At 56.7% G+C, this 66,811-nt stretch overlaps 2 protein-coding genes across 2 annotated transcripts; both read right to left on the minus strand.

Annotated features, from left to right (window-relative positions):
- Positions 1-35,611: 35,611 nt before the first annotated feature.
- On the minus strand, positions 35,612-40,801 carry NAT8L (N-acetyltransferase 8 like). Its single transcript, XM_042934079.1, has 3 exons — positions 40,426-40,801; positions 38,908-39,072; positions 35,612-36,341 (listed from the first exon to the last, which is right to left on the minus strand). The coding sequence occupies exons 1-3, from the start codon at positions 40,799-40,801 to the stop codon at positions 35,974-35,976; spliced, it is 909 nt and encodes a 302-aa protein (XP_042790013.1). The 3' UTR covers positions 35,612-35,973.
- A 6,091-nt stretch (positions 40,802-46,892) lies between these two features.
- Positions 46,893-49,221, minus strand: CB1H4orf48 (chromosome B1 C4orf48 homolog). Its single transcript, XM_042934080.1, has 4 exons — positions 49,145-49,221; positions 48,371-48,530; positions 48,095-48,183; positions 46,893-47,001 (listed from the first exon to the last, which is right to left on the minus strand). The coding sequence occupies exons 2-4, from the start codon at positions 48,501-48,503 to the stop codon at positions 46,936-46,938; spliced, it is 288 nt and encodes a 95-aa protein (XP_042790014.1). The 5' UTR covers positions 48,504-48,530; positions 49,145-49,221; the 3' UTR covers positions 46,893-46,935.
- Between the last annotated feature and the right edge of the window lie 17,590 nt (positions 49,222-66,811).

Here is a 66,811-nt window from a genome sequence, read left to right on the forward strand (position 1 = left end):
CTCCTTGACCACTCGGGCTTTATCCAAGAAATGCACAGTTAGCTTAACACTCAAAAATTAATCAATGTAATTAATCATGTTAAGAGAATAAAGGAGAAAAACCATGTAATTATCTCAATAGATGCAGAAATGAATTTGACAAAATTTAAGAGCTATTTATTATAAAATTTTCAGTGAGCCAGAAATAGAAAAGGGATTTCCTTAACATGATTAAGGGCACATATGAAAACCCTATAGCTAACATTTTAGTTAATGGTGAAAAACTCAGCTCTTTTTCCAAAGAATAGGAACAAGGCAAGAATGTCTACTTCCGTGCTTCTATTCAACATCGTGCTGGAGGTTCTAGCCAGTGCAGTAAAGCAGAAGTAGACAATAATAAAAATAAAGGGGATGCAGCTTGAAAAGAAAGAAGTAAACTATCTTTATTTGCAGACAGCACCATCATGCACACAGAATATCCTAAGAGGTCTACAAACGATGCTACTACGAGAACCAATGAAAATAGTTAGGAAAGGCATAGGAAACAAAGTTAACGTATACAAATCAATGCCATTTACCACCCTGTCAAACTACCACCAGCATTTTTCACAGAGCTAGAACAAACAATTCTAAAATTTGTATGGAAACACAAAAGGCTCTGAGTAGCCAAAGCAATCCTGAAAAAGAAAAACAAAATTGGAGGCCTTGTGATTCTGGATTTCAAGCTATATTACAAAGCTGTAGTCATCAAGACAACATGATACTGGCACAAAGACAGATCAATGGAACAGAATAGAAAACCCAGATGTGGACCCACAACTATATGGTCAACTAATCTCTGACAAAGCAGGAAACAATATCCAATGGAAAAAAGACAGTCTCCTCAACAAATGATGTTGGGAAAACTGGACGGCAACATGCAGAAAAATGAAACCAGATCACTTTCTTACACCATACACAAAAATAACTTCAAAATGGGTGAAAGACCTAAATGTGAGACAGGAAACCATCACAATCCTAGAGGAGAACACAGACAACAACCTCTTTGACCTCGGCCGCAGCAACATCTTACTAGACACATCACCGAAGGCAAGGGAAACAAAAGTAAACATGAACTATTGGGACCTCATCAAGATAAAAAGCTTCTGCACGGTGAAGGAAACAATCAACAAAACTAAAAGGCACCTGCAGAATGGGAGGCGATATTTGCAAATGACATCTGATGAAGGGTTAGTATTCAAAAGCTAGAACTTATCAAACTCAACACCCAAAAAAACAACCCAGTTAATGAGCAGAAGACATGAATAGACACTTTTCCAAAGAAGACATCCAGATGGCCAGCAGACACATGAAAAGATGCTCAACATCACTCATCATCCGGGAAATACAAATCAAACCCAGGATGAACTACCACCTCGCACCTGTCAGAATGGCTAAAATGAACAACACAAGAAACAACAGTTGTTGGCAAGGATGTGGGGAAAGGAGAACCCTCTTGCACTGCTGGTGGGAATGCAAACTGGTGCAGCCACTCCAGAGAACAGTATGGAGGTTCCTCAAAAAACTAAAAATAGGGGCGCCTGGGTGGCGCAGTCGGTTAAGCGTCCGACTTCAGCCAGGTCACGATCTCGCGGTCCATGAGTTCGAGCCCCGCGTCGGGCTCTGGGCTGATGGCTCGGAGCCTGGAGCCTGTTTCCGATTCTGTGTCTCCCTCTCTCTCTGACCCTCCCCCGTTCATGCTCTGTCTCTCTCTGTCCCAAAAATAAATAAAAAACGTTGAAAAAAAAACAAAAAAAAAAAACTAAAAATAGAGCTACCCTATGACCCAGCATTTGCACTATTAGGTATTCACCCAAAGGATATAAAAATACAGATTCAGTGGGGCACATTCACCCCACTGTTGATAGCAGCATTATTAACAATAGCCAAACTATGGAGAGAGCCCAAAAGTTCATCAACTGATGAATGGATAAAGAAGATATATAGAAAAATATAGATAGATAAATATATATATACATACATTGTGTATATATATTTATATACACACACAATGGAATATATATATAGTATATATATTGTATGTATACATACATATACATATACATATTATATATATACATATACAACAGAATACTACTCAGTCATCAAAAAGGATGAAATCTTGCCATTTGCAAAGACATGGATGGAGCTAGAATGTATTCTGCTAAGCAAAATAAGTCAATCAAAGAAAGACAAATACCATATGATTTCACTCATGTGGAATTTAAGAAACAAAACAGATGAACATATGGGGAGGGGGGAAAGGAGAGAGGGAAACAAACCACAAGAGACTCTTAATGATAGAGAACAAACTGAGGGTTGATGCAGAGAGTAGGGGGGTGGGTAGGGGGTAGGCTAGATGGGGGATGGGTATTAAGGAGGGCACTTGCTGTGATGAGCACTGGGTGTGTATGTGATGAATCACTGAATTCTACTCCTAAAACCAATATTTCACTGTTTGTTGGCTAACTAAAATTTAAATTTAAAAACATCAATGGCATTTACATATAATACAATAAACAATTGAAAAAATTTTAAGTAAAACAATACAATTACAATAGGATCCAAAAGCATTAAATACTCAGATAAATTTAACAAAATATGTGTCTGACGTGCACACTGAAAACTACAAGCATTGCTGAGAGGAATTAAAGGAGATCTTGGGGCATCTGGGTGGCTCAGTTGGTTAAGCATCCGACTCTTGGTCTCAGCTCAGGTCATGATTTCACGGTTGGTGAGTTTGAGCCCTGCATCGGACTCTGCGCTGACATCTCGGCACCTACTTGGGGTTCTGTCTCTCCCTCTCTCTGTGCTTCCCCACTTGCACTCTCTCTCTCAAAACAAATTAACTTAAAAAAAAAAAAAAAGGAGATCTAGACAATGGAGAAACATATACTATGATCATAGATTGGAAGACAATACTATTAAGATACCAGTTTTCCCCAAATCAACCTATAAATTCAACGTGATCCCATGATTCCAGTCAAAATCCTAGCAGGATTTTCTTGCAGAAATTAACAAACTTATTCTAAAGTTTATATGGAAATAATGAAAAGGATTTTGAAAAGGAAGAACAATTTTGAAGAATTTTACCTGATTTCAGAACTTGCTGTAAAGCCATAGTAATCAGGGGCGCCTGAGTGGCTTAGTCGGTTAAGCGTCTGACTTCAGCTCAGGTCATGATCTCACGGTTCATGAGTTCGAGTCCCGCATCCAGCTCTGGGCTGACAGCTCAGAGCCTGGAGCCCGCTTTGGATTCTGTGCCTCCCTCTATCTGCCCCTCCGCTGCTTGCACTCTGTCTCTTGCATTGTCTCAAAAATAAATAAACATTTAAAAAAGCCACAGTAATCAAAACAGTGTGCTGTTAGTATAAGGATAGATCCATAGATCATTAGAACAGAAGAAAATCCAGAAACAGACCCTTACATACATGATTAATTCACTTTCAGCAGAGGTGCTAATGTAATCAGGTAGGGGTGGAGGATAATTTTCCCAAATGATGCTGGAGCAGTTGGACGTCCACTTTGAAAAAATGAGCTTTGACCCATACCTCACACCACACACACAAATCGACTCAAAATGGATCAGAGACCTAAACATCAAAGTTAAGACTGTAGACATCCTAGAAAGAACACATAAGAGAAAATCCTTTCATCTTCGGGACAAAGATTTCATAGACAGGACACCGGAAATACCAATAGATGATGAAAACCCGAGCAACAGACTGGGAGAAAATACAATACACATCTCTGGCAACAGACGACTGTCCAATGCAAACAAAACTCTTACAACTCAATGATAGGAAGACAAGAAACCCCCAAAGATTTAAGCAGACACTTCATAAAATAAATGCCAATAAGCACAGGAAAATATGTTCAATATCACTAGTTATCACAGAAATGCAAATTAAAACCACAATTAGATACCTCCCCATACCCAAAAGAATGGCTTAAACTAAAAAGACCAGTAATCTGTGTTGGCAATGATGTGAAGCAACCACAACTCTCATATATTGCAGTTGGAAATATAAAATTATAAACCATTTAGAAAAAAATAATCCTTTTCTTATAAAGTAAACATATGTTTAGCATACAACCTGGCAATTCCACCCTTAGGTATTTATCCAAGAGAAATAAAAATACATGTGTAAAAAAAGACTTGTGCCAAAGTTCCTACTAGCTTTATTTATAGTAGTCATAACAAAAAAATCTATATATCTATCAACAGATGATTGATACACAAATCGTATCATATCCTTACATTGGAAAACTGTCAGCAATGAAAGGAATGAACTAAGGATATACACAGCAATGTAAGTCTCAAAAATATTATGCTAACTGGCACAAAAATAGACACGTCGATCAGTGGAACAGGGTAGAGAGCCCAGAAAAAAACCCACGCTTATGTGTCAATTAATCTATGACAAAGCAGGAAAGAATCTCCAGTGGGAAAAAGGACGGTCTCTTCAACAAATGGTGTTGGGAAAACCGGACAGATGCATGCAAAAGGATGGAACTGGACCACTTTCTTACACCATACGTAAAAACTCAACATGGATTAAAGACCTAAATGTGACACCTGAAACCATATAACTCCTATAAGAAAATGCAAGCAATAATCTCTTGGACATTAGCCTTAGCAACATATTTATGGATATGTCTCCTGAGGCAAGGGAAACAAAAGCAAAAATAAACTACTGGGACTGTATCAAAATAAAAATCTTTTGCACAGGAAAGGAAACCATCAACAAAACAAAAAAGCAACCTACTGAATGGGAGAAAATATTTGCAAATAATATATCTGATAAGGGGTTACTATCCAAAATGTAAAAGTAACTTGTACAACTCAACACCAAAAAATATCAATAATAATCCAATTTTTTTAAATAGGCAGGGGACCTGAATAGACATTTTTCCAAAGAAGACGTACAGATGGCCAACAGACACCTGAAAAAATGTTCAACATCCTTCGTCATCAGGGAAGTGCAAACCAGAACCACAATGAACTATCATCTCACCTGTCAGAATGGCTAAAAAAAAAAAAAGACAAGAAATAAGGTGTGTGGGCGAGGATGCGGAGGCAAAGGGAAGCCTCGTGCGTTGTGGGAATGTGAGGTGGTGTAGCCACCGTGGAAAACAGTATGGAGGTTCTCAAAAATTGAAAGCAGAAATACCATACGATCAGTTATTCTGCTACTGGGTATTTACCAAAACAAAAGGAAAAGACTAATTTGAAAAGACATATGCCCCCCATGTTCATTGCAGCACTATTTATAATAGCCAAGGTATGGAAACACCCTAAGCGCCTATCGATGGATGAATGGACAAAGATGTGGTGTGTGTGTGTGTGTGTGTGTGTGTGTGTGTGTGTGTATAATAGAGTATTACTCAACCATAAAAAAAGAATGAGATTTTGTCATTTGTGACAACATGGTTAGGTCTAGGTGGTAAGTGAAATAAGTCAGACAGAGAAAGACAAATACCATATGATTTCATTTATGTATGGAATCTAAAAAATAAATGAACAAACACAAAACTAGAAACAGATGCATAAATACGTCCCCTTCCAGAGGGGACGTGGGTGAGGGGATGCATGAAATAGATGAAGGGGATCAAGAGGTACTAACTCCCAGTGATAAAATGAACGAGTCACGGGATGAAGAGTACAGCACAAGGACCGTAGCCGATAAGACCGTAATACTGCTATCTGGGGACAGATGGTGACCACACTCACTGTGGCGAGCACTGAGTAATGCATAGAGTTATCGAATCACTGTGTTGTGCACCTGAAACTACTATAACGCTGTATGTGAACTATACTTCAGTAATAAAAAACTCTTAGAAGTATGTTAAGCTAAGTAAAAGAAGCCAGACACAAAAGAGTACTTACTGTATGCTTCCATTCATATAAGATAGGAGGCAAATCTAATCTACAATGGCAGTAATTGGATTTCTACCTCACTGGGGCTGCAGAATTGGGGGTGGTTTGACCTCAGAGGGGCACGAGGGAATGTTCTGGAACTATAGAAATGTTCTGTGTCTTGATTGTGCTGGTGGTTTTATACGTGTGTGCATTTTCAACATTTTTTTTTAATTTTTTTTTTAACGTTTATTTATTTTTGAGACAGAGAGAGACAGAGCATGAACAGGGGAGGGGTAGAGAGAGAGGGAGACACAGAATCTGAAACAGGCTCCAGGCTCTGAGCTGTCTGCACAGAGCTCGACGCGGGGCCCGAACTCATGGACCGCGAGATCACAACCTGAGCCGAAGTCGGACGCTTAACCGACCAAGCCACCCAGGCGCCCCTCAAAATTTTTTTTAATGTTTGTCTATTTTTGAGGGAGAGAGGGAAACGGAGCGTGAGTGGGGGAGGGACAGACAGAGACAGAGGGAGACAGAATCCGAAGCAGGCTCCAGGCTCCAAGCTGTCAGCCCAGAGCCGGACACGCGGCTCGAACTCACGAGCTGTGAGATCATGACCCGAGCCGAGTCGGACGCTTAACCGACTGAGCCACCCAGGCGCCCCGTATGTGTTTTTTTAAAGCATTGAACTGTACACTTAGAACGGGTGCAATTTATCACATGTGGCCAATACTTCAATAAAACTAATTTTTAGAAACCAGTAAAAGAAAACACCAAGAGAACTGGCACTCTCTCCCAGCCACAGTGACCTGCACTTCTCGGGTTCTCTTTCAGCCTGACACCGCGAAACAGTCCTCGTACTTTGTGTTAGGCCACTTCAGACACTTCTGCGCCTGGCAGGGTCAGCAGACCCAGGGTCCCGTGGGCAGACGAGCTGACTACCCCCTCACCCAACAAGCAGGTGCGAAAGCAGAATCACCCCGTTGCCACCCCGTGGCCAGGCAGCCAGCAGGAGGCCACAGACTGAACTTGCCTCATGTCTCCCGGACACTTTCATTCTTTCGTGAGAAACTTTGCTTTTGTTTCCTCAATTTTTTAAAGTTCTTTGTACCTTAGGGGTGTTAGTCCTTCATCCCTGATGTGACAAATATTTTCTCCTAGTTTGTTGTTCGTCTGTTGACTCTGCCTGTGGTATCTTACGCAGTACAGAAGATGCAGTGTTTCGGTCGTTGGCGGTGGTGACCTGTCAGTCTTCCCTCTCACTGCCTCTGGACTTAAGTCCTTACATCCAGGTTACAAGGAGTTTGCCATGTTTCCTGGTGCCTTTCCCAAACGGCTCTCCAGCTGTCCCAGCACCACGTACCAGGAGGCCCGCCTTTGCTCCCGTGGATTTCTGCATGCCACCCAGCCTGTGCCCGAACTCTCCATCCTCCTCTGGCACTGTGTCCCTCCGTGCACCTGTAGCACACCGCTGCACAGTAGAGGGCCTGCCGCCCGTGTCAGCGCCTGAGTGGCCACGTGCCCCCAGCTCTCCTGTTTCTGTGCATTCGTTTCCCATGTGAACGTCGGTTTCCCACATGGGCTCGCGGCTGGTTCCGTGGAAAAGCTTGTTGGTATTTTTATTGAGATCGCATTAAGTCCACAGGAGAGCTGGCATCTTGGTAATGTTGGCACATTTCAGTCAAGAACAAATGAGGTCCTCTCTTCCATTGTGTCTTCTTGCTATGATTGTTGGTGTATATGAAAGCTGTTGACTTGCTATGCTCATTTTACTTCCTGCTACTTTATGAATTATTTTATCGTTGACCCTCTAGGAATTTCCAGAATATTACCTTGTCATCTGCAGCTACAGATAGTTTTCTTAAATTTTTCCAATTCTTATGCCTCTGATCATTTGGCTAATACTTCCAGAACAATGTTAAATAGTATTGGCAGTAGTGAGCACTCTTGCCTTGCTTCTGACCTTAGTAAGAATGCCTCTGGTGTCTCCCCTTTAGTGAGATGCCAGCCCTAGCCTTGGGGCGTAGGGGTCATAATTTTAAGGAAGTATCCAGCTATTCCTATTTTCTCAAGGGTTTTTAGTAGGAGTGGGTATTGAATTTTGTCATAGGACTTTTCAACAACTATATAGACAACCATGTAATTTTCTCCTTACTCCTATTAATGTGGTGAGTTCTATTAACAGATATCCTAACATTGAACCAACTTTACTTTCCTGGTGTAAACTCTGCTTGGCCATGGGTACTGTTTTCTCAGTGTAGTGTTGGACTCCATTTGCCAAGATTCTATTTAGGATTATTACATCAATCAATATTCATAGGAGATGGGGTCTGTGATTTTCCTTTATTATACTCTGTGTCATGTTTTAGTATAACCTTTATACTTAATGAAAGACATTTTTCTTCATCTTCTATGCTCGGAAGCAATTTATACAGCATGGGGACTATCTGGTCTCTGAGGTTTGATAGAATTCCCCTTTAGTACCACCCAGGTCAGTGGGTTTTGTGGGGTAGTTCCTTCATCGTTTTCTCTGTTTCTTCTTTGGCCATTCTTCCGCGGTCTGTCTCGCTTTTGTCTCTACTCGGTCCAATTTTTATAATTGTGCTTTCTTCAGAAATGTCCGTGTCACGTAAGCTTTTACATTTATTTGCATAGAATTCTGCAAAATAAGATGCTTTTAACTTCTTGCATGTCTGTGTTTTCCCTTATTGTGTTTCTTCTTTTGTGTATCTGTGCTTGCTTCCTTTTGATTAAACCAGCTAATGGTTTGTCCATTTTATTTTTCACAGAAACGAGGATTTTTATTTATTAATTTGATCTAGTGTTTTGCTGTTTTCTACTGCATTAATTTCTGTTTCTGCCTTTATTCTAGCTTTATGGTTTCCCTCCTATGTGACCTTTCGATTTGCTTTGTTGTTCTTTTCTTGTCTTTTGAGTTGAAAACCTCATTCATATGCAGCTGGCCCTCAACACAGGTTTGAGCTGCATGGGCCCACGTACGTGTGGATTGTTTTGCTACAGGATAGGACTAGAGATGTATTTTCTCTTCCTGATGATTTTCCTCATAACACTTTCTTTTCTCTGGCTTACGGTATTGTGAGAATAGCTTCTATGACAAAGACACACACAAAATATGTGTTCATTGACTGGGTCATCAGTAAGGCTTTCTGTCAGCAGGAGGCTCTCAATTGTTAAGTTTGGGGGAAGAGTCAGGAGTTATATGTGGATTTTCAGCTGTGTGTGTGTATGGGGGGGGGTCACCACACTAACCCCCATATTGTTGAAGGGTCAATTGTACTTTTATTCTTTCAGTTATTAATATAGGTGTTTAGAGCTATGACATTTCCTCACCGCTTTAAATGTAATCCACTGGGCCTGACATACAGTGTTTTCATTAGAAGTGAATGTAATTTCTGTTTGTATTTTTCTTCACCCAAAAGTTGTCTGAAAGAAGTGTTTTTTGTTTTATTTCTAGGCAGATGGGGTTCGTGTTTTTTATTTCTTTGGTTTGGTTTTGGTTATAATTTTAGTTTTCTTGCGCTGTAATCAGAATGTTATTTTAATATTTCTGCTTTGTGCAACCTTTTGATGTTTTCTGTGTGTCCTAATGTATGATGGGTTATTGTGAATATACCGTGTGTGCTCCAGAAGACAGTATACTCTCTATGATCAGACAGCGGCTTTGATGTATGTCCACAATATCTATTTATTGGTTGTGCTGTTTGGATCTTGTCACACTTTGGGAAGAAGCAGGCTCTGAGAGTTTAATGCTGCTTCATCAGACAACTTTCTGACTCTGGACAGCACTGACGTTCCCTCAGAGAACAAGGGAGAGGGGCTCGTGCAGACACGAGGGGAGAATTCATCTCCCTGCCACGGAGACCCTTTGTTCATTCAAGGAAAGGCAGCAAAACGGGGCAAGCTTCCAGTGTGAGAACATCGGGCAGACGTGTGGTCAGTCACGTAGGAGAGCCACCTCGCATTTGCAGTGTGACCGTGGCACCAGGACGTAAGTGACTCTCCCACGATGGGTCCGGAATGCGCCTCACGCCGGCCCGCCCAGCCCCCAGCCCGGGCTCTGCACGCCACTGCGTCTGCTGGACCCCACACCCGCAGAGCTCACCCTCGCGCTTCTCCTTCGCTCCGCGGTCCCTTCTCGGCTGGTCTTGGCCACTACAGTGGCCGTCTGTTCCCGGGTGACACACTGATGGCCACTCGGTGTTTGCGGGGCTCCAGGGCGGTGGTCTCACCTGAGCTGCACCGGGGGGCACACCAGCAACCCTCAGCTCTTGCCGCATGGGTCCCCACGCTACCGCAAGGTGGCTTGGCTCTTGACAGCCAGCAGGAAGATGCTACACGCTGACGTCTGTGATCAGGTCACATACCCGTGACCTCCACTGAGCCTGGTGAGAGGCAGGGGCAGGTCTGCCCACCCTCCAGGGCAGGGGTCACACGAGGGCGTGAAGACCAGCAGGCGGGACCGTGAAGGCCCCTTGAGGATCTGTCTGCTACACACCCCTTTCTGAACTTGGGGCCCCGGGCTGCACGCGGCCCTCCACAGCCCCCACGGCCCACTGTCCCCAGGAGTCCCGTGACACGGGAGCTCTGCCAGTGCTGCCCACGACTGGGCACACGAGGAATACTGAACAAATCCATGAGCTGGGTCGTCTTCGGACCCTACTTGTGAAAACATTTTGTGTACACAGTTTTTCAGAAACTTTGCTTTAAAGAACTGAACTCGGGGAGCCTGGGTGGCTCATCGGTTGGGCGACCGACATCCGCTCGGGTCATGATCTCACGGTTTGTGAGTTCGAGCCCCGCATTGGGCTCCATGCTGACAGCTCGGAGCCTGGAGCCCGCTTCGGATTCTGTGTCTCCCTCTCTCTGCCCCTCCCCCACTCACGTTTTGTCTCTATCAAAAAATGAATAAACGTTAAAAACAAAAATTGAAAGAACTGAACTCAGTGGGTGATAGCGGGATGACTCAGACTCCCTTCATCTGTCTCCTCCTCTTGGCCTCCCTGTGCTGTGCTCCTGAACCTCCCTGGGTCACTATTGGGGGTGGGGGCAGGGGGGCGGGCGAGAGGCAGAATTCCACCAAATTACATTAGATTCTGGTGCCTCGCATCGTGCCCCAGAATCACATGTCACAGACACAATAGCTTTGGCTCCGCTTCGCTGGCAGGCAGCCTGGGCTGGAGGCCTAACCCCGTCCCCTCCTGGCTCTGGGACCTTCTCCAAGGCCCTCCACCTCTCTGTGCCCCAGGCACCTCCTAGTCAACGAGGAGGTAGGCTTGTTGGATGGTGCCTGGGACCAGCCGCGCCACCCTCAGCGCCTGCCCCTGAGGGGCACTGTCCAGCGTGCCCTGGGGTGCGCCACCAAGGGCCTGGCAGCTCCGTGCGGTGGTGGGGTCGCAGGGAGAGGGCCGGGCGTGAGTGAGTGTGGCGAGCACCCCGCGCAGTGTCACGCACATGGCAGGATGCGCTCAGAGTCCGTCTTCACTCTGGCACCTTCTGGAATTTTCGCCTCATTTTTTGCTGGAGAGGAAAAGAGCTCCAGTTTGTAAATAAGCAGTGAGTCATTAGCCATGATGTTGGTGAAAAGAGTAATTTGGCTGCTTTTAGCCCTGTCGGTGACAGGGCTCCCACCCCAAGCCTCCACTTCTGCTGTTGGGCCGTCACCGGCCAGCTTGACGGAGATCACCGCGTCTGCCGATGTCTGCGCACGGCGTGCTGTCCTCCTCGTGTGGAGCCAGAGTCCCGGTGGGCAAACCTGTCGGGTCTCCTGGGCTGCTGGGAACCCTCTGGAAATGTATCCCAGAGGCTTCCAACCAGAGGCAATGACAGGTTTATGCACAAAGGTGCCACTGAGGGTCTGGAAACTGCTGCCCTGCATGCCGGGGGCACAGGACAGAGGCGCTGCCTGAGTTGGCATGATCAGCATGAGGACCACGGTGACAGTCGAGCGGCAGGACTGTGACGTGAGCAGAGAAGGTGCCCAGGGGGGACGCCAGGTCGCAGCAGCCTCGCTGTGGTCCGCAGGTGGGGCCACCTGGTCCCCGCACCTCCCTCAGACTCTGCGGGGGGCACCGTCCCTGCCTGAACTGGTGGTGGGTGACCACAGAGCAGCTGTTCCCCGGGGACCCGGCCCAAGGGCTGACCCGCGGGCTCCTCTTTCAGCCACCTACCAACTACCAGTGCGCCCCAGCGCCGTCCTGCCGACAGCCCCTCTGCACCCATCAGGACCCGCTTCCTCCAAGAAGCCACTCCTGACTCCTCCTGTCTTGCTCTGAGCTCCCACTACTCCTAGAGTCCATTTAACCCTGATTCTCCACAGGTTCCGCACTCAAGTTCGCCCCCACATCCAGGCACGTGTGGTCAGCAGGCCCCCCCGAGTGTGGAGTGTGCCGTGGGCCGGGCTCCAACTGGGCACAAGAGGACTTAGGGGCAGGTGCAGTGCCTGCTCCCAAGGGCTGACATTTGTCACAAGAGACGCACAAGCAGGCCCGTGAGGGCAGCACTGAGTTTCTGGTGCCGAGTAGGGCCGGGAGTGGCGGGCAGACCGCCAGAGCAGAGCTGGGAAGGCCGCGTAGTTTGCCGGGTCTGCTCCAGAAAGAGCAGCGGGCACTCCTGGAGGCCCACTGTGTCTCTGAGCTCAGACAAGAGTGGGAAACTGTTAGCAAATCCGCGAGGGGTTGAAAGAGCACTTGGAGACAAGGGAGTGATCATCCTAAAGTTACAGATGTAGTGCATGCACGATGTCGTTAGCCATCTGTGGGAAGAGTCACCCCATTCAGATGGGATTTCAGATGGGGAGTGACTCATGCTCCCACCGAGGGCCTTTGCTCGAGGGGCCGGGCCCGCACTCGGTCACAACTCGCACAGCAGAAACCTGACCGAGGGGACCCAAGCATGGAGGCCAGTTGTGTGAAAGGGGCTGGCCTACATGAAGCGTGGAACACAAGCCCTCACGGAGTCGAGGGTCATCCTGCCTGGGGGCCTTGGAGTGTGACAGGCCCCCTGGAAGGGCACGTGGGCAAGAACCCAGAGAACTGACTGGACCTCCTGTCTCCATCCGAGTCTCTGTGTCTTCTTCCTGTGCAGTTCCTGCATTATTAGCTCCTCCTGTGAAGAAGCTTTCTTCATGTACAAGGACCTTGGCCAACCTCTGCCCTTCAAATATTCCCAACAGTTCTGCTTGATAAAGGAAAAGAATTCTTTCTGAGCCATATGTACTGAGAAGGAGAAGTGTGACTTCTGTAATGGCCGAGTGGCTCCCATCCGACTACCTCCCATGGGTATTGACTATAAATTATGGGGAAAATATAATAAACAACCACCTAAAGGTAGTGGAACATGACCTTTGGGAGGAATGGTTTAGGGTGAGGTCCCTTTTTATAACTCTTCGCCTGAAGACAGGCCTCAGTGTTACGGGTGGCTAAAATTCCAGCAGAAATGCATAGTCTTACTTGCTTGAGGAAACACAGGACAGAGTTTGAAGCAACTGGAGAATCTGGAAAGTGAGAGAGAAATCTCAGAAAAAAGAGAGCCAAAGGAGAACACTAAATTCCAGATATGAACTCTGCCCAAACCTCTAGCTGCCCCCTAATTGTGCGTAAGAAGGGGCAGACTTCGGACAGCCAACTAAGTCTGAAAGGAATGACCTGAGGTTTCAGCTGCTTCCCACTGCACAGGGACAAAGTCTGAAGTTTGGCTTTAGCCAAATTAACTACCTCCGTTAAAAGAAAGAAAGAGGAAGGAAGGAAGGGGGGAAAGGAAGGAAAGAAAGAAAGAAAGAAAGAAAGAAAGAAAGAAAGAGAAAGAAAGAAAGAAAGAAAAAAGAAAGAGAAAGAAAAAAAAGGAAAATCACTGGGGCGCCTGCTTGGCTGAGTCAGTTGAGCATCCAACTCTTGATTTTGGTTCAGGTCATGACCCCAGGGTAATGGGATTGAGCCCTGCATCAGGCTCCACACTGACCATGGAGCCTGCTTAAGATTCTCTCTCTCTCTCCTTCTGCCCCTCTCCCCCACTCATGCTCACTCTCTCTCTCTTCCTCAAATAAAAGAAAAAAAGAAATTCAGTACTCCTAAAAAAGCATAATAGAATCCAGAATGTCTAAAACATTCCATTCACAATATCCAGGATATAATACAAAATTAATAAACCTATGAAGAAATAGGATAACTTGATCCATACTCAAAAGAAAAGGGAATCATGCAAGCAAATCCTGAGATGACCCAGATGTTAGAATCCGTGGATGAGGATTTTAAAGCCACTGTTATAACTGTGCTGAAGGATGTAAAGGAGAACATGCTCATAATGAGTGAAAAAATAGGAATCTCAGAAAATAAAAAGAACCAAATGGAAAGTCTAAAACCGGAAACTGCAGTATCAGAAATAAAACATCCACTGACGAGGCTTAACAACAGATTAGACATGAGGAAGGACTTAGCTGAGAAGACTCGGGGTCCCACTGGCCAGACCTGCCTGAGGCGTCCAGCCGCCATTTGACTCCTTCCTGAAAGCCAATGGGGTTTCCACTAGACCGCCATAGCCGAGGGGCAGCGATTGGAATGTCATAGAAAGAAAGAATTCGACATGGATTATTTCAGTGTAATGTATTTACGAAGCTCTGATTTGGTCTTAATTAAGCCCTGAAAGAGAAATTGAAAATTTTTCATTTCCATCGAAATGGCATCAGGCAAGCTTGGCGAGAGGAAGGTCTGAGGGCTCTGTGAGTTCTCTCTGCTGGGAGAGACTTTGGGGAACACGGGGCACCACAACCTTCCCCGCTCTTCCTTGCCAAGCAGTGCAAACGCTTTCTGTCCAGACCATGGAAAGCATCAGCTGGCTGGGGCTAGGCACAGGCTGGCTACGGAGACCTGGATCTCTGAGGTCAGTCAGTCCCGTCCCTCTGGAGGCCACCTCTCCCAGTCCCCACCCTTGGGCCATGGTTTCTGGGCTGGATTTTCCCAAAGGCCCCCTGGGGTGCCCTCTAGTGTGGCCCCAGGGTGAGCCTGGTGCTGAGGACAGCAAGTCCACTGCTGGTCCTGGTCGTGCTCTTGCGGGGAGTCAGGTCTCCAGCCGTTTGACTCTAAGGGATTCCCTCCAACGATGCAGCCCCTCAGAGCCCAGGGACCCTGATGTCCAGCAGGGCCCCCAGCCTCCTCAGTCTCCTCGTTCTCCTCATTCTCTGTTTAAATTACATTCTTTTCTGGAGGAAAATGGGAGAGAATGAGTCCCTACTGAGAACCGAGTGGGAGTCAGGCTCTGCTTAGAGCTTTACTGCCTTGGCTCCAGGTTCCCCTAATACCCCCTGGGATAAAGACTAGTGTTCTTGAGTCGTAGGTGAAGAAGCAGGGTTGACTGCAGGTCAGATAACTTCCCCAAGGCCACACAGAGCCTCCCGTGGCGAGAGAGCTGGACTCAGACCCAGGTGTGTGTGGCCCGGCATCTTCCCAGAGAGCTGTGCTGGGACTCACGGTGCCATCCTGACCAGAGATCTTGCCGTAAAAAGCCTCACAAGAACACCTGCATCCTCTAGGGAACAAACACTGGTCTGGACCGGAAGTGTTTGTCTCCAAATAAAAATGTCAAGGATAGGAGCTCCTAAGTATCATTTTCTCATAATTTGGCGATGGAAGTTTCCCTTCCTCTTTCCCCTGCGCCCCTCCCCAGTGTCCCCTAGTTGTGGAGTCAGGTCTCCCTCTGGACAGGCTGAGAGCGGGGACCACATCTGCTTCATTCGCGGCCCCACCCGCAGCACCTGCCCAGGCGCTCAGTCAATACTGTCGAGTGAGTGAATGTGTAACAGAAACCAGTCTAGGCCGAGCAGCACCCAGCACTCAGCCGGGAAGCCAAACCCAGCACCATCCTGACCCACCAGAAAGACGCGAGTGGGACCAGCTGGACCTAGACCCAGAGTCTCCCATGGGCCCTTCTGCGGGCTCGCCTGTGTGCGGTGGCCACCGCCTGGCAGCTTGGGCCCCCGGTCCCTGCCGGCGTGAGTCGGGCTCGCCTCTGAACTCGAGCGTTTCTGTCCGTTTAGGGAAGGAGCAGCTTGCTGCTTGCCTTGGAATTACTGTGCCGGAAGCTGCCCAGTTTTTGGAGAGTTTTTTGCAGAAGTACAAGAAAATCAAGGACTTTGCCCAAACAACCGTTGCCCAGTGTCACTGGACAGGTGCGCCAGACACAGCCAGAGCCTGTGAGGGCCCTCCCTCCCCCGCTTACCCGAAGTCCCCACTGGTTGCCAGCCCTGCTCACTTGGGGAGTGACAGACAGACAGGAGGGCACCGGGGGAGTGCCCAGCCCCTGCTGAAAAATGGGGCCACAAGGCTCCGTGTGACAAGGGTCCAGAGCCAGGATGTGCTTGAGGCAATCTTGAGTCAGAAAATGATAGATGGATAGAGATAAAATCCTGTACCTGAAAGTGGAGAACATGCCTTCTTATGTGCGTGGTATATTTACAAAATTTCAGCACAAGTTGGTCACAAATTCAAAAGGATGTCAGGTAGAAGATGTCGTGTGGCCACAGTGGAACCCAAAGGTAGCTTGTATCGGACATGTGGCCATCTGTCCACCTGCCTGCTCAAAACTGCCTCCCACTCCGTAATGATTTAGAATGAATTAAAAAAGAAGCCCTACGAAAATCACAAACATCTTAGAAATACGTGACAGTGAAAGTATCTCGTGAAAACCTGTGGGGCCTGGCCAGGTGGGAATTTCACTTAGAGGTGAAGGAATGCTTTAAAAGCGTATTTTCAAAGGAACGAAAGGAATCTGTGAACATAAGTGAGTTGTATTCAACCCAAGGCATTTGGAAAAGAGCAGCACAGTGAAGTCAAGAAAGAGGAAGGAGAGAAATGAGCGAGGGAGCAAAAATTCATGAGGCCGGCAACGGGAAAGTGCAGAGAGCAGGTGGACGGCAGGTGCAGAGAGCACAGAACCGGGTCCAGTCGAGCTCTTAGGAAAGTAAAATACTACCGATTTTGAGATGTGAGAAGAGTGATGAAACCCAGTGTTGATGAGAGCGTGTGGAGTCAGAATCGGCAGAAAACGACAGTGCGGGAGCTTGTGAGGCCCTTCCGCAGGCCAGACGCGGGCCAGCGGCTTTCTGTAAATAACTTACAACCCTCACTGCGATTCCAAAACGCGGGTAGTATCGTTACCCATCTTACAGAGGAAGACAACAGTCGCCGAGAGGTGAAGTCACTTCCCAAGTTCACACAGCTGGCCGCGGGCACGAAGCTGAGGCCCAGAGCCAGCGCCCTCCCTGCTGTGGCTCTGCCTGCCTTCCTTGCACTCAACTCTTACCCGGCGGTTACTCTTCTGGACAGACGCTGTAAAGAAATCCTCGCGCAATCATGCTCTTCTTTCCCAGCGTGTGTTGACACCGGAGACACGAGCCCCTAGCGGTCCCGGGGCCACAATCCAAGAGCAGACAGCATCCCACAAGTAAGCAAGTCCATCCGGACAGGGTCAGAAAGTCGGGGTTCTAGATGTGGAAGAGACAGACAGGATACCGGTGCAGAGCGAGGCGGGGAGGCCCCTGGAGAGCTCCATTGGCCACGGCCTCGCCGAGGGGGAGCCGTCTGAGCCGCCATGTGGAAGGCCAGGGGGTCTGCAGGGGGCAGGGCGGGCCACAGGAAGAAGCTGCGTTTCATTTTTCACAAACCAGGCCACAAGACTGCGGAAAATCGGTTGGCAGGGGAGACCGAGGTCAGACCTGGTGCCTCGGGGGCAGTGACAGGGTCAGCCCAGCAACTGAGGCGGGACGGACGGAGAGCACAGGTAAGAGACACCAAGGAGACAGCATCAATGGCTGGCGTGGAGGGGGGCTCAGGCCCCCAGCCGTACGAGCAGCTCTCCAGGTGGGCGCCCCCGACCCTCTAGGGGCTGCAGCAGGCACACGAGGGGATATACCAGGGTGCTGAGGAACGGGAGGTCCAGGTCCCTTACCAGGCCCAGGGACAGGTGTCCACGTGGCCTCGTCTTTTGTAAAGTTGACAAAAGCCAGACGTTTGAACTGCGATCGTGGAAATGCTGCCTCCTGCCAGCCCCACCGTTCCGGGCCGGGGTGGGGGGTTGCGGGGCGGCCACAGCTAAGGGGGAGTCGAGTTGTGACTCACTTAACTGGGATTTCAGGGCGGATACTTCTGTGGCTTATCCCTCCTTCCCTGCATGATCGTGGGGTGCGTGCCGTGCTGGCTGGGTGCCTTCCAGGAGTCTCCTTCCATGCCCTCGCCCACTTGGTGAGCACGGTGACGTGAGGGAGAGGGAGAGAGGTCGTCTCGCAGTGTGAACAGGAGGCACGAGCCCAGCCCCACGAGCACTGGGTGGAACAGAAGCAGGACTGGAGCTGGGTGGAGCCGGGACCTCCGCTCCGGGCCACGAAGGGGTACCTGGGTTCCAACTTTCCTCCCACGAGAAACAACTGGAAGACTGGGCAAACTGCATGAAGCAGCTGTTTTCAGACACTGGACCATGGGCACTGTGCTCCTCTGGCCCCTGAGAGAAGAGAAACAAAGCGGGGGAGCCCCCGAGCACCCAGAGCGCGGCGTGGGAGGGGAGCCCAGGCAGGTCACGGTGGTGTCAGTAAGCCAAGGAGACAAGGGTTGGGACCGGGGAGGCAGAGGCAGAGTATCAGAGAGGACGGAGCTCTGCGGAGAAAGCACTCCATACATCAGAGGATTCCCTGTGTTTTTGAGCCCAGGGCGTGCACACACAGAGTAAAACCCCGAAGGACACAGCAGAGTAACTTCTGGAAGCAGTAGGCTGGGCGATTCCAGAGTCTGTGCAGGTCCTAAGTCACTGGGGTTAGGGGGCTCTGTGCTGGGAAAGCGGGGGCAGTGATGCTGATGCCTCCACCTGCCCCGTGGCTCGCCTGTCTGACTTCCGGCTGCACAAGCACCTGACACGGGTCAGGGGAGGGCAGTGTGTAAAGACTGTTAAAAGCCACTTGTGGGACTTGGGTGGGAGACGTCTGAGTCCTGACTGTTGGCGTGGACATCTGGGACACTCAGGAGAGCCCCCAGAAGGAAGGGCCCAGGAGTGGGTCTGAACCAGCCCTGACCACCGGCTACTCAAAACCCACCCACGGAGCTTAAACACAGGCCTCAAAGGCATCAGGTGACCTGCCAGTGACCTGGGCCTGACCCTCTTGAAAGGGACACACCAAACCCAACCCTCGCCAACAGGAAGCACCCAGCACCCAGCGTGCGGTCCAGAATCACCAGACGCACAGAGAGGCAGAGACTGGAGTTTGCTCGGCGGGGCGTGGGCTCTCCTTGTCCCCACTATTAGGAGACCCCGTCATATTACTGCCAGGCCCACAGCGGCCGCTCCATACGCCATCATCTTGCAGTTGTGATCTCCGTGGGAAATTCTCCCAGTCTTCACACACGTGAGATCCTAGGTGGGGAACCTAGTAAAACAGAAGTCCTCACTGGTCAGGAACATTCTCAACCAACACAGAATGCTTGCGTTTGCTCTGTAAGGAAGACCTCGGAATTAAGAAGCTTCGGGCCCCACAAAACTTGGGCCTGCCCTCGTGTGTCAGGATGCGGCCCCTGACCCGGACCATCCGCCCCTCCTTGAGTAGAATGAGGATTAATGCTTCTCTCCCCATAGCAGCTACCCCGTGGTCCAGAGTTACTTCCATACCCAAGTCCCACAAGTGGCTTTTAACAGTCTCTACACGCTGCCCTCCCCGACCCGTGTCAGGTGCTTGTGCAGCCGGAAGTCAGACAGGCGAGCCACGGGGCCCACGGAGGCGTCGGCATCACTGCCCCCGCTTTCCCAGCACAGAGCCCCCTAACCCCAGATGCAGAACGGGGGGCCGCGCTCCGGCTCAGTGCTGCATGGGGCCGGGTCCTGCCAGGGCCCCTGGACCTAATCTGAGGGGAGCCCAACCCACAAAGGATAGGTAACCACGGGGTGTCGCACGGCCTGTTTGTTCCTGCCTCACGTCCTGCTTCTCCTCCGTGTGACCCAGGCTACGTGGCATCCATCGTGGGCCGAAGGAGACCGCTGCCGAGGGTCCACACACAGGACCAGAGGCTCCGGGCACGAGCAGAGCGACAGGCGGTGAACTTCGTGGTACCAGGTACCCGGAGCCCCTCAGCCCATCCGCCGCGTGCATGTGCTTCTTGGGTCTTTGCCGGCCTCGGCCTCGGGTTGTCCCGTCCTCACCGGCAGCTCCTGTGGGGAGGCACTAGCGAAATGACTCTGGCCTAGCAGGTAGGTGCTCAGTGCATGGTGGTCTCTCTACTTACATTTCCCCCGAGAGACGGGCTGAAGCCGTGCCATCCTGTACCTGCAAATAGGGAACGAGGCAGGACTGGGACCAGCCTGGAGCTCAGTCCTGGACTCCTGCCCTGGGACTGTCCGTCATGCCCCTCACCAGACCAAGACCTTGCAGGAAGGCCCCCAGACCCAGCAGGCCGTCCTGGGTCCTGCAGCCGTCAGCAGGGGCTGCTGGTGAGAGTGACCGCACGGTGTCTGCCCCTCGTTGTAAAGACTCCTTTGCCGTCTCTAGCCACGGCACTCAGATGGCTCAAGCCTCTGCACGCGTCACGGGCTCCGCACACCACAGGCTGTTCCAGTGAGGCCCCAGGCAGCCTGGGAGTCGGCATCATCCCATGAGTGGCCCCATAGGTCACAGATGGAGAACCGAGGCCCCCAGGGTCCAGACGTGAGGCCTGCCCCCAGAGGGGGGTTCTGCAGCAGGAGGGTGGCCAGACTTGGAGCGGGCAGCGTGGACAAAGGGGAGGACGGAGATCGTGGTCCCAGGAGTCCTGCAGAGACAGGGACGTGGAGGCACTGTCCGGTCCAGACTCCACCCCCATGTGTTACTTGGACCAGAGGCTCAGCAGCGGGCAGGGCAATTCCTAGGGTCTGGTCTGGGCTCCGTAGAGAATCTTCCCGGGTCCCGTCTCCCAGTGTGACCACCCAGAGGACAGTGACAGCCCTCCAGATCCCGAGGGGGAGGTTTTCGGGTCTGAGGCAGCAGTCAGGCCAGGACCACATGTCTGTTCACTAGGCGTGTGCAAGGCGTGTGCGAAGCGACATCGAAGCTATTTTAGAGCCCTTCCAGAAAGAACTACGCACAAGATGTCTTCACGTGAGAAGCTGACTAGGAGTCTTGGCCACGGAATCGGGCTACCACGGATACGCCTCCCTGCATACCTGTGTCTCTGAGCAAGTGACTTCCCACCCATCCACTCAGTAAGAGTCTGCACCCAGCTGAACCAGGTGCCAGGAACAAGCAGTGGCTGGTGCCAGCGAGAAGGTTCTGCCTCTGACGCACCGATCAACCAACATGACCAGCCGCGAGGCCCCCACCTCCCTGGGGCCTCCCCTTCCCCCACACTCCCCTCTCTCTCCACCCGCCCCCCCCCCGTCCTTGTTTCCCCAGCTCCGAGCATTCTCCGGAAGCAGCGGGCACCCTGGCACCCTACCCGAGTGCAGGCTCCCATCCCCCCGACACCCCCCACCGCCCGCAGGCTGGCCTCAGCGGCCACACTTCCACATCCAGCATTGCTGCCACACTGTCGGGGGAAGGGACGTCCCTATGTGGGGGATCTACCCTACAGGGGAGGAAGGCAGTCCACTGACTTCTCCGCTGACCTCGGGAGCCACCAACAGCTAAAGCAATTTAAAACCACCGATGAACCCTGAACTTCAGTCCGTTGCCCGTGATCAGAATGGAGTGTCCAGACGGGCCCGTGTGCCTGGCGTTGGAACGGGCACGTCCCCTACACCAGCCAGCACCTTGCAGAGTGCCCAGCACAACCCTACATGGTTAAATGGCCGATGGATGGATCTATCCCTACCCAAATCCGGGCACCTGTGTCATAGCCCCGTGTCATCCACTGGAGAGCTGAGCAAAGCAGAGCCAAAAGGCCACACAGCTGAAAGGCTGAGTGCACGTCCCGCCTGGTCACCATGTTAGCTGGTGCAGTGGGCGCAGTTATAGATTCTTCAGCCGGTGTGCATGCCCCAAATGTTGGCGGAACCTGTGGATGTGGTGAGGTATCATTCCCATGGTTACCTCAAGCCACATGGCAAAGAGCATTTGCAGTTAAAAGGGAGACTGTCCAAGGGCGCCTGGGTGGCTCAGTCGGTTAAGCGTCCGACTTCGGCTCAGGTGATGATCTTGCAGTTCGTGGGTTCGAGCCCCGCGACGGGCTCTGTGCTGACAGCTAGAAGCCTGGAGCCTGTTTCGGATTCTGTGTCTCCCTCTCTCTCTGTTCCTCCCCTGCTCATGCTCTGTCTGTCTGTCTGTCTGTCTCTCTCTGTCTCTCAAAAATAAAGATTAAAAAATTCTTAAAAAGGGGTGGGGGGAACTGTCCAGCGTGGGCCTGACCTAATCAGATGGGCCCTTGAAAGGTTTAGGGGTCAGAATCAGAGATTCCCAGCAGCAGATGCCCTTGTGCTGGCCGTGAAGAAGCAAAGCTGCTTGTTGGACGGAGGGCCCGTGCGACCTCCGGAGGTGAGCATGTGGCCCACAGCCCGCAGCAACACAGGACCTGCCCTGGAGCCACTGCAAGGGACTGAGTTTTGCCAACCACGTGGGGTCACCTGGAAGCGGGTCTTCCCTTGTCAAGTTTCCAAACGAGGACGCGGCCAGCCCTTTACCGATCCCAGCCTGTGGGACCCCCAGCGGAGGGCCCAGCCGCACAGGTTGGGTTCTTGCTCCGCGGGAGAGGTGGGATGGCAGGTCTGGGTTGTCTTAACCCGCGGGGTGTGGGCTCCTGCGTTCCATAGCATAGAAAACTCAGCCTGCCTCCGCGGACCGTGCTGGGCAGTCCCCGCGGTGGGGCCCCGGCCCTCACGTCTTCTGTGAAGCAGGGTCGGCCGCAGACCTCCGTAAGATGGCCGTGATCCACATCGTACTGCGGTGGCCACTTCCCCTACCCTGGCGGCCACGTCAGTGCGTGAGTGGCCAGCCGGCCTGGGCCCGACCCGGTGCGCGGACCCGCCTTTCCCAGGGCTCGGGGGGTGGGGGGAGGCCCGTGGATTCTGTGGCTGAGCCGTGTGCATGCATCTCCCGGGAGCAAAGCAACGCCTCCCACTTCCCGCACGTGGAGGCAAAGGGACCCCCTGGGCCTGAGCTCCTGTCGGCACTCCTGGGAGGGCCCTCGCCCGACCCAGGCTGGGCCAAGGGCCCGAGGGCTGGCCCACGGCGGCTGCAGTAACGGCAGCCCATCTACCTCAGGGCACGAAGAGGCCTCTTGAGGTTCAGCTGGTGCAGAAATGCGTCTCCCGGGAGCGTCTGAGCCCCTCCCGCCCATCTCGAGGGGCACCACATGCAGCTGCCTGGAGGCGGGTGGACCCCACGGACACTCTGTCAGGACATGGAGACTCCAGCGCCCGCCCCCCCCCCCCCCCCCCGCCTGCCGCTATCACCCCGGTGTGCCAGACACTCCGTCCCGCCCCCGGCTGGCACTCAGATGCATCCTGGGGCTGGGGGCTCAACCTCCGGGCCACAGCTCTCTCCACTTTTGGTATCTGCCTCAGGTGCTCCCGGGGGGGGTGGGGGGGGGCACACACACCCTGAACATCCTGGCACCAGGTGACAAGGAGCCCCTGCCTGGCTTTGCTGGCCCAGAGCCCCGCCTCGCAGCCACCCAGGGTCCTAGTACATGTGGCAGGGGCGGGTTCTCCTCCAGAACTCCAGGACCCCTTCCGCACAGCCAGCCTGGAAGTCCCCCAGAGAAGTGAGTGTGTCAGACCCCGGAAGGTCTGGCTCCCTCCCTCCTTGGTCCGGTGTGTTTGCCCGCTTTGGGGGCGGGGGGTGGGGGGTCCTCCAACAGGCTAGAGAGGGCCTGTCCCTGCACCCAGCGCTGCCCAGGAAGATAAGGTCACGACAGGGCTGGGCAGCCGCCTCTCTGGCCCTGCAGTAGAGGGAGGGGGTCATGCCACTTGGGTCACCTTCACGGGACAAGGGATCTGCCTGCCTACAGCCACCCTTTTCCATCTGAGGCTACCATTTCCTCTTGCCTTCGGTACTGTTTTACCTTCTCAAGGCAAAGATTTCTTTCCTTCTCTGAAATCCCGTGTCTTTCCTTAAAAAGCCTTCTCCTGGCTCCTTCTTCGCATATTTCCTACTGTTCATTTTGACTTTTGAGCCTGTGTTCTTTTGGCAATTCCAGCCATTTTATACAGAAATGTGCCCCAGGCAAAGGCCCTGCCAGAGACTTTGGGTGGCACCCTGGCGAAGGAGTGGGGAGGAGACCGTCCCCCTGAACCCACAGAGCCGGGGAAGCCGCCTCGGCAGCCCCTGCCCCAGGCACTGCCCCTGACCGTCTGCCTCAGGGAGAAGCAGCACGGGAGGGGGCCAGCGCAGGCTGCCATCCAGGGCCTGGGGTGGAGCGACGGAGGGCGGGTGTCTGAGACCCCACAGGTGCAAGTTACCTGTGGGCACCTGTCCCGGGGTCTGGGCCACATCTCTGTAGCAACAGGGGGAGGCAAGAGGCAAGAACAGAATGTGAAATGCTCTCCTCTCCGAGTCTCCTGTCCCCTGCCTGCCATCTGCTCTCCTTGCCCCTGCCCCACAGCAGTGCCGGCCCCTCCAGTTTATCCAGAGCTCCTCAGGGCTTTCCTGCCAGTCCCAGAGCCATGCGTCCTGCCCCCTGTGTGGTGTCTGTAGGGTCAACTTAGTCTGCAAACAGCCTGTGCGAGCTTGGCCGAACCAAAGGCCACACGGTGGTCATGCATCTGTGATATTGTATATCTGCTCGCCACGAGGGCGCCTGTCCGACCTCCAGCCACTGGCAATGTGCCATAGACCCGGGGCACCCTGTGGCCAGGCCTCGCCCAGCTCTGTGGGGCACTCGCTGTCTTGGCCTCAGAAATGGGCCCAGGGGAGGCAAGAGGCCCAGCCAAGCAGTGAAGAGTGGCCTCGATGAGTCTAGACTCTTCGAGACAGCAGGGCAGTGGGGTTGGGGAGCCCTGAGCAGGCCCTGGCCTGCCCCTAAGGGCAGGGCGGGCAGGTGGGGGCGAAGCAGGAAGGATGCGGAGCAGTGACAGGGCCTGGCAGAGCCTTTCTGGAGCTCTCCCGAACAGGAGCCCCGGGTGGAGGGCAGAGGGCGGCAATCACCTCAGCTGCCCGCTCACGTCCCGGGGACAACAGGGTCCAGCGCGGGCATCTCTGAGCCTCTTCTCTCGGTGCCCCAGTTTCCAGTTAGAAGTCAGCGGTGAGAGGGGTGTGTGAGTGACTCACAGCTCAGACCTATTCTTAGGTGGCTCAGAATTCACAGTGTCATTTCAGGAAGCGTGAAAACTGATTCTGCTAAACTGAAAACGGTTATGAGTCCCTCTTCTGAGTTTCTGCCCATTTGAAAACTAAGTTCCCGTGGGAGCAGTGACCCCACCGGAGGCCTTGAAGTTTGTTTAAGAAAGCGGAAGCAGGTGCCGGTGGCCCTTGGCCAGAGACGGTGTGAAACGCAGGCACACGTCCCAGGGCGGCCACGGGGGCCTGCGGCCCGGGTGACGCCCTGTGGACTCCCTGCCAGGAGGACGTGCGCGTGCTGTTGGTGACGCTGTCCACTTGCGGCAGCCCGGACTCCAAAGGTGGACTTCTCTCCCATCATAGAAATGCAGAATCCCACAACTGCCGACTTTGGTTCAGAGGTTCAGGGCGGCAGGACCAAGGTCCCTCTGGCTCCCTGGCCCTTTGCCTCTTGGTGCCCTGATGGCGATGTCTGCTCTCACCATCACAGCGCCTTGCAAGCAAAAGGAGAAAATAGTGGCGGTCAGAAAGAGCCCTGGCCAAGTCAGCCCTTTTGAGAGTCTTCCTGGAAGCTGGAGGGCATACGCCTCGGGCCGCCCGATCTGAGAGAGCGCCCCGAGATGCCTGTAGCTGGAGGCACCACCCCACCCGACAGCAAAGGGAGAGGGATAATGGATTGGGGTGGGCGCTATGAATCTCTGCTGCAGACCCTGTGTGTCTCCCCCAGAGGCTTGAGAGCTGCCCTCCCCCAGCCAGGGCCTGCCGTCACGGTGACCACTGTCCAGCGGGCCCCGCCATACCTCGCCTGTGCGGCCCTGGTTTCCCAGTGCTTCTGGGCCCACAGCTCTGCCCCACGGGGCCTCTTCCCTCTCAGTCTATGCCTGCAACGTGACAAGGACCAGACGTGGCCTCTGACTTTGAAGGCCCAGTCCCAGGGACAGCAAGGCACACAAGGGCAGGGCCCCCAGGTCCCTCCCTGATGTCCACCACCCTTCCTATGGGTCACCTGCACCACGCCTCCCCTCCCTGAGTGTGCAGGGCCAGCCACCTTCCTCGGCCCCGAGGGCAGGGCTAGCACCAGATCCAGGGCCACAGCCCCTGGCCAGCGTCACCCGCCCGAAACACGTAAGTCAACCCAGATCCCACCAGAATGCATGAAATCTGGCACGTGCCGGCCGAACCCAGCAATAGCCGTGTCCTGTGCAGCCAGCCCGGAGCTAGTGAGGACCCCCGCTGCGTCCCTTCCCCGTGCACACATTTGCACCTACTAGCCCCTTCACTTGAGCCTGAGCCCTCCCGAGACCCCTGCCCTTGGTGCTCGTTGCCCCCACACTTCCTGCCACAGTCCAGGCCCCACCTCCCCGCTTCCAGGGGTACCCGAAGGGCCTTAGAGAAAGGGTGCTGAAGAAGGGAGGGGGCGGGCCAGGGCTGACAGGGGCACGGAGCCAGAGTGGCTTCCAGGGCAGGGGCGCACCCTGCGCAGGGAGCTCGGAGCGAGCCCTGGCCCCTCTGGGCGAAGGGATCCATGGGGCTCAGCCCCCAGGCCAAGGGGGGGGAAGGGAGGTCTCGGCAGCAAGGTGCCCAGATCGTAGGCGGCCTCCTTGTGAGGACCCACAAGCAGAGCCTCGACTCTACGGAAAGAAGGGTGTGGCCAGGCCTGGCCAGTGTCCCAGGGACCCCCCGTGATGGGAACCAAAGGCAGGAGCAGGGGAGCCGGGGTGGCCTCTAACCTGTGCCCCCCTCTTCCCCGGGACTGTGCTGGTGACAGGCAGGTGACCGCAGGCAGCAGGAGCTGGCTGGGTCTTCCTGCTCCCACAAGTCACGTCCTTCCATGGCGCCGCGTGTGTCCCATCGCGGCATGAAGCTTGGTATCCAGACGCCACATCTCAGGGTGATTCCCCCACCCCACCCCTGCCGAGTCTCCCAGGTTGGTCGCCCAGATCCACGACGAGCTGTTATTTGAGGCGGAAGACCCACAGGTCCCAGCGTGTGCGGGCAGGCCTGGATGGCACATGGCTGCTTTTAGTTCAGGGACAACTACAGCAGCTGCCCCTCGTGGGGACTCAGGGACACTTTCTGCCTCGTGGCGCCCGTCACTCGCCTGTACCCCGGCAGGCAGAGCGTGAGCCTAACTGAGGGACTCGTGAAGGGCCTGGACGTGCCCCATCCTGGCTCCGTCCAACAGAGGAAACTCCGTCCTTCAGCGGAGAGGTTCTCTGCACAGTCAGTATTTCCCCAATAGGCTGAGGGGCGAGATCCCACCTCCTGCCCTTAAGAAGCACCTGAGCACTCCTGAAGCTCCCCCAGGGTGGCCGTGGCCACACCGCAGGGCTCCCAATGTGCATGCCAGGTCAGAGGGGCTGGGTGCCACGCTGCCCTCCCAGGGACCCAACAGCCCTACACCAGCAGCCTCTGCCCCGGCTCCCTGCCTTCCAGCACCACCAGTGTCCTCTCTGCACAGCACAGAGGAGACAAGGCCACTGCCTTCAAATAAGTGCTGACCCGCTTCAGGCACCCAGAGACTGGTTCCCCAGGGAGATGGCCAGCTAACCCCTGAGTCACAGCAGAGACAGAACAAGGCACCTCCCACCCATTCCTAGGGTCTTTCTGTCACAATCTTTGTACTGAAAATTTCAGATAACTTTGTAGGATGGAATGAAATATTTATTGATCCAAGGGACAAAAAACTTCAGACCAAACTCTGAGAAACACTAAACCAGCTGACCCCTCCCCGCCTGGGCCACCCCCTTTCTCAGGGCTGGAGGGCAGGTGTCCCGTGCTGACCCAGGCCACATGGCAGGGCCAGGCCACCAGCACCAAGAACTGCCCCCACATTATGTGGACATCCACAGGGAATTTGGCGGGGAGCGCGGGCCCTCCTGCCCCAGCAGCTGCAGCCAGAGTTGCCCTCTGATCCTTCCTCCTCCCAGCCCCAGAGCCTCTTGACAGAACTGGAGGCCCTGGCACGGCACTTGCCCCCCCTGGCCAGACCCCCACTGGCTGAGGTCGGCAGCAGAGAAGCCGTTCTACAGCCTGGAGGGCGCTTTTGCCCCAGGGACCCATGGTCGGTGCAGTGACGGTGCCTTTGAGCCTGTGCCACGGATGTGGCCAGTGGGAGATGGGACCAGCCAAGGGCTGTCAGACCTGCTAGCGCAGGTGGCCACGTGGACCCAGGAAATAACTGAGGAGCCTGGGGGCCAGGGCAGGGCTGGGCCTGAGCCTTCCCGTGGCCCTGGCCCTGCCCAGGCGGCTTGGGGCTGCCTCTCTCCTCTTTCCCTTTGTTCCAGCTCTTGTCGGGGGCACCATGGAGCCCCTGCGGCACGTGCAGGCCTCGGAGCTGCCCCTGCAGGTGAGTCGGGCCAGGCAGGTGCCACACGACGCTGCCAGGCTCCTCCCCGATGGGAGAGGACAGTCCAGCCGCCCAAGGGGCAGGAGGGCCGGGACGGAGGGCTGGGCCCACCCACCGCACCTGAGCCCCCACAGCGCTGCCCTCCCCCACCTTCCCCATGGTCCCCGGAGGCCCAGGAAGCCCTACCCCACCCCACCTGTAGACCAGCGGGTGGCAGGCGATGGCAGCTGTGGGCAGCCCCCATCCGTCCTGTCAGGAAGGAGCTGTTGAGCCACCGTTGAGGGCCTTGGCAAGGTCCCACCGGGGGTTGGGGTCCCCGAGGGCCCTCCAGGCCCCCCGTCAGCTCTCTCAGAACCAGCTGATCCCCAGGGAGCGGGGACCCTGAAGTGGTGAGCAAAGGGAGTGCCTGGCCTGGCCCAGCCCCCACAGGCCTGCTCCCTGGCCCAGGGGCCCCGGCAGGCCAGGTGAGATGCACAGCCAAGGTCGAGGTAGTACGACACGGGGGTGGATGTGGCCCGTCTGCCTGTCACTGTGAGCGTGTGTGCACGGGCATCTCTCCAGGCACCGTGGCGCGTGTTCTGATCCTGTCTTCGGGCAAGTGTGGCCCATGTCCGCCTGCGTCGTAGGCTTGGGAACTGGCCTCGGAGGGCTGGCCTGGGCCTGGCACCCAACTCTGGCTGCTGCCCACAGATGCCCCTGAAGGTGAGCCTGAGTGCCGGCCACTCGTGGGGACACCTGGCGCCACTGCGGGAGGCCCCGGGCCCTCGGCCCAGCCCACGTCCCGCGGAGTCTCCAAGCAACCACCCAGCCACCGCCAGCCCCTGTGCCAGCACCTTCCCCGGTGTGTGCATTTTTCCCCTTCATTTTGTCTGTGGCCCCAGGCAACAGTGGGAGGAGAGAACTGGTTTCCACCAGCCCGTCGTGTGGCCGTCCCCAAGGTCAGCACGGGGCACTTTGTACTGGCGTCACGGCCAGAGCAGGCTGTGGAGGGGGCCACGCTCACCCCCCCGGTTGTCCCCTGGAGTAAAGGCCTTTTCAAAGCCGGCCGAATTCCTCCCAGGGATGGGAAATGCCTGTCCACAGCCCTCAGCCAGACCCAGGGCTGAGTGCCCGACACGTGGCCCTGCCTGGCTCCCCGCAGGCCCTCCCAGCCCTGCTCCCATGGAGCCTGGGGGTGGGCTCTTCCAGGGCCACAGCTGCTCCCCACCCAGCGGGTGCCCTCCCTGCCGGCTCTCTGAGCCTCCCGGGGCCGCCGAGACGGCAGCTGCACCGCACAGAGAACACAGCACCGCGGGCACTGGGCTGGCGTTCACGACAGGCTCCTCTGGAGGCCAGAGGGGCCCATGTGCAGGCTCCTGTGTCTCCAAGAGCCCAGCCGGGCCGGCGGGGCCTCTGGAGTCACGCTCCCGGGCCCCACCGCCTCCCCACGGGGCTCCTGCCGGCCAGCTCCCCTGAGTCTCCTCCAGAAGCGGTTTTCTCAGATTCCCCCCCGCCAAGTGCCGAGAAGAGCCCAGACCACGCACCCCGACAGCCTCACAGCGGGCGGTGACAGAGGTGCCCCTTTACAGTGGGGAAACTGAGGCACAGAAAGGTCACATCATTGTACAAGCCCACCTGGCTAGCAAACACCAGGTCTAACTGCTCCCCTGCTCTGCTGCCTCTACGTCACAGCCCCTGGAAATGTGCCCCTGGGGTCCCGTTGCCAGACCACCCTGGCACCCCCGGGGGCCTCCCCTCCCACGTGTGAGCCGCTCATTTAAATGGTGACCGGGGTCTCCACGCCGCCCCTTTTGCACAGCCCACCACACACGGCACCCCTTTTCTGCTGTGCCCAGGCCCATTTTTCCCATGGCTTCAACATAGCATCACTGTTTCCACGGAGTGTGCGAGGATCTGTGTGGCCAGTCCTGACTGCGGCGTGATGGAACATTCCAGAATCCGGAGACGGCGGGGAATTGCCGCTGGGCCCCTCCATGCCGGCCGTGGGGGGGTGTGGTATGTCCACGTGCCCACGTGCACACCGGGATGGCCACGCCTCTGGTGGCCTGTCTCTATGCTGTCACCTCAGAGGCACGGCCACCGCGGGGCTTCACACAGATGTCTGAGAGGAAATGACTGAGCTCAGGCTGACGTCCAAACAGGCCTCGTGCCCCTGGGCCGGCAAGGGCCAGAGCATGCTGCCCAAGGCAGCTGGCATCCTCCGGCTTCGGAACCCTAGACGCCGGCTTCAACTTAGCTGGCCGGAGGGCCTGTGGCAGGAGGGGAGACCCTGGGGACGGGGACAGCCAAGGTCGCTCCTCCCACCAAGGGAAGGCCCACCTCGGTGAACTGTCTGGGGCTGGGGAGCACCCCAGTGTCCCTGAGCCCCCTCCTCGCCCCTTTGCTGGGACTGGACTCCCTCCCTTACACCAGGAGGGAGTGGGCCTGGTGCCGTGGCCTGGCCCCACAGTTCCCACTGCCCCTCAGAGCGCAGTCACTCCTTAGAGGCCCCACGTGGGCAGGAGGATGCCCGGGCCTGCGGTGGAGCCCTGGGCAGGGCAGCCGGCACAGGGCCAGCGGCCTCGCCTCCCAAGGTCACCCAGCACCTGCCCCAACCCCCAAGGAGCAGTCCGGCATCTCCAGAAAAGCAGCCTTTCCTGGCGAAGTGCCAAGCGGGCCCCTCAAGAAAGCACAGGAGCCCAGTTCCGTCAAGTCCGGTTTTATTGAGAAACAGCAGCATCGGGGGCCACGTAGGTGGAGGGGCCACAGCACTCCCCACCCCTCCTGCTGCTCACACGCCCACAGGAGGCCTGGGACCCCCCACCCGCCCCTGGCCCAGCAGCCTGTCTCCTCTGGAACTTGGCCGGCTGCCCCTCCGGGCCCTCTCAAGGGCTGTTTTGGCGCATCCTGGGGTCTCAGGGAAGTTGCCACGGTCGTGGACCCATAAACAGTAAACCACAGGAAGTGCAACCAGCCACCATGAAATGGTCTGGGCTCTGTGCCCCCAGAGACACAGTGTCCACGGCAGTTGTGGTCAAACAGCCTGGCCAAGGTGACGCCATGTTATCAGCTCTGATCACAGCTCGTGTGGCTGAGTGTCCACCCTGCCACTCTCCCCGCACACCCAGAGACGCAGGCAAAGGCTCATCCTGGGTCGCCCCTGCTTCACACAGGCCCATCCAGTGCCGTCCACCGGGGGGGAAGGGGACACTACATTCAAGGTCCGCTGGGCCCTGGGGAAGGCCCAGGGGGAGGGAGAGGGCCCAGAGCCGAGCCGTGGACGCGGCCACCTGCCAGGACCCCGCTGCTCGGCACAGGGCTTGGGGCCAGCCTGTCCAGGCTGGAACGGGAGGTCCTCGGCTACAAGCCTCCCTCCCCGGCACCACACCCTTGCACATGTGTGCACACACGTGCACGTCCACACACAGGCACAGACATGCCCGTGCACGTATGGTGGGCACACGTGTGCATACACACAGGCACACATACACGTGTGCACACGCACACCATGCACACACACAGCCACACAGGCACACACACCAGACACACTCCATCTTCAAAATGGCTAATTATTGCTGTTAAAAAAACAATACATCCAACAACGGTAGGCCGGGCCGCCCCACTCACAGCACTGCTGGAAGCCTATCGTCAGCACCACGGAGCAAACGTTCCAGGATCTGCCCCACACCCAGCCTAGAACACACGCCCTAACGCCTCCACCAAAGGACCAGGAGACCAGGGACACAGGCCGTGGCCAAAACACATTCACTGAAGCAGCTTCAAACAGACACAGGAGCGACACCGCCCACCTCGCTGGGGAGGGTGGTGGGTTCCCGAGGTTCAGGGGCCACCGCCCAGCCACTCCCTGGACACCCACAGGAAGGCTGCCTCAGGGCAGCTGCCCAGCTCCGGCCCCGGCCCCGCCACGGCAAGGGCCTCGGCTCAGGGCCACATCTGCCAGCCACTGCCAGGGCAGGCAGGGGCAGTCGCTCCCCTTGTGGCCCAGGGAGCCTCCCAAGCGCTCGCCAGATACTCAAGAAAGCCATCTGAGGAGCGTCCCCCAGCCTGTCCCCTCTGAAGGCCTTCTGTGAGGAAGGATGCCGGGGGGCAGGCTGGGGGCCGCCCACAGACCTCAGGCCTCGGGCAGGTTGGGTTGTAGGGCCTCCCAGCTCAGGCCCGTCTCCCAGAGCCGGACCTCCGACTCCCTGGGGGCAGGCTGGCCCCGCGTCTCTGCCCCATTCACCCGAGGGCAGCAGTGGGAGGCCAGGCTGGACACGGGCACAGATGAAAGGTAAGAGACGTCACCAGGGGCCTCCAGGCGGCTGGCCTCAGTACGTGCACTCGCTCTAGCCACCACCCCCAGGGGCCAGCTGTCTGCAGACCCCAGACCTGGGCAGTGGGCCCCCCGCCAGGACTCTGGCGGCTCCAGGCTGGTCCAAGGTGCCAGAGCCCTCACCTGCCCCGAATCCCACTGCCGGGAGCTACCCGTCAGGTCTATGTCTCAGGCTCATCTGACAAAGACATTCTGGAACACCCCACCTCCTGCTTTCCAGTCCAAAAACAGAGGCTTCCAAAAGTCCTGGGAGCCCTGTCTCCTGAGCATGGGTGCCAAGCCTGGGGGCTGGCTTTTCCTGGGCCTCGGCAGGCGCCCCTGGGGGAGGCCTAGGAGGCCAGCAGGGAGACGGAGCAGGGCTCCAGGAGGATGCTTCACAGAGGTAGAAGTAACGTCAGAATTTCTACAAATGTACAAAATTCACATCTCAGTGCACGTTTGTGGAGCGGCTAGCTCCCAGGCTGGCGGGAGGTGGCGAGCCACAGACAGGCATCCTCCACCAGCGTGGCCCAGGGGACAGACGGGGGATCTGCTCCCCCAGTGATCCTCGGGCCCCGCTGCACCGCACGCTGGCCAGGCGAAGGCCCCGTCCCAGGCATGGGGGGCACCCAGCCTGTTGAGCACACAGGTGCCTGTGCCCACAGCAGCTGGGCATCTGGGCTCCAGACACACGGCCACCCTGTCATGCCCGCCCCCCCCCCCCCAGCATCTCTCCCAAGTCCTGGTGGCAGTGGAAGGGCAGTAAAGAAAGGTGCGGAGTCCAGCCAGCGTCCCTACCCTCTGGGCCGTCCACCTGGGAAAGACACCGCAGCCCACCCAGCCCACAGACCCCACACGGACGGACGGAGGCCAGCAGGGCAGCGGAGGGCCACGCCTCTGCCCAGGAGCAACCCCAGTGACGTACGTGGTCAGCGTCAACCAGATGCCGGCAGCTCCGGAGCCCCAGCCCCACCGGGGCTCCAGCGGCCCCCACCCACCCCACAAGTCCCGACACCAGGGACCAGAGGCTCCAAAGGCACAGGATCAATGGAAGCTGGCAGCGTCCCCAAGCTGCCACTGACAAGACACAACCCACCATGCTGACCCCGCGCGGCCCCCACCTGCCCTTCCTGCCCGGCCGGGCCTCAGCCCAGCCGCGGCCCCCGCCACGCCCCACGCCAACTGAGGCCGCCCCAAGCCCAAACCAATCCGAACAAAAAGAGGAAAAAGGCACAACTGTTTGTTTTCCATTTTGCTAAAACACTTTACGTCTGTCTGTATAATCCAGATTAACAAAATCTGAGAGCTGCAAGAAAATAGGGTGCCGATTTCTGTACAGTCTACAAAACTCCCATCCCCAAGCAGGGACTGGACGCCACCAGGGAGAAATGTACAGGGGACAGCGGGGTCTGTACAATGTTCTGCAAATATCTCGATTGCTGAGGCACAAAAGGCCCCTCGGGAAACTGGGCTCGTTTTACCCATCTGCTGATTTCCGGAGTGCCTTTTTAAGAACGTCCCCTCTGTGTCCCGCACACGGGACCGAGCTCAGCGGCCCACTGTGCCTGCCACCCCCGCTCCTCACCCCACCAAGTAGAGGGGCCTCGGTGGCCGTATTCATGCCCCTCCTGCCCCCACGGCCGGGTCCAGACTCACAAGCTGGACAAGTGGGCCCTGCCATCCTCCCCTTTCCTCCCCCGTCCAGGCTACCCCACGCCTGACAGCCACCTCCCACCTGAGAGGGAGAGGCGGGGAGGGGGGGGGGGCACAGGCACGCCGGTACCGCCCTCCCCCCCCCCAGCCAAGGCAGACAGCGCTCGCTCCTCCCAAAGGCATCGGGGGAAACCTGCTGCCATCCTGAGTTCAGTCCTACGAGCCAAGGCTGGACAGGGCAGCCCAGAACCTCCCCACAAACCAGGAATGCTCTTTAGGGGGAAAGAATGCTAAGTCAGGGTTCTCCCTCCAGATTTCAAAATCTGAAACCCTCCACCCACCCGGCCACCCACCCCCACCAAACTGGGCCAGAAGTAGTGCATATTCTAGACGGGTGTGTGTGTGTGTGTGTGTATGTGTGTGTGTGTGCGTGAAGGTATAAACTACCATTTTGTCCCAAGAATTAAAGTCATGCAGAGTGCTATTCTGTCTAAATAACTTATTAAAAAACAGGTCGGTTTCAGGCTGGGAGAAGCTGTGGGCTCAGTGGTGTTGGCAGCGGCCTGGCTGAGTAAAGTAAGATTCACAGGGCAGAACCCAGCAGCCGTGAGGCAGGGCGGTCCTCGGGGAGGTCTGGGGAAGGCCACCGTACTCTAGCTGGCACTGGGGAGAGGCGACCACGTGACTGCCTCGCCACCCTGCTCTCCTGAAGGACCCCGACCAGGCTGTGCTGTGCGACAGGTTGCTACGGGAACCACACGTGGGTGAGGATGCCAGTCAGCAAAGCTGGGGCAGGGAGGGGAGGGGCAGGGACCAAAAGGAAAGAAATGTGACTCCATGTCAAAGCAAAGCTGGGCTGGGTGGAGCGAGGGGCGGCGAGAGATAGGCACGCCCCCCGCTCCCAGGGCAGGCGGGCTGCCGTGGCTAGCTCAAAGGCCGGGCAGGGGGCGCTCACCAGTCTAGGCCCAGTCTGAGCGGGGCAGCAGGGCGGGAGGCCGTGGGGCATGCGGCATGCTGCAGCCAGGCCGTGTCCTCGGCATGCACAGAGCAAAGCGGGACCCGCGGCTAGCTCCGTGCCCGTGGGGCAGCGGCCGGCCGGCCCAGCAGGCCACGCCTCCCGGGAGCCGACAGCTGAGCCATAGCCTGGCCGGTGGCCAGGGGTCTGCTGGGCCGGGGGGGGGGGGGGGCCTCGTCGAGGAGGTCCTGTGCTCGGTGGGCCAGGCTGCGCCTGCCCTGATGGCGGTGGGCGGGAAGAGGCCCCTCGAGCAGGCCAAGCAGCCGTGTGGACGCGTGGCAGTCCATGCTGTCACTCTTCAGGGTGCGGCCCCGGAAGGCCGGAGAGCGCGAGGGGCCGTGGCTGCGAACAGCCCAGCCCCAAAAGTGTCACAGACGAGCAACAGCCCCACAGCCCCGGAGAACCAGCCAGAGAACCGCGTGATGTTGAAAAGGGAAAACCCAACACGAACGCCAAGGTGAGCGTCTGGAAGCGGGCCCGGGCGGTGGGCAGGCGGGCACAGGCGGACGGGGCGGCCGGGGCGGCAGGTGGGCGGGCAGGCGGGACGCGGTCACTCCTCGCGCAGCTGCAGGCGGTAGCGGTGGTAGCGGACCTGGAAGAAGAGGCGCTCGGCCAGCGACAGGGTCATGCCGGGCAGCACGTAGTGGTCACTCGAGCCCATGTGTCTGAAGCCCAGCGACTCGTACAGCTTGTGTGCGGCCACCTTGACGGCCGTCGTGCCCAACACCACCGCCGAGTAGTTGTGCACCAGAGCGAACTCCAGCACCTTGCGGCCCAGCGCCTTGGCGATGCCCTTGCCACGGAAACGCGAGTCCACGGACATGCGCAGCAGCTCCACCGTGTTGTCTGCCTCGTGGGCCCGCGCCGCCACGATGCCCACCACGTTGCCATCCAGCACGGCCACCCAGAAGCAGGAGCCTGCAGGGACAGGGCAGTCAGAGCTGCTGGGTGACACGGCTGCCCCTCCAGAGCCCCCTCCGAGCGGAAAGGGCCGGGCCCGGCCTGCCCGCTGCCCGCGGCGGCCCTGGGCCCGAGCCCCTCCCCCAGGGACCAAGAGCTGGGCAGGCCTCGGCCAAACACAGCCCTCCTCTGCCCGGCCACCCCCAGAACGAATTCCTGGACGGCGGCGGATGGCCACGGACAGGCCACAGGTGCAGCTGACCTGCCCTGGCCCCCAGCCCCTTGGGACTCTGCACGCTGGCTGCCGTGTGTCCACAGCAGGCAGCTGGGGAGAGGCAGGTGCCGTGGGGGTACATCCGGAAGCACCCCTACAATGGGGACCTCAGGGGGCCTGGGGGGACAGGCCAGGGCAGCGGGACCCCTCTGGGAGCCATGCCCCCGGGGGGCCTCAGGAGGTCTCAGAGGCCTCAGGCCCCGCCAGCTCTGTGGCCTGCACTCTCCTGGGTTGGGAGCTGCAGAGCCTGGGAGCCCCGTGACCTGCTTGGATCAGGACACAGAAGCAGATCCTCGGTAGGCTCAGGAGAAGGTCCAAGTGGGAAACCAGGATGGATGGATGTGGGCACCACGGCACGCTCCCCGCTGACCCTGGCCTCTCCTGGGCAGCGACCCAGTGGCCGGGCCAGCCGTCCCCACCCACGGCCTGGACCAACCACAGCCCCACGCAGGGCGGGAAGAGGAGGACAAAGGCCGAAGGGGGATGAGGGAAGAAGCGAGAGGAGAGACAATCAACTGGGAGGAGAAGGCCTGCAGAGCACGGGCCACAGAGCCCGCCTGGTCACCTCTGCTGACCGCCAGCCCAGACGCCACAGGAGGCAGGGGCTGACCGACAGGGGTGTCCACTCTGAGCAGCCCCACCTGCACGCGCCCTGCCTGTGGCCAGGTCTTCCACCAACCACCCCCACCTTCTCCCCTTGAGTAGCCAAACTCTCCCCCCAGAAAGGTTCTGCACCTGACCCTGCCCAGAGATCTCACCCCTTTGCCTGACCCCCAAGGGTCCCCCACTGTCTTGTCTGCCAGCAGGCCGCCATCGGCCCGTCAGCTTGGCCACAGGGTCTCCCGTCTCCTTCCCTGCCATACTGACACCTGGCGTGTAGCCAGAGCTCAGGAACGGCCGAGGGCCCCCCGCCCTGATGGACCCCTACCAGCCGGCCTGCCCACCATCAGGGTTTCTGGCTCCCCCCACACACCCAGGCCAGACCAAGTCTCCCCGTACCCCGAGCCGCACGGCCCCGTCGGCTAGCCTCCCTGCCCCCGGGGCCCCTTCCTGCAACCTGCTGGACGTCTCCGGGGGGAGCAGGGCACACCCTGCACTCACACCCAGGGAGACCATGGCCCAGAGAGAGCAGGGCCGACAGCAGGGTCCTCCCAGCTCCTAGCCTGAGCCCCGATCTGCTCCTGCGGCCTGGGCCTTGGCACCAGCTAGGTGGGCTTTGCCCTTCTGCAGAAGCTGGGACTCCGTGGAGGCCGAGAAGATGCTGAGTTCAAGCTGAGGAAAGGGGCCAGGAAAGCCGAAGGTGCCGAAGGGCTGGGAAGGGGGGTGGGGACAGGGCAGGACAGGGCACCACAGGCTGGGGCTGGCGGGCCAGGGGCTGGTGGTGCCAAGGTGGGGCACCCTTGCTCCGGAAGCCTTGCTGCTCTTGTCCCCGTGACCCGCAGCTCCTCCCTAGAGCTCACCAACCGTTCGGGCCACACGGTCCCCTCTCCTCAGCCTAGGAACCCTCCGGCACCTGGGAGACCCCAACACCCCAGAGGGCTGAGACGCAGGCTCCCTCCTCCAGCTAGCTCAGGACATGGAGAAAAACTTGTGGCCCTGCCTCCCAGGACCCAGCCTGCCTCAGGACCAGCCTGGAGGACAGAGGACAGCCCCCAAGGGCTGCAGACCCTTCTAGACCAGACCCAGGCCCTCCTTCTACAGAAGCCCGGGGGCTGGGGCAAGACCCTCTGCCTCACTAACTGGCCCAGACACCAGAAGTGGGGGCGAGACTGAAAACCCCTGCTCTTGCAGGGCTCACAGCCCTCAGCGACCCCACGGAGAACCTTCTCGCCACCATGAGGTCCCCCTCCGCCAGGGCCCTGGCCGCTCCAGGCCAGCCCAAGATCCAGCAAAGCACAGCAGAGGGGCCCGAGGAGAGGTGAGAGAGATCCCACCCGCTCTGAGCAGCAGGCACCGGGGAAAGGGCATCCGGAAGGCAGCGCTGCCCAGGGCCGGCTCAGGACACACGCACCAGCCCCCACGGGACACAGGACAGAGGCCTGGGGTCTGTGCGGAGGCTCGGGGGCCTTGCTTCGGCACCAAGGACCTAGCTCTGCCTCCCCCAGCCCTTGCCGGCCCGCTGCACCCCCAACCCCCCCGCCAGAGCCCTCGCTCAGAAGACTCGGGGCCCCCGATGCGCCAGCCCAGGCCCGCCCAGGCCCGGTCCGTCCCCCCAGGCCAGTCCCCGGGCGGCTGGCAGCGTGAGGGTGGCCCCGCCGGAAGGAGGGGCGGTGGGAGGGGCGAGGAAGGGGCCGGAGACACGCGACTCACCGGGGGGCTTCATGTAGTACTGCTCGATGTCGGCCATGTCCGTGTGCAGAGCGCAGTCCAGGTAGGCGAGGACCACCTTCCGGCTGTAGTAGTAACGCAGGCCCAGCAGCCCCGCCGGCACCAGGCACGTCAGCAGCAGCGAGCGGGTCAGGGCAAAACACAGCACTGCGGGGAGAGGGGGGCCCCGGTGAGCAGCGGGCGGAGCGGGCGACCCCGGGCTGGGGGAGAGACACCCCCCCCCCCCCCCCCCCCCCCCCCCCCCGGCAGCTCCCTGCTAAACAAGCCAGCCGGGCACATGCGCCCAGCACGCCGCGGCCGCTTCTCCGCGGGAGCAGCGGGTCGGCCTGCCGGCCTCTCCCTCTCTTCCCTCGCGGCAAACTTCCCACCGTCAGGACGCGCCGTTCGGTAACCTGACATCACGGGATCTCTAACCGCTCTGAGCACAGCGGCGGCTTCTGGGCAGCCGCCTTGCATGGCTGGCAGGAAGAGCCCCCCGGGCGGGGCTCCTCGTGGCCCGTGCCCACCGCCCATGTGGCCCCCATGTGGCAGCGGCCGTGCACACACCCCTGCGCACTCGAGCGAGGCTCGGACAGGCTGTCCCACCTTGTAAACTCGGGGAGTCGCAGGGGGCACCTTCCGGCATTGGGCCCCAGGGCCAGCCCCCCAGTGTTCTGAGGTGAGGGTGGGGGGATGAGGGAGGGAAGCCCGAGATGGTTTCCAGACCCATCTAGGCTGCCAGGAGACAGACGCGCCTGCAGTGAAAGTCACTTCTGCTGCGTGACCTTGGGAGAGCAACCACCCCCGGCCTCGAGCTCATCTGTGAAATGGGGGCAACCGCCCTCCGGGGCTCCACGGAAAAGGCCTCAAAGCCCCTGCGGGGGCTGCCTCCCCCACCCCCCGGCCCCCTCGCTCTGCCTCCTCGGTACTCACCCTCCCCCGGCACCCGGGGGAGCTGGCTGTCTTCCCCTCATAAATTAGCACTTGGAGCCGCCGAGGCAGCCTCCCCCGCCCCGCGGATTATATATAGTTACACGCGCCAGGCGCGGAGCCTCAGCAGCGGGCGCTACCTGCCGCCACCCCGCCCCCACCCGGGATGACCGCGGACGGGACCGGAGAGGCAGGGCCGGGCCGAGAGGGGACGCAGGTGGAGACCCCGGCTCTCCCCCGCCCTCTCCCCCGCCCGCGGCCCCCTACCCTCCGCCGGCGCTCGTTCCCACGCCCCCACCCGGCGCGCCTTGGCCAAGAGCCCGGACGCCGCCGCCGCCGCCGCCGCCGCCGCCGCCGGGGGCCACCTCGCCCCAGGCCACCGCAGAAAGCCGATGGCGTGCGGGTGCGCGTCCGTGCGCGTGCGAGAGGGCCTGAGGGGGCCTGAGGGGTGGGCTTCCCTCCCGGGGCCGGGCCCCGCGGTGGGGGCGAGCGGGGCTCGGGGGGTCCTGTGCGTCTGTCCCCGGGGGCGAGGGGGGCGGGCGGGCGCGGACTGCGGCAGGCGGAGCGCGGCGGGGTCCCCCGCGCACTGACCGGCCAGCAGGGCGTAGAGCAGCTGCGTGCGCGGGTGCTGCCGCAGGCCGCGGAAGGCCGTGTTGGGGATGCGCTCCATGATGCCGTCGTAGAAGATGCGGCGCGCCGCCTCCTGCTCGGCCGCGCGGAACTCGCGGATGTACACGCCGCGCCCCCCCGGCGGCCCCGCGCCCCCCGCGCCGCCGCGGGGCTGGGGGCCGGGCGCGGGAGGGGGCGCGGCGGGCGCGGCGGCCGGCCCGGGCGCGGCGGGCAGCGGGGGCCACATGGCGCCGGCGGCGGCGAGCAGCGCGTCCTTCTTGGCCCCCGGCAGCGCCTCATGGTCCTCGGCGGCCACGATCTTCGTCTCGCAGACCATGTCGGGAGGCCCACAATGCATGCACCCGGCCGGGCGGCGCAGCGCGGGGACGCGGGCCGGGCTGCGGGCGGGCACAGCCCGGGCCCAGGGCAAGGGCGCGGCGCCCTCGGACCGGCGGCGGCGGCGGCGGCGGCGGTGGCGGCGGCGGCGGCGGCGGCGGCGGCGGCGGAGGCTCAGGGGCGCGGGGCGGAGGCGGCGGGCGGCCGGGGCGCGCGCAGGGAGCTGCGCCGCATTTTGGAGAAGTATTTATAATGCAGCGGCGCCGGTGCAGTCGCGGCGCCCGGGGTCCCGCAGGGTCCTAGCGTCCACTGCATTGGCTGCCGAGGGTCACCATGTGATCTCGGGGGTGGGAGCAGACACCGCCTCCGCGCCCGCCCGATGGCACACTTGGGCGCTGCGCCGCGGCCGGTGCGGGCGGCCGGCGGGAGTGCGCCTGGGCGGGGGCGGCGCGGGGCAGCCCGGGGCACGACGGAGCGGCCGAGCCCCGCGAGGTGGCCGGGGACGAGCGAGCGCGCGGCCGGGGTTCCCGGCCCGGAGGGGGCGCTCCTCGGGGCTCCTGGCGGGGCTCCTCCCGCCCGGCCCCGGCACCTCCGCGCCGCCACCCCTCCGCGCGAGCCTGGGAGCGTCGGGTCCTGGGGCCGGGCCGTTGGAGCCCGCAGCGCCGCGTCCTCCTCCTCTTCGGCCGCTGGGCTCAGTCACGGAACCATCTCCATCTCCTGCCCCTTTGTCTGAATGCGACGCCCGGCCGGGGCCCTGAGGACCGGAGCCGCGGCTTCCCGGGCCTGGCGCCCCTGGGAACCCGCGCCCGGGGCCACACGGGCTGGACGCGCGGGTGCGCGGTCGGAGCAGGCGCTGATGCCCAGGTCGCTCGCAGCCCCTCGCGTCCGGGCGCAGCTCAGCAACCTTCTGCTCCGACACCGAATTCCCGCAGCGGGCACGGGGGGCGCTGGGCCCGCAGGACCCCTCCCGGCCCGGCCCCCCGCCCTCCTCGGCCCGCGCATGCGCTCCAAGATCTCGGTGCAGGTGCGGGGCGGGGGGGTGGGGGGGGGGGTGGTTCTTGCTGAGTCTCCCCGGTCCCCGCGAGCTCTACCTGCCTGCCGGCGCTGCGGGCCGGGGGTGTGATGGTTGGTGAGGGTGAGGGTGCGGGACAGGTAGTCCCAGATCCCCCCTCTAACTCTTTGAATCCAGCCCCCCTGCAACTGTGCTCCCCTTCCCCGCGTCCTTTCCCGCGTCCCCCCGCGTTCCCCGCGGTGACCCCGCAGGGCAGCCTAGAGCTGAGTTTACGGCACCCTCAGGGTTGGAGTCGAGACCTAGGGCACCAGGCCTAAGGACCCTCGACCTGCGTTGGGGCCCAGCGAGGCCGCTACGACCACCTAGAGGCAGGGAAGGGGACTAGCCCTCGCCAGCGTCATGCCAAGGGACCCCCGCAGAGTGGGGAGGACCCTGCACCCAGGAGCTGAACTGGTCGGAGGCCAGGATCGCCAATGCGAGCGCCGTGGCGGGAGGGGGCAAACGGGAAGCCAGCTCACATCATGTTTCCCAGATGCGAGGATTTGTCTGGCGGTTGTCCTCCAGGAGAGGAAAGTGGAGTCATGGAGCCTCTCACAGGAGCACACGGATCCACTCAGAAATCCCTCCGTGTGCTGCCTGAGTGCTGCCGGAAGCTCGGACCAGCCACCGGGGGACCAGGCTCCAGGGCGTCCTGAGGTTGCCCAGGTGGATGGCAGAAGTGTTGCAAAGCCAGCACCATTAGCAAGGGGTCCAGGCGGGAAAAACAAGGAATGGAGAGGGGCAGCTGATGCGGCTTCAGAGGAAGGGGTGGTGGAGCTTGGGACTTGAGCCTTGAACACCGTATCAGGGATTTGGGGGACACTGTTGTGCTGTGATGGGGCCAGGAGAAGGGAGGACCGGGTCCAGGGTCCAGGAGCTCCTGGTCCCTGACCTCTGATCCCAGACTTGGTGTGAAGAGGTCCCTCGGTGCAGAGTGGCCCAGCCCCTGTAGGGCCACAGCCTTTGCTGGCTACCACCCAACCCACCTCACCCCCAGACCCTGGGCTTGAGGCTACCCCTCCCCTGGCCCCCAAGAGCCAATGGAGAAAAGGACCTGGAATTCCACTCAGCCTGATTCTGGTGGCCCCTCAGCTCTGCATCGGCAGAGGCTCCTCCCTCCTGGTGGCCCAAGTCCTTGAAAGCCACCATCCCCCCCCCCCCCCCACGGGCCATAATGGCTTGACTAGCCTAATGCTGCTGCTTCCTGGTCTAGAGGGCCCTGCAGAGTGCTGGGACGAGGTGGGGAGGAGGCAGCCAGACTCAGCTTGCAAGGGGCAGAGCTGGACCCCAGGGACAGCCACCTGGAAGGTGTTGGAGACGTCATGGCCTGGGCTTTAGCACTCTGAGTAGGGGTGGCCTTAAAGGGAAGCCTGCACAGGCTGCAGAGTGCTCCCAGGCCCGCCAATGAGCCCGTTTCCTCCCGGGTGACGTGAGGGTGCCCCCTATGTGCCCTCTGCCCGCATGAGGAACCCATTTCACAGACAAAGAAATCAAGGGTCGGCGAAGTCGGACCAGTCTGTTCTCCCCGCCCATTTTCCCGGGGACCCCTCTGGCTGCTGCTGCCCGGAGTCTCCTCCCCACCCGCAACGCCAAGGCTGCCCCGACCACCTGCAGTCCCACCCCGAGCCCCTTGGGTTTGGACACTGCAGTCAGAGCTAGGCAGGGGCCCAAGGGAGGTGGGGCGTGCGGGGGGGGGGGGGGGCGGGGCAGGACCCCTCCCGGACTCCAAAAGCTGCAGGGGGAGGGCGCCAAACACCAGATGGTGCATTAGCAGAATAGTCCTCACCCCAGGTGAAGGGACCCTTGGGTCCATCTGGGGGCAGACCCACGTCCTCTGAGAATGTGGCAAGGGCCAGCCGGTCCCTCCCTGCGGGGGGGAGAACTGGGGACTGAGTCTGAAGCTTCGCTGGCAGTCAGAGGTACAGGGGCCTGGGAAGCGACAGAGGTGGGTGGGAGTGCTGGAGGAAGGCCAAGGGGTCTCCAGGGAAGTGAACCAAAAGACCAGGGGGTAGGAAGAAAAAAAGAAGAAAAACAGACGAGATGGGAAGGCCTTGTGCAACTGACAGGCGCTGCCCCAGGAGAAAAGGGGGTGGGGCGCAATAGTGATTATTATTATTGCCCCAAGCTAAGGGACTGAGTGCTGAGTGAAGCCCGCCCAGCACCCTGCGTGGACCTTCAGTCCCCAGAGCTGCCTGGGTGGGGAGGGAACAAAGCTCCCGACAGGCAGCGGTTGCCAGCAGCTGGAGGCAGGTGGACCCAAACTGCTCAAGCTCCTCACCCAGAGTTCATGCCCCAGCACCCATCCTTCCCTTGCACACAGGTTCAGTGAGTGCCCACCCTCTACTGGGTCCTGAAAAGAACAAAGCCCTGTTTGTTGTCCTGAGGCTTCCCAATCCAGTGAGGGAGGGGCAGGAAATAAACTAATGAAAGAGATGGACACTGGGACAAACAAACCAAAGGAAGGTGCTGTAAGGGACTCAAGACTGAACAGGTCAAGGAGGAGGCCAAGTGGGTAACTCCACGGAGTGGTGACAGCCTGTGCAAAGGCCCCGCGGTAGGAAGGGCTATGAATTGAACACGCAAGCAAAAGCTGTCTTCAGACGGGCCAGCTCAGAAAGTTCGCTTCCCACAGTGCTTTCTAGGAAGATACTTGAAGACATGCAACATGGAGAATGACACGAGGTCTAGGAGGCAGGGCTCTAAACCGGGGCTCTACCCCTTCAGGGCAGGCAGTGGGCAGTAGGAGTGCCCAGCTGGCTGGGAGCAGGAGGGCAAGGGCCTGGCAAGGGACAGAGGAGTGACTCGAAGGTAAGGATGTGACAACAGCAGACAGCACTGAGACACTAAGGCAACACTAAGCCCAGAAAACACAAAAGCTGTTGTGGAGATACTTCATTTCCAGTTCACTGCTTAGCGGACACAGTCGCGGCAAGTGCTCTTGATGGACTGTGCCTCAGATGCGCAGGAAAGCCACGTCCCAGCCCCGCGACGGCTGTTCGCCTCGCAAGACTAGACTTGCAAGTTGTCCGTGCCGACTCTCCCCACCTCCACTGCCCCCCACGAAACCTCCATTCAGGCCTTCCCCACCCACAACTGACCCCGTTCTTACCAAGGGCGACAACGACCGGTGTTTGTTCCGGTGGTCCGGAACCAGGCTTGGCCCTCGCTTGACCTCAGCAGCACGTGACACGTTGACCCCTCCTTTCTAACCGAAGCCCTCACCGGTCTCAGGGCTCTTCCTGCCTCACGGCTGCCCCCTCTCCTCTGGGGCCCCTCATCTCTCTTCCCTCTTAGCGCTCACCTCTGCTCTGGCCGCCCCCAGGCCACAGGGTCTTGGCCAGCACCTGTGTTCCTGACCTTCTCTCCCCAGCCCCTTTCCCAGGCACATCTACCCAGTTGCTCCCTGGACCTCTCTGTCACCTTGAGGGGTCCAGAACATACCCCAAGACTAGCATGGCAGGCACAGCAGCATCCTGGCCCCTGCACCTGCCGCTCCAGGCCCTGCCTGCGGGGCTCGGGCCCCTACTTCCTCCCCAAGGGTGCTCCCAGGAGAGGCTTTCTGAGACAAGCCCTTGGCCGTCCTGATCTTTCACAGTAACAGAAACCCCAATTTGTGCCAGGGCTTGTGGCTGCCCACAAAATACAGGATGCCCAGCTAAATTTAAATTTTGGGTATATGAATAACTTGTAGTATAAATAAGTCCGAAACATTGCACGGGACACGCTTCTACTTAAAGAGTACTTACATTAGAAGTACTTGTACCTTCTATACTGAAAAGTACCTGCCGGTCCCAGATCTGTATTTGCTACATCTGACCACCCAAGCAGAGAACACAGGGTGCATCCCCACCGAAGCCAGCCAACGGAACACCAGCACCCTCTGGGCGGGCCCCGGGGGAAGAGGCACTTTCCTCAGCCACCCCTCTGCTCCATCCTGGGGCCCCAGGACATTAGAATTCTGATGCTATGCCCCCCCCACCCCCGTGTACCTCGCTCATTTCCAGAATCGAGAGCCGGCCTAGGCTTCAGATGGCTTCGGCACCCCTTTGTCTTTCCCTGGCCTGTTTTAGAGACACCGTCGCTGCCAAGACGGTTACCTCAACCTCCCACCGCGACCAAGGTAGGACTCTGGTTTGCTCACCGTGGCCCAGACACCTGCATGCTCACCTGCAGGCCAGGCACTTGCAGGCGGAGAAGCACCGAGGGCAGAACAGGCCACGGGGTGGGAGCACCGCCCTGAGGAGCTCAGAGGCCCAGAGGGAGGGTCTGAGCGAAAGTGTGCGCACGAACCCTGACAGGGACAAGCGGGGGGTGGAGAGCCGGGAGCCCCTCTCTGGGAGCCGACCGGACCAGAAACCCCCACTCACCTGCCCACCACAGCTGCCAACACACCTGGCCTCCTGCCTGGCACTATTCATGGGTGGGTGACTACGGGCCCGTTACCCACAGGCACAACGCTCACAGGCACAACGCTCCTATCCAGATTCCAATTCTCTGGTGCCCGGGAGCTGGGCTCAGGCTATGGGAGGGGCCCGGCAGGCTGGGTGGAGACCGTGGGGACCGTGCCGGCCCTCCCTTCCCGGAGGAGCCTTCCCGGGCTGCCCGGGCCGCCTCCCTCTCCCCGCCTCCCTCTCCCGGTGGCCACGGCAGGCTAGGCTCCGTGGGGGTCCACGGGCTGGGCCTCCACGGAGCTCCCACAGAGCCATCCCCAGGACAGTGCAGGGGAGCCCTTGGGGGCTCAGCACCGGGGCAGCTGTTCCAAGGGACCGGGCCAACTTCTGTGCTCCCCTGGCCTCAAAACAAGGGCAGGCAGGCAAGGAAGCAGGTCTCTGAAGGCGGACTGGCAGTGGCCACGGTGCCTGTGGGTCCAGGTCCACACGTGTGGCCACGCATGCCCATCTGCTTGGCACTGGCGCTGGTGTGCAGCAGGTGCCCAGTGGGCCTCAGCCCAAATGGAACAGCTGGGGGTCCAAGACCCACAGAGGAGCCCACCCAGGGACGCGGGGGGCGATGCAGGTGGGCTGTGGTGGCCAGAACAGGGAGACAGGACACGGCGTGCTGGGCTGGGCATTTATTGATGAGGGGACAGTGGTGTCTGAGGATCCTCAGCGCCCGGCAGGCCAGCAGGCACACAGGGCCCGGCGCTCGGCCTGCAGCAGGAGGGTCTCCGTCTGCAAAGCAACAAGGCGCGGTGAGGGAGGGCACTTGTACGACTGCTGCCCCCCACCAGCTCCCGTGGGCACTCTGCCCGTGTCCCCCCAAAACCCACAGGCAGTACCCTCTCCACCAGCTCCCCAGAACTCAGAGCCACCCCCCCCCCCACGCCGCCTCCCCACCACTGATTGTCAGACCCTCTGCTACTGGGTGGGCCTCCTCTCCTCCCCACTCCCCTCTTCCAGGAGGGAAAGAGACTCTGTGGTTTCTGCCAGCACCGCAGCCCTGCCCTGGGCCCTGCACACGCCGATCCCACGCCTGGACTACTTCTCACCCGCTCTCCTTCTATGCACATGCCCCTTCCCAGGCTGCCCCCAGCACCGGCCCAGGATGGGCTGGGGGCTGCTGCTCTCAGGAGCCTGGCCTCAGACTCTAGGAGATTCTGGATCCTCAGACCCTGGGGGGCAGTCTAGTCTTCAATCTGGGGAACCCTGGGGGGGCTGCCCAGAAAAGGGGATCAGAGTGGGGTCTCCCCTTCTTTCCACTCTTGGACACTCTCCCCTTTCCCCAGAGGAGTACCTATCTCTGTCCTAAGTGAAAACTACCCTCCCTTCCCCTTCCCCCCCCCCCACGCCAGACCGAGGGACAGCGAGGACATGGGAGAATGTGGGGAGGCTGTGTTCATTCCAGATTTGGGGGGGTGATCCCTGTGCCCTGGGACCCTGTGTGCACACTCGTTCCTCCCCAGGTGAGGCTGGGGAGTGAGGAGCCTCCCAGACCAGACGGCTCTGCCCAACCCTCCCCCACCAAGCCCTTTCTGACTCCCTGCCCCAGTTTCCCCTCCCCACTGGGTCTCACTGCCCCGCGTAGGGAATGCTGAACTGAGGCTGGCGGTGCCTGGTGGGGCTCACAGGGAATAAGGCCGAGAGGCCTGGGGGAGGAGAGGCACCCTCCCTCACTGAGGCCGGAAACGGTGTGCCAGATGAGGGCGGGAAGATCGCGGGCGCTGCGGGAGGTCCTACCCCACCCCCACCCCGTCCCCGCCCTCAGGCAGCACCCTGAGCCAGTGGTCCGGCCAGGCCAGGCCTCCTCCCGGCCAGAGAGGCTCACCCTCGAGTCCAGGCTGTAGGCCGTCTTCCGAAGATCCTGCAGGGCGCGCTGCATGAACTCGAACGCGTGGCAGTCCACGCACGGGCGGCCTACGGAGATGCGCATCAGGGCGGCGAGAACGTGACCCTAGCCCGGTCCCACCCGTGCGCCCCCCACCCAAGGGGTGGCCCGAGCGCCGGACCGCGGCAGGGGCGCCGGGAACAATGGGGAGGCACGGCGCTCCCGCACACCCGGGTGGAGTCACGGCCCCGCGGGGACCCTCCGCGACGCACGTACTCTGCGCGGGGACGGCGCTCCCAGCGGCGGGCTCGGCTCGGGCCTGGGAGCCCAGCAGCGCCACACTCAACAGCAGCAGCAGCAGCCACGGCGGCAGCGACCTCGGGAGCCTGCACGGAGGCGGGGGGGCCATGGCCGAGCGCAGGGAGCCGGGGCCGCCCTGCAGCAAGGCACAGGGGTCAGCCCGACCCGTTCACCCACCTGGGCGACGCCCCCCGCGCCCGCGACCCCTCCCAGCCCGCCCTCACCGGGGTTCACGGACTCCCACCCCGCCCACCCCGGGCCCGCGAACCTCTCCCACCCCGCCCTCACCCGGGCTCATGGACACCCCCCCCCACCCCGCCCTCACACCGGTTCATGGACACCCCCCACCCCGCCCACCCCGGGCCCGCGAACCCCTCCCATCCGGCTCTCACCGGGGCTCATGGACCCCACCCACCCCGCTCTCACCCCAGTTCATGGACACCCCCACCCCGCCCACCCCGGGCCCGCGAACCCCTCCCACCCTGCCCTCACCCCAGTTTATGGACCTCCCCATCCTACCCCCCGCCCCGGGCCCGTGAACCCTTCACACTTCGACACCCCATCCCCGGGCCTGCGAACCCCTCCCACCCCGCCCTCACCCCCGTTCATGGACCCCTCGCCCCGTCCCTTCCCGGGTTCGCTAACCCCTCCCACCCCGCCCTCAGCTAGGTCCCAAGACCACCCCCCACCTCTGCACCCCGAGCCCGCGACCCGCCCCCCGGGCCCGCGAACGCCCCACCCCGCCCTCACCGCGGTTCAGGGACCCCGCGACAGCAGCGCGGGCGACTCGGGAAGACGTGCCGCGTCGGGCGCGTACCGCGCATGCGCTCCGACAAGACCCCGCCCGGGTCCCCTTCCGCCGTTGTTGTCATGGGAACCCCGGGACTGCGCGAACCACCGGTTTAAAGGGACCGCGGAAGCTCCAGGACTCCGAGTACTCAGCCCTGGCAGGAGCTGCGCTTGCAGCCCCCGTCAGGCTCACAGGCGTTGGAGTCGGGAGGGCTGCCGGGAGGAGGCGGCATCTGGGCAGAACCTCCAGAGCCACTGCCGGCGGGAACCAAGCTGAGGAAGCGGGAAATTTGCTTCCAGCGGTGCGGGGTCTCGGGGTGTCCCTGGGGCCGATCCTGAGGGTGGGGCTCTATGCACTCTAGGAGCTGGGGAGGCTCCCCGCCGGTCGGTAAGGTCCGGTCGGGTTGGATTGCCCCGGGGAGATCAGGGCCAGGAGCGAGCCAGGCCGTGAGGCGGTGGGGAATCCGCGCTCCCAGGTCTTCACTCGGCCCAGCCTGGCCCCCGACCCTCCCGGCCAGGAAAGAAGCCCGCCGGCCCGCCAGGTCCTTCCTCTCCACCTTCGGTGCACGGACACCTACTTGCCACTCCCCTTCCGCCCGCCTTTCCCAGCCTCCAGGTCCAACCACCTGCCCCGGCTGTGTGACCTCGGAGGGGTAGCTTGGCTTCTCTGTGCCCTTTTCTCCCTCGTGGAAGCGCAGGGTTGTTGGAAGTAAAGAACCTCGCTTGACCCCCCCTAGTAGGTGCCAGATGCGCGCGGGCTTCAGGTCCTCGCCGGGCGGAGCTGTTCCCTCTGGGAAGGATGGGCTCCACTTGGCGTCTGCTTGCTGCCTCCAAGGCCCAGCGCCTCCGGGGAAGGCGCCCCAGGTCCACGTCCCGGCCGCGTGAGTGCCAGAGAGCCCAGCGGCCCACGCTGTTCGGGGCAGCGCCGGGTCCCCTTCCCGAGCCTGCACGCCCTCCACCCCCTCCGCCGGGCCTGGGGTCAGCTGTGGCCCCGGCCGGACGCGGGCTTCCTGACCCAGGGGAGGGGCCCGTGCTCGTGACCGCCACCCTCTCCTCTTCCCCGTCGGGCGGACGCCGGGCCGGGCTCCCGGTCTGGGGCTCCGGGGCTGGGGGACTGCGGGCCGCGGTCCCGGACGTGCGCATTTCCGCGCCCTTCTTGGCCGGGAGCCCCACGTCCCGGTCGCGAACGGAGCCCAGAAGGCGGAGCCTTCTTGCGGGGCCACTCGGTTGAGACCTGCGCGCCGACGCCACACGGCATTGGCTTTTTCTACCTATGGGTCCCAAGCTTGCGACCTGCGCTGGTCCCCCGTCCGCGCACAGGCACAGGGCCGCGTCCACGCGCGGAGGGGGAACTAGCCCACCCAGAAGCAAGGCTCCGGCTGGACCTCGGGCAGCGGTGCTCTTGGAACCACGTTCTTCCCCGCACCGCTGCAGGCTTGTCGAGCGCGTTCTGCTCAGCGGGGAGCGGGTGCCGGTGCGCAGCGTCCCCAGCGTCCCTCCAACACCGCGGATCCATCATCGCGTACCTACCCCCCCTTCGCCGGCGCCCCGGGATCCTCTCCTTTGGACTCACTTCATCGCACCTTCCCACCCGACCCTCCGGGGTCAAGACCCCCTGCCGCGGCCGTGCGCCCCCTAGCGAGGGGACCGCGCGGCCCGAGGGGGCAGCGGGATGTCGGGGATGGAACCTCGGGCGGCCCTCGGGGCTGCCAGGGTCTAGAGTGCCGAGGCCACACGTGCTCTGTCTCTCTGCATCCCCCCAGCAGAGATGTCCCCTCGCCGCAGTCGGCTTCCCCCTCCGCCTCCCCCTGCCCCTCCTCAGGGCACTGGATGTTCCTTCTCAGCTGGAGCCTTCTCTTCAGCGAACAGGCTGTGATTTATTTTCTATCCAAACGAAACAAACCTCGCGAGTCGCGAGCCCCCACCCCACCTCCGCCGCACCTCTTCTTTCTCTCGAGCCCACTCCTGCCCTGTCTGAATCCTCGCTGCCTTGACCCACCTGCGGAATCTGGGGACGGTCCTCAGTCCCCCCCCCCACGTGACCATCAGCAGCCCCCGCAGTCCCCTTCCCCTCGGCGCTCCACCTCCGCCTGCACCCTCAGGGCGCGGCTGGGCAGACCTTTGCCCCCCACTTCATGTCCCTCCTGAGGGTCCCGTCCTCTGTGACTGCTTCCGATTGCGGCTGTGAAGACCAGCCATGCAGCCTCGGATCCCACGTCCAGCCGCCTCCTGAACGCCACCACGTGGACAGCTGACTTCTCCATGTCAGCAGGTCCTAAACTGACCTCCTGATTTCACCCCTCCGTGTGCTGCCCCACCCCCACCCCAAGATAAAATGCTCCGGCCTTCCCTGTCTCAGGTCCAGGCAGACCGTCCCTGCAGATGCTCGGACCAAACCTGCAGCAATCCTTCTAGAAGTTCTGTCTGCCCCACTCTCAGAGCACCCAGACTCCCTCTCCCCATCCCATGGCCGCTGGCCCTGCCCCTGGCCGCCGCCCCTCCGGACTCTTGACTCACCGCGCTGTCTTCCTGTTGCGCCCCCTTGTGGTCCAGTCTCCCTAACAGCCAGAAGGACTTTTTCTTATACCTTCTTTCTTTAGTTTTTTGAAGTTTATTTATTTTGAGAGAGAGAGAGAGCTCGCCCGCGAGTGGGGGAGGGGCGGAGAGGGAGGGAGAGAGAATCCCAAGCAGGCTCCGGGCTGTCAGTGCGGAGCCGGACACCAGGGCTGCGTCTCACCAACCACGAGACCATGACCTGAGCCACCCAGGCCACCCCCATACCTTCCTTTTTACATTGCAGTAACGCATACATACATGCAGTAACATAAAATATACCATTTTAACCATTTTTAAGTGTCCGGTTCAATGGCATTAAGTACGTTCACACTGTCGTGCAGCCGTCCCCGCCCTCCATCTCCGGGAGTCCCCATCTTCCCAAACTGACACTGTCCCCATTAAACACTAACTCCCAACCCCCGGCACCCACCACCCTACTTGTCTCTGTGACTCTGGCTGCTCTAGGGGCCCCAAAGAAGTGGCCTCATACAGTGTTTGTCCCTTTGTGACTGGCTTATTTCACTGAGCATAGTGTCCTCAAGGTTCATCTGTGTGGTGGCAGGTGGTAGGAGGTCCTTCCCTTTAAGGTGAGTAATACTCCGCTGTACGGATAGGCCACCTTCCGCTTCTCCATTGACCTGTAGGGGCACCTGGGCTGTTCTGTTGCAAATACCACTGCTGTGACAGAAGGACCGTTTTAAATGTTTTTAAGTCTTATTTGTTTACTTTTGAGAGAGACAGAGATAGCTTGAGCAGGGGAGGGGCAGAGAGAGAGAGGAAGAGAGAGAATCCCAAGCGGGCTCTGTGCTCCAATTCACGAAACCTGTGAGATCCTGATCGGAGCCAAAACCAAGAGTCAGACCCTTAACCAGCTGAGCCACCCTGGCGCCCCCTAGAAGGGCCGTTTTAAATCATCATCAGACACTGTCCCCTGTCCGCTCACAGCCCTCCCGGAGCCCATCCTACCCCAGGGACAGTCCAAGTCCTTATGTGGCGGAGAGGCTATGAATATGGGGAGGCAGATGTCTTTTCAAATTAGTGTTTTCTTTTTCTTTTCTTTTTTTTTTTTCCAGATAAAAACCCAGTAGTAGGATTGCTGGATCATGGGATAGTTCTATTTTTAAGTTTTTCAGGAGGCTCCACACTGTTTTCCACAGCAGCTGCACCAATTTGCATTCCCACCGACAGTGCAGGGAGGCCCCCTTTTCTCCACATGCTCACCAACACTGTTTGCTTCTTGTCTTTTTAATGCAAGCTGGTCTGACAGGGGTGAGGTCATTCCTCACTGCGGTGGTGTCTCTTATAAGGACACTAACCCTACAAGATTAGGGCCCCACCTCTAGGACTTAGTTTAACCTGAATGTTTTTCCATAAAGCACCCCCCAAATGCAGCCACACTGGGGGTTAGGGCTCCACGACATAGATTTGGGGGATACAAACCTTCCCTCCGTAACACCCCCACCCTCCCCGGCCCCCTCTACCCTGTCCTACATTCTTTATTGTCCTTACAATTCTCACCTTCTGACACTCTCTGTACTTTATTAAATATGTTGATTGCTCATTGGGCGCAGAGTTCCTGGGGGGAGGGGAGGAACTTTGCCCTCAGGGATATCTGGCCGTTTCCGGAGACTTTTGGGGCCGTCAGGGCGCAGGGCAGAGGCGCGGGACGCTGCCGGCGCTACACCGCCGGGAGAACCCTGCCGAAGAGCCGGGGGCAGCACTTGGCCGGATGTCCGCGGCGCTGCGGGGTGAGGGCGGTTTCTGCAGCATCTACAACTGAGGGCCTTCGGAAGGCATGTGTGCGTGGGGACCGGGGTGCGGGGCCCGGGCCGGGGGCAGGAAGCGGCCTGGCGGGCACAGAGCAGGCTTTTCTCAGGGCTGGCAGGAGCTAGGACCAAGGGGCACGTCGTCAGGAGGCCGCTGGGGGCAGATGTAGGGAAGCCCGTGCTTGCTGGGTGACTGGATATGGAGGCACCACCTTGACAGATGAGGGAGGGAAGGGGTGCTGGGAGAGTGCTGGGGGGAAGCGGGGAATTCTCGCCAGAACCTGGCTCTCCCGCCTGGCCCCGTCGGGTTGGAGACTGAATGTGGGAGTGGTCAGCACAAGTGTGGCCTCTGCAGTGACACCACGAAGCTCTGGGACCACGTTTTGTTTTTTTAAGTAATCTCTCCTCCCCACATGGGGCTTGGACTCCTGACCCCGAGAGCGCCCTGAGCCAGCCAGGTGCCCCGAGGAAAGAATCCTTTGAGGCCACCCACCCCAACGCCCGGAGCCCTCAGCCGCTCCTTGTCTCTGTGGCCGCCGCCACCTTGTGCCCCGGGTGAGGGTCTGGGCCCTCGGGAACATCAAAGAGACAGGGTAGGCGGCTTTGTGCTCGCCTTGGGCTCTGCCTGCTACCGTGTCTCAGGGACCCTCGCCTCCTTCCAGAGCAGATGCACCCACAGGTCCACCATCCCCAATCTCCAGCAGTCAGGACGCCCTCTCCCGTCACCCCTGCATTCACCTTCCAGAAGGAACGACCACGTTGGAGATGGCGCCACGGGAGTCACAGAGGCACACGGGGTGTGAGAGAACCAGAGGAGACGACGAACGATGGCATCAGGTACGGCCTGGGGGAGACTGGAGGCTTGAGTCCCGGGTGCCGAGGACCAGGGTTTGGCCTTAGCCACGTCAGGTGAGGTCAGCTGAGGCCGTGAGAGCCGGGCAGGGCTAGGAGAACAGAGGTGGGCTTCGTGGCCCCAAAGGTTAGCTGGCTGAGCGCTGGGGTCTGACGCATACACACAACAGGTGAAGCAGAAAAGGGAGACCCAAAGAAAGCCCTGCCTTTCCTTGCCCCCAGGCCTGGGAGTGAGCTCTCTTGATGTGGAGGGGGAGGGCAGAGAAGACCCACCCCTGAGAGGCTGTGACACCGGTCCAGTGTGGAATTGACAACCAACAGTTCTACCAATTAACATGCTAAGAAAATGCAGGCCATGAAATTCTTTTAAAATGGTTTTGGACCAGCTACTCATGGCAACTGGCAGAAGTTAATTCGAATGACCCCAGGGAGAAGGTTTCTTCATCCTTCGACCCAACCAACAATTTTTCAAGGGCAATGAGTGGTACGTGGTTAAAGCAAACTAGGCGTGCACAAGGGAGCACCCACCATGAGTGGGGGGAAGAGAAACTGACCACAAATGATCAGAAATACAAAAATTATCAGACACAGGTTTTAAAGTAGCTATGCGGAAGGAAGGAAGGAAGGAAGGAAGGGTGGAAGGAAGGGAGGAAGGAAGGGAGGGAAGAAGGAAGGAAGGAAGGGAGGGAGGGAGGGAGGAAGGAAGGGAGCAAGGAAGAAACCTTGAGTATATCAGGAAACAGGGAACAGAAAAGGTGATGAATACAATTTGAAAAAGAACCAAATAAGAATTCTAGAGCTTAAAAGTGCAATCCTCAAAACCCAGTTAGCAGTCTTGGCTGCATATTGAACACAGCTGAGAAGCATATTAGTGAACTGACGGGAGTCTGGGGGGCTCAGTCGGTTAAGCGTCCGACTTCAGCTCAGGTCATGATCTCGCGGTTGATGGGTTTGAGCCCCCCATCGGGCTCTGTGCTGACTGCTCAAAACCCGGAGCCTGCTTCGGATTCTGTGTCTCCCTTTCTCTGTCCCTCCCGTGCTCGTTCTCTATCTCTCAAAAATAAATAAACGTTAAAAAAAAAAAAAAAAAGAGTATTAGTGAGCTGAAAGATCAATAAAATGCCCAGAAGTAAGAACAAACAGGTTGGAGGATGCGGGACAGGTGGCATTAACACCAGAACTCTGCTCCCCACCTGGGGCGGGGCAGGGGCAGAATCTCACGTGTGGTAACTGATGGTTAATTTATATTAATTTCCACTTTCACGGGTAGCACGGGAGCCGCTACCCAGCCCACAGCACACAGCTGTGCATGGGTTTCCGGAGCAGCTGGCCTACAGCGTGCGGAGCCAGGGTGGGCAAGAGGGACCCTATCCTGTGCCCTCTGGGGATCTGTGTTTTGATGACTGCTTTTGATCACACGGGTGCAGGCACAGAGGTGGGTGGTCGTTGTCGTCGCACCTCCCCATCATTGCAAGACCCTTCCCATCCCGCTGAACTGCCTTCCAGGGGATTGGAGGGGTGGGGCCCTTTTTCTCCTACTCACTTGATCTTTTTTCCTCCCTCTGGGAGCCAGGCATCGAAGGCGAGGGTGTTCAAAACAAAGTGCTAGTGAGGGGAAAATCGGGAAGTGATCGTGCAAGTGCTGGGAAGGCTCAGAACTGACCTGAGAAGACCTTCAGTAAGGCCTCCGGCTGATCCTCAGCCCAGAGACAGCCGACAGCAATTAACAAAAAAAATTAATAATAAAACAATACCACAAACAGCAAACCCTGAGGAAGGAGGAACATCTGATTTTCAGAGTTGCCACATTATTATATTCGAATGTCCCGTTTTCAACAAAAAAATCAATCACAGGGCATACAAAGAAACAGGAAAGCATCCCATTCAAAGGTATATAAAAAAAAAATTCAACAGAAGCTGTCCCTGAAAAAGACCTAATGACTACTAAAGACATTAAAACAATTGTCCTTAGGGGCGCCTGGGTGGCTCAGTCGGTTGAGCGCCCGACTTCGGCTCAGGTCATGAGCTCACGGTTTGTGAGTTCGAGCCCCACGTCAGGCCCTGTGCTGGCTGCTTGGAGCCTAGAGCCTACTTCAGATTCTGTGTCCCCTTTCTCTCCGCCCCCCTCCTGCTTGCTCTCTTTCTCTCTTTGAAAAAAATTTGTTTTTAAAGAAACATCTTGGGGCACCTGGGTGGCTCAGTCGGTTAAGTGTCTGACTTCGGCTCAAGTCATGATCTCACAGTTAGTGAGTTCGAGCCCCGTCTGTGCTGACAGCTCGGAGCCTGGAGCCTGCTTCCGATTCTGTGTCTCCCTCTTTCTCCGCCCCTCTCCCACTTGTGCTCTGTCCGTCTCTCAAAAATGAATAAATGTTTAAAAAAATTAAAAAAAAAACCACAATTGTCTTTAAAGACATTCAAAGAACTGAAGGAGGATGTGGAAAAAGCCAAGAAAACTATGTGGGAACAGAATGAAATATCAAGAGGGGCACACGGGCAGCTCAGGCAGTTAAGCATCCGGCTCTTGATTTCAGCTCAGGTCGCGATCTCACAGTTCCTGAGACTGAGCCCTGTGTTGGGCTCTGTGCTGACAGCAGAACCTGCTTGGGATTCTCTCTCTCCCTCTCTCTGTTCCTCTCCAACTTGTGCTCACTCTGTCTCCCCCTCTCTCTCTCTCAAAATAAATAAATGTGTTTAAAGTTATTAAAAAAAAAAAAACCACACCAGAATGATTGAGTCGGAGGAACAGATGGAAAAAGAAAGTGAACATAACCCAGGGACGTGTGGGACACTGTGAAGCAGACCAGCATATGCATTATGGGCATCCTGGAAGGAGGAGAGAGAGAGAAAGGGGCAGGGAGACTACTGGAAGAAATAGTGGCCGAAAACTTCCCAAATTTGATGAAACATATAAATACAAATACTTGAGAATCTCCGTGAATTCCAAGTAATGGGAACTGAGAGAGATCAACACCCAAACATATTATAATCAAACTTTTGAAAGCTAAAGAGAAAGAGAGAATCTTGGAACCTTGTGTGTACTTACCACATATAGGGGATCCCCAATAAGGTCAGTGAGAAGATTTCTCATCAGACACTTTAGAGGCCAGCAGGCAGTGGGCCGATACTTTCAAAGTGCAAAAAGTAAAGAAGAAAAGGAAAGGAAAGAAAGAGAAGGGAAGGGGAGGGGAGGGGAGCGATGCCTGTCAACCAAGAATCTTGCGTCTGGCAGAACTGTCCTTGAAGCATGAGGGAGAGATGAAGACCTCCCCAGATAAAGAAAGGCCGAAGGAGATGTGATCACCTCACCTGCCCAGGAAGAAATGCTAAAGGGATCCTCCAGGTGAGACGAAAGGACACTAGACAGTGTCTCAAAGCCACATGGAAAAATAAAGATCTCGAGAAAGGTAAACACGTGGGCAATTATACAAGCCATGGTAACAATGGTTTGTAACTCCACATTTTGTTTTCTAGGTGATGTAAGAGATTAATGCATTTAAAATAATTATTACTGGAGCACCTGGGTGGCTCAGTCGGTTGAGGGTCCAACTTTGGCTCAGGTCATGATCTCGCGGTTTGTGGGTTCGAGCCCCATGTCGGGCTCTGTGCTGACAGCCCAGAGCCTGGAGCCCGCTTTGGTTTCTGTGTCTCCCTTTCTCTCTGCTCCTCCCCTGCTCATGCTCTGTGTCTCTATCTTACAAAAATAAATAAACATTCAGAAAAATTTTTAAATAAATAAATAAATAACATAATTATTACCTTGTGTTTGTAAAGATGTAATTATGTGGCGTCAACACCTGAAAGGGTGGGGACAGAGCCGTAAAGGAGCAGAGTTTTTGCATGTTGGTGGAGTTATGCTGGGATAAAGCCAAGTTAGAGTGTTACAACATTATTTCCATGGTAACCACAGAGAAAATAGCTATAGAATATACACAAAAGGAAATGAGAAAGGAATTTAAACATTTCGCTACAAAAAATAATCAACTAAACAGAAGACAGTAATGCAGGAAATGAGGGACCAAAAAAAATCTATAATGTACAAAGAAAACAGTGACAGAAGTCCCTCCTTACCCATAATTACTTAAATATAAATATAAATGGGTTAAAATCTCCAGTTAAAAGACAGAGACTGGAAGAATGGATAAAAACACAAGATCCAAACACAGGTTGTCTACAGGAGACTCACTTGAGATCCAAAGGCACAAACAGGTTGAAAGCAAAAGAATGGAAAACACAGTCCAGGCAAATGGTCACCGAAGGAGAGCAGGGAAATACCAGACAAAACAGACTTAAATTCAAAACGGTTACAAGAGACAAAGGACGGTGCATGTTGATGAAATCCCGACACAAGAAAACATAACAATTACAAACATGTACACACCTGACGACAGACCATCGAAATATATGGAGCGAAAACTGACGGAACGGAGGGAGAAATAGTCCGGCAGTGGTGGTGACCTGAACCCCCCACTGTCCCTGGTGGATAAACAGACCGAAGAGGAGTCCGGGAAAGAGGACGCAACCCAAGCCACCAGCCAGATGCAACAGACACACAGAGCCCGCCCAGCCACGAGCGCACACGTTCTCCTCACGCGCACACGGCCGTCTTCCGGGACAGACCGTGTGTCGGAGCGCGTGGTGAATCTCAGTAGGTTTTAAAAGATGTGTCTTCTGTGACCGCAACAGGATGGAGTTAGGAGTCAATAAGAAGGAAAACGGGAACATTCACAAATTTGTGGAAATTAAGTAATAACACTCTTAAATCAATTGATCAAAGAAGAAATCACAAGAAAATTAGAAAATACTTAGGAACAAGTGAAGATGAAAACACAACAAAACAAAACTTAGGGAAGACGGTGGGGGTGATGCTGAAGTTAGGGGAGATGTATAGCTACAAACACACTGAAAACAGAGAAGATTTCAAATCAGGAACTGAAGTTTACTACTTAATGAACTAGGAGGAGAAGAGCAGACTACACCCAAAGCCATCAGAAGGAAGGAAATAATAAAGGTGAGAGCGTACATAAACAAAACAGACAATGGAAAAACAACAGGGAAAATCCATGAAACCAAAAGCTGCCTCTTTGACAAGACCAACAAAGTTGACAAACCTCTAGCTATACATGGACTGAGAGACAAAGAGAGAAGTCTCATTACTAAAACCAGAAATGAAGCAGGAACATTATTACCGATTCTACGGAAATAAGAAGGATGGTAAGAAAGTATTGTGGACAGTTGTCCACCAACAAATCAGATCCCTTTAGATGAGACGGACCAATTGCTGGAAACACAGAACCTGCGGAGACTAAGTCACAGGGACACAGGAAGTCTGAATAGACCTACAGCTGGTATGGAGACTGAATCACTAATCAAAAATCTCCCAGCAGAGAAAAGCCCAGGACCTGTCAGCTTCGCAGGTGAATTCTGTCAAATATTTAAAGAAGAATTAACACCAGTCCTTCCCAAACTTTTCCCAAAAAATTTGGAACACTTTCCAACTCATCCTACGAGGCCAGAATTACCCTGTTACCAAAGCCAGACAGGAACACTGTGAGAAAACTACAGACCAACATCCCTTATGAACATTGATGCAAAATCCTCAACAAAATACAAGCAAACGGAAGCACATGACAAGGCTTACCCTAGGAGGGGGCAATGGGATGATTCCAGCCTGTGGGTAACACTCTAGTTCTTTCTTTTTTTAATTTTTTAATGCTTATTTATTTTTGAGAGAGAGAGAGCGTGAGCAGGGGAGGGGGCAGAGAGAAAGGGAGACACAGAATGTGAAGCAGTCTCCAGGCTCTGAGCTGTCAGCACAGAGCCTGATGTGGGGCTGGAACCCACGAATTGTGGGATCATGACCTGAGCTGAAGTTGGACATTTAACCGACTGAGCTGCACAGGTGCCCCTATAGTTCTTGATTCAGACGTTGGAGACACAGTGCATTTCCTTTGTGGAAGTTCAACTGCGCATTTATGATTTGTGCACATTTCTATATGCACTCACTATAAAGTTTATATTTTTAAACAAAAGATGAGGCAAAATAAAGACATGTTCAGACAGAGACAGAAGGTCCTGAGGAAAGAAATGCCGAGGCTGTGGTTCAGGCTGAGATCCCCGTGGAAGATGCGAGATATGAGAGAAAGCAGGACCAAGGCAAGAGGAGCATCTGGCGGGAAACATTAAGAAAACATGTCTGCTGGGGCACCTGGGAGGCTCAGTCAGTTTAGCGTCTGACTTCAGCTCAGGTCATGATCTCGCCGTCCGTGGGTTCAAGCCCCACGTCGGGCTCTGTGCTGACAGCTCAGAGCCTGGAGCCTGCTTCCGATTCTGTCTCCCTCTCTCTCTGCCCCTCCCCCTCTCATGCTCTGTCTCTCGCTCTCTCAAAAATAAATAAACATTTTAAAAAAACTTCAAAAAAGTAAAAGAAAACATGACTGCCTTCAACAACAGAAGGATAGAAATAAGGCAGATGATAATGAATAAATCAGGCAAGGGTAAATGGAGTTATATTGTTCTAGATAACACACCCCGAAGACCTGTGTTTACAGAGGAGGTGCAGGCATTGTTTGTTTTATCACTTTTGTACAGGTTCTGTTGGTGTTGATCAGTTTTGACACAGATGCATACCTATGATGCCATCACCACCTTCAAGATCACTGGGCACTCCCTCCCTCTGCCTCTCCCTGGCCCCTCTCCACAGACCACCTGCCAACCCATGTGCTTTCTGTTGCTATAGATTAGTTTGCATTCTCTACAAGTTTGTGTAAGTGGAATCATATATTCTATGTTTTGCCTGTCTTCTTTGAGTTAGTATCATTATTTTGAGTTCTATCTCTGTCGTTGGGCGTATCACCAGGGCTTCCTTTTTTCAGTGAGTCGTGTTCCACTGTATGGAAAACCAGTTTGTTTATGCGTTCACTTGCGGATGGACGTTTCGGTAATTTCCAGTATTTGGCCATTACAAATAAAGCTGTCCTGAATACTCATGTATGTGTCTTTATATGGACATGTGATTTCATTTGGGTGTTTTAAAACCTCTACTTAACATTTTTAAAAATTCCAGCATAGTTAACATGCAGTGTTATATTAGCCCCAGGTACACAATGTAGTGATTCAACAATTTTATACATCTCCTTTTTTTTCATCTTTTAAAATTCAAATTTCAGTTAGTTAACATACAGAGCAATAATGATTTCAGGAGTAGAATTCAGTGATTCATCACTTACATACGATGCCCAGTGCTCACCCCAACAAGCACACTCCTTAGTACCCGTCCCCGATCCAGCCCATTCCCCACCCACCTCTTTCCGTCAACTGTTTGTTCTCTATCATTAAGGACCTCTTGTATACATCTACATTTTTAATCTTTCTTGTAGCTTCCTGAACATTTGGAATACAGTTATGACTTCTAATGTCTTCATCTGCTGATTCTATCATCAATGTCCTTTCCTGTTCAGTTCTGAATAACTGATTTTTTCCCATCTTTATGAATTGTATCTACAGGCTTCTTTGCATTGATGGTAAGTTTGACTGCGTGGCAGATATTGTGAATTTTACAATGTTGGGTCATGGAGACTTTCTGTTCCTTCGTGTACATACATTTGGGCTTGTTCTGGAATGCAGTTTAGTTACTTGGACATGAATTGGGTCTTCCTTTTAAATTTTGTTAGGTGGGCTCAGAACAATCTAATCCTTTTTTTTTTTTAATGTGTATTTTCGAGAAAGAGAGAGAGAAAGAGAGAGAGAGGGAGGGAGGGAAGGAGGAAGGGGCAGGCAGAGAGAAAGGGACAGAGGATCCCAAGGAGGCTCTGTGCTGAGAGCAGGGAGTCCGATATGGGGCTCGAACTCACAAACCGCGAGATCATGACCTGCAGTCGGATGTTCAACCGACTGAACCACCCAGAACAATCTTTAGGTCAATTTGACCATGGCTGGTGGGAACACACCCTATCTCTGGACCCATGTGAACTCTGAGGGTTGTTCGTCCTCATCCATCGCAGTGGTTCTTTCCCTAGCTGTGGGTGGTTACACTTGTGGGAAACAAAGGCAAAAGAAAAAATTAAATTTCCCTTACTGCTTACAGCCCACTGGCCAGTCCTTGAGACACGCAGAGTGACCTTCCTCCGGGAGCTTAGCTGCTCCAACCTCAGCTGGACATGAGTCCGACCTCCACGATCCTGTAAGTCTTCTTTAACATATAAAAATCTCTTTGGAAAATTCCTCTATCTCTACCTGTACCCCCCACCCCACGATATATATTAGCAGTCATCCCCCAAGCATGTGGCCCCCTGACAGACAGCTGAAGGGTCTCGTGACTATCTCACTAGACAACAGTAAGTCACCTTAACAGCAGCTAGCCCCCTCAAGGTCCTGGGAACCTTGCTCCCAAAATTCCTCAGACGCTTAGGCTGTCCCTAACCCCCTCCCCACCTGAAGGTATACAATCAGTCACCTGTCATAACCCCAGTGCAGCTCTTTCTGCTCACGGGTCCTGTCCCCGGGCTTTAGGAAAACCACCTGTTTGCACCTAAGATGTCTCAAGAATTCTTCCTTGACCACCACTTCAAACCCCATCAGTTACTGCACATGCATGTTCGATCAGCACTCAGCTGGGGATTTGCAGGGCAAACCACAAAACCCGGAGCTCTTCCCTCTCTCTCTGGTACTCTGTCCTCGAACTGCTAGCCACCCTGGGCACTCCAAACTCTGAACTCTGTCCCTTCAAGTCAGGGTTACTGCCTAGCTTTCTTGGGTTCCTCGACCCTCTCCTGTAGCCTGGAAAATTCCTCCGGGAGTAGCCTGGGCTAACTGTAGAGCTTCCTGTGTTGTTTGCCTCTTTCAAGGATCCCTGTTGCCCGCTGCCTGCAAAGCTGTGTTTCGTATTCTGCCCAGTTCTTTAGATGTGGTGGATGTGGGAGTTCTTTAGATGTGGTAGACCATATAGCCCTAAGTGGAAGTTGGTATTACTCATTTTTAGTATGCTAAGCAGACCCATTGTTATTTCTTGTGAGTCGACTACAAAAAGGCAGAGTGAATAACTTTTATTTTCTTTTTTGAAATGGATTTATTGATGGATAACTTTTAAACTAATGTGTGTATTGATAAAATGAATAAGGAACAATCAATCCAAAAGAAGACACAAAAGGAGAGAACAAACGTATCAATGAGTTTTATTCGACGATAATGGACAGAATATCCCAGTTAACAAAGATTTTATTTTTTGAATAAAAAAGCGAACGCAACACAGCTATATGCTGTTTATATGAGACACAAGTACATCATAAGGACACACAGAAAGGCTAAAAATAAAATAATGGATAAAAGGCATATTATGTAAACGCTGATTAAAAACAAGACTGGTATCACTCTGTTGATATCAGATAGAATAGATGTCAAGGCAACGACAAGAGAGAAACAGATGAATCCGCTACTGCAGCGGGACATTTCAACACCCTGCTGGCAGGGGGCAGAGAATCGCGAAGGACACGGTTAAGACCGTCCATCATAGTCCTGAATCTAGTCTCTAGTGGACTCTAGGCCACTTCACTCAACAGTGGCGGCACACACATTCTCCGTAAGCTCGCGTGGAACGCTCCAAGACGGTTCACGTTCTGGGCCAGAACACTCCCCTTAAGAAACTTGAAAGAATAGAAATCATACACTGTCTGCTCTCTGACCACAATGGAATTAAATTAGCAATCAGTAAAGAAAGAAGCCTGGAAAGTCCCCCCAAATACTTGGAAGATTAAATAGCACTCTTGTAAATAACATGAGTCAAAGAAGAAATGGCAAGAGAAATTTTAAAATATTTTGAACTAAATGAAAATGAAACCCAACTTATCAAAATTTGTGGGATGCAGAGAAAGCAATGCTTAGAGGGAGATTTATAGCATCTAATGCATATATCAGAAAATAAGAGATATCTATAACCAATAATCTAAGTTCTACCTTAGGAAACTAGAAAAAGAAGAGCAAATTAAATCCAACATAAGCAGAAGAAAATAAATAATAAAAATTAGAGCAGAGGGGCACCTGGGTGGCTCAGTCGGTGAAGTGTGGCTCTTGATTTCGGCTCAGGTCATGATCTCAGGGTTCATGAGTTCAAGCCCCACATTGGGCTCTGTGCTGACAGTGTGGAACCTGCTTGGGATTCACTCCCTCCCTCTTTCTCTGTCCCTCCCCACTCTCTCAAAATAAAAATAAACTTAAAAAAATTAGAGTAGGAATGAGTGAAGTTGAAGAAATGAAATCGATAGAAAAAAATCAATGAAACCAAAGCTAATTCTTCGAAAAGATCAATAGAATTGATGAGTCGCAAGCCAGGTTAACTAAGGAAAAAAGAATAATATATATAAGCATCAAGTCATTATATTGGACACTTGGAACTAATATATGTCAATTATAGCTCAATTGAAAAAAAAATTAAAAGAGAGGATACAAATTACTAATAACAGGTTATCACTGCAGATCCCACGGACATTAAACCCGATAATAAAGGAACACTGCGAACAACTCTATGCCCACACATTTTTTTTTTCTAGAAATTGACAAATGATTCTAAAATGCATACGGAAATGCAAAGGGTGTAAAATAGCCAAATAACTTTGCAAAAGAACAAAGTCAGAGGACAAACACTACCTGATTGCAAGATGAATCATCAAACTATAATAATCAAGACAGTATGGTGTAAAGCCAGATGAATAAATCAGGATACAGAAGTGTCCACAGATATACCCACACATATACGGACAACAGATTTTGAACAAAGGTTCAAAGGTGGTTCATTTGAGAAATAGTCTTTTCAGCAAATGGTGTTGGGACAATTGGATATCCACGTTTAAAAACAAAAACTTGTAGGGCATCTGGCAGGCTCTGTCCGTGTGGAGCGTGTAACTCTTAATCTCAGGGTCTTGAGTTTGAGACATTGCGGGTAGAGATTACTTAAAAAACGACAGCAAAACTTTTGACTTTCTAATTCTGCAATCGAATGGGTATAACGGGGCATCTCGTTATGTTAATTTGGACTTTTTAGGTTACTGAGAAGTTTAAGCATCTTCCCTGCTTCTCAAGTATTTGGGTTTTTCTTCTAGGAACTATCTCTTCCTTCCTGGGTGCCCTTTGGTCACTCCCTCCACTGTGGGGCATGCACCTCCCAGGTCCTCACACACAGTCCTGGAGGGACTGGTAGGAGGGTCCACATGGTGGGTTGTCTGTAGGGTGGGCAACTAGAACCAATGTGAGGGTTTAATCCTAGAGGAATGGAAAGCCTGAATGTGGCACATTCAAGATTGGGCATAATCTCACCATCCGAGACACAAACCGTACATGTAACACTGAAGGTTTGTTAATGAGACACACATCAGTACACACTCCCAACACATTAGAGTTGGGGCGGGGGGAGGTACCTGGAGAGAGAAGTGAGCCGTGGGATTGGATCTGAGGGGTCTGGACTGCAGATCTGTCCACCAGCCAGGTGCAGAAGGAAAGGGGAGGCAGTGGGTGTGTCCCACCTCCCTCCCCACAGCCGTCTTAATGAGGTGGAAAGACGGAGCCCATGGGAGTGGAGAGCAGAAGGAACAGGTCGGAAGGGGAGATTTGGGCACAGGCATGTTCCTGAGACAAGGAGGTCCTGGCTGTGACAGGGGAGGGGTAGATGTGTGGGGGGGTGGGGGGAGGTGAGGCACTGGGAGGCCGGTACCTTCCTGAGCCACTGAGGTGCTCCCAGTGTGGTCGCCCTTCCTCCTGCTCACTACCTGCCGTCTCTTCCACCCTTGGCTGCAGTGTCCCCTCCTCAGAGACATGGCCCCAGCCATGCCATGCCATGCCATGCCATGCCATGGTGAGCACGTCCTCACTCCTCCCGGTTTGTCACCATACTCCAGAGCACCTCCTGGTCCACCAGAGGCCCATCCTCTGAGCAGGACTCTGAGCGATGTCTCCAGCTGGCCTGGGGGAAGGACGGGGTCGGCCAAGGTGGAGAGGGCCCCCTCCAGGCAGAGGGGCACTCACTCAATTTTGTGCTTTCCTTGATTATATGCCCAGAGCCGGCTGGAGCCAAGGCAGGGCTGACTTCCTCTTAAAAAGGGCTTGGCTGCTGATTCTCCCCTACTTTGTATATCTGGAAAGGGCAGGCCCAAGTCTGGCAGGCGTGGGTGTCCGGGACAGGCCCCGGGAAAGCTGTCTGCAGCTGACCTTGAGGACATGGAGCCACCCAGTCCTTTCCTGGGACAGCTGCCTGGCCAATGGCAAACAGCGGCACTGGGGACCAGAAGGTTTGGCCAGGCTTCCGTCCTCCCATCACTCCTGCCCACTCCCCCCACCCCCGCCCCCACCCCCGCCCAGCTCTTTCTCTCCACACCACCTCTGGATCGAGGAACCCACAAAGGCGAAGTTTGGGTCTGTGCTCGCTACTGTATCCTCAGCACCTGGAACAGCACCAGGCACAAAGCAAGTG

This window comes from Panthera leo, chromosome B1 (genome assembly GCF_018350215.1).
Source record: "Panthera leo isolate Ple1 chromosome B1, P.leo_Ple1_pat1.1, whole genome shotgun sequence".
Taxonomy (NCBI): Eukaryota; Metazoa; Chordata; class Mammalia; order Carnivora; family Felidae; genus Panthera; species Panthera leo.

What these genes read in the sequence shown, in the direction of transcription:
- NAT8L (XM_042934079.1), bottom strand. Translation starts at nt 40,801, where the DNA reads ATGCATTGTGGGCCTCCCGACATGGTCTGCGAGACGAAGATCGTGGCC. An exon ending in GCTCTACGCCCTGCTGGCCG is followed by an intron (nt 39,073 to 40,425) that starts GTCAGTGCGCGG and finishes CTCTCCCCGCAG; the next exon opens with TGCTGTGTTTTGCCCTGACC. An exon ending in GTACTACATGAAGCCCCCCG is followed by an intron (nt 36,342 to 38,907) that starts GTGAGTCGCGTG and finishes CTGTCCCTGCAG; the next exon opens with GCTCCTGCTTCTGGGTGGCC.
- CB1H4orf48 (XM_042934080.1), bottom strand. Translation starts at nt 48,503, where the DNA reads ATGGCCCCCCCGCCTCCGTGCAGGCTCCCGAGGTCGCTGCCGCCGTGG. An exon ending in GAGCGCCGTCCCCGCGCAGA is followed by an intron (nt 48,184 to 48,370) that starts GTACGTGCGTCG and finishes GCATCTCCGTAG; the next exon opens with GCCGCCCGTGCGTGGACTGC. An exon ending in CCTACAGCCTGGACTCGAGG is followed by an intron (nt 47,002 to 48,094) that starts GTGAGCCTCTCT and finishes GTTGCTTTGCAG; the next exon opens with ACGGAGACCCTCCTGCTGCA.